Below are 51948 nucleotides of genomic sequence, written 5' to 3'. Positions count from 1 at the left end.
TAACACTGATATACTCCACACCCCTCACTGTAACACTGATATACCCCACACCCTCACTGTAACACTGATATACCCACACCCCTCACTGTAACACTGATATACCCCACACCCCTCACTGTAACACTCTGACATACCCGACACCTCTCACTGTAACACTCTGATATACCCCACACCCCTCACTGTAACACTGATATACCCCACACCCCTCACTGTAACACTGATATACCCCACACCCCTCACTGTAACACTGATATACCCCACACCCCTCACTGTAACACTGATATACCCACACCCTCACTGTAACACTGATATACCCCACACCCCTCACTGTAACACTCTGATATACCCCACACCCCTCACTGTAACACTGATATACCCCACACCCCTCACTGTAACATCTGATATACCCCACACCCTCACTGTAACACTGATATACCCCACACCCCTCACTGTAACACTGATATACCCCACACCCCTCACTGTAACACTGATATACCCCACACCCCTCACTGTAACACTGATATACCCCACACCCCTCACTGTAACACTGATATACCCCACACCCCTCACTGTAACACCTGATATACCCCACACCCTCACTGTAACACTCTGATATACCCCACACCCCTCACTGTAACACTGATATACCCACACCCTCACTGTAACACTGATATACCCCACACCCTCACTGTAACACTGATATACCCCACACCCCTCACTGTAACACTGATATACCCACACCCCTCACTGTAACACTGATATACCCCACACCCCTCACTGTAACACTCTGATATACCCCACACCCCTCACTGTAACACTGATATACCCCACACCCCTCACTGTAACACTCTGATATACCCCACACCCCTCACTGTAACACTGATATACCCCACACCCCTCACTGTAACACTGATATACCCCACACCCCTCACTGTAACACTGATATACCCCACACCCCTCACTGTAACACTGATATACCCCACACCCCTCACTGTAACACTGATATACCCCACACCCCTCACTGTAACACTCTGATATACCCACACCCCTCACTGTAACACTGATATACCCCACACCCCTCACTGTAACACTGATATACCCCACACCCCTCACTGTAACACTGATATACCCCACACCCTCACTGTAACACTGATATACCCCACACCCCTCACTGTAACACTGATATACCCCACACCCCTCACTGTAACACTGATATACCCCACACCCCTCACTGTAACACTGATATACCCACACCCCTCACTGTAACACTGATATACCCACACCCCTCACTGTAACACTGATATACCCCACACCCTCACTGTAACACTGATATACCCCACACCCCTCACTGTAACACTGATATACCCCACACCCCTCACTGTAACACTGATATACCCCACACCCCTCACTGTAACACTGATATACCCACACCCCTCACTGTAACACTGATATACCCCACACCCCTCACTGTAACACTGATATACCCCACACCCCTCACTGTAACACTGATATACCCCACACCCCTCACTGTAACACTGATATACCCCACACCCCTCACTGTAACACTCTGATATACCCCACACCCTCACTGTAACACTGATATACCCCACACCCCTCACTGTAACACTGATATACCCCACACCCCTCACTGTAACACTGATATACCCCACACCCCTCACTGTAACACTGATATACCCCACACCCCTCACTGTAACACTGATATACCCCACACCCCTCACTGTAACACTGATATACCCCACACCCCTCACTGTAACACTCTGATATACCCCACACCCCTCACTGTAACACTGATATACCCCACACCCCTCACTGTAACATTCTGATATACCCCACACCCCTCACTGTAACACTGATATACCCCACACCCTCACTGTAACACTGATATACCCCACACCCCTCACTGTAACACTGATATACCCCACACCCCTCACTGTAACCCTGATATACCCCACACCCCTCACTGTAACACTCTGATATACCCCACACCCCTCACTGTAACACTCTGATATAACCCACACCCCTCACTGTAACACTGATATACCCCACACCCCTCACTGTAACACTGATATACCCCACACCCCTCACTGTAACACTGATATACCCCTCACCCCTCACTGTAACACTGATATACCCCACACCCCTCACTGTAACACTGATATACCCCACACCCCTCACTGTAACACTGATATACCCCACACCCCTCACTGTAACACTGATATACCCCACACCCCTCACTGTAACACTGATATACCCCACACCCCTCACTGTAACACTGATATACCCCACACCCCTCACTGTAACACTGATATACCCCTCACCCCTCACTGTAACACTGATATACCCCACACCCCTCACTGTAACACTGATATACCCCACACCCCTCACTGTAACACTAATAAACCCCACACCCCTCACTGTAACACTGATATACCCCACACCCCTCACTGTAACACTGATATACCCCACACCCCTCACTGTAACACTGATATACCCCACACCCCTCACTGTAACACTGATATACCCCACACCCCTCACTGTAACACACTGATATACCCCACACCCCTCACAGTAACACTGATATACCCCACACCCCTCACTGTAACACTGATATACCCACACCCCTCACTGTAACACTGATATACCCCACACCCCTCACTGTAACACTGATATACCCCACACCCCTCACTGTAACACACTGATATACCCCACACCCCTCACTGTAACACTGATATACCCGACACCCCTCACTGTAACCCTGATATACCCGACACCCCTCACTGTAACACTGATATACCCCACACCCCTCACTGTAACACTGATATACCCCTCACTGTAACACTGATATACCCCACACCCCTCACTGTAACACTGATATACCCCACACCCCTCACTGTAACACTGATATACCCCACACCCCTCACTGTAACACTGATATACCCCACACCCCTCACTGTAACACTGATATACCCCACACCCCTCACTGTAACACTGATACACCCCACACCCCTCACTGTAACACTGACATACCCCACACCCCTCACTGTAACACTGATATACCCCACACCCCTCACTGTAACACTGATATACCCCACACCCCTCACTGTAACACTGATATACCCCACACCCCTCACTGTAACACTGATATACCCCTCACCCCTCACTGTAACACTGATATACCCCACACCCCTCACTGTAACACTGATATACCTCACACCCCTCACTGTAACACTAATAAACCCCACACCCCTCACTGTAACACTGATATACCCCACACCCCTCACTGTAACACTGATATACCCCACACCCCTCACTGTAACACTGATATACCCCACACCCCTCACTGTAACACTGATATACCCCACACCCCTCACTGTAACACACTGATATACCCCACACCCCTCACAGTAACACTGATATACCCCACACCCCTCACTGTAACACTGATATACCCCACACCCCTCACTGTAACACTGATATACCCCACACCCCTCACTGTAACACTGATATACCCCACACCCCTCACTGTAACACACTGATATACCCCACACCCCTCACTGTAACCCTGATATACCCGACACCCCTCACTGTAACACTGATATACCCCACACCCCTCACTGTAACACTGATATACCCCTCACTGTAACACTGATATACCCCACACCCCTCACTGTAACACTGATATACCCCACACCCCTCACTGTAACACTGATATACCCCACACCCCTCACTGTAACACTGATATACCCCACACCCCTCACTGTAACACTGATATACCCCACACCCCTCACTGTAACACTGATATACCCCACACCCCTCACTGTAACACTGATATACCCCACACCCCTCACTGTAACACTGATATACCCCACACCCCTCACTGTAACACTGATATACCCCACACCCCTCACTGTAACACTCTGATATACCCCACACCCCTCACTGTAACACTGATATACCCCACACCCCTCACTGTAACACTGATATACCCCACACCCCTCACTGTAACACACTGATATACCCCACACCCCTCACTGTAACACTGATATACCCCACACCCCTCACTGTAACACTGATATACCCCACACCCCTCACTGTAACTCTCTGATATAACCCACACCCCTCACTGTAACACTGATATACCCCACACCCCTCACTGTAACACTGATATACCCCACACCCATCACTGTAACACTGATATACCCCACACCCCTCACTGTAACTCTTTGATATACCCCACACCCATCACTGTAACACTGATATACCCCACACCCCTCACTGTAACTCTCTGATATACCCCACACCCCTCACTGTAACACTGATATACCCCACACCCCTCACTGTAACACTGATATACCCCACACCCTCACTGTAACACTGATATACCCCACACCCATCACTGTAACACTGATATACCCCACACCCCTCACTGTAACTCTCTGATATACCCCACGCCCATCACTGTAACACTGATATACCCCACACCCCTCACTGTAACTCTCTGATATACCCCACACCCCTCACTGAAACACTGATATACCCCGCACCCCTCACTGTAACACTGATATACCCCACACCCCTCACTGTAACACTGATATACCCCACACCCCTCACTGTAACACTGATATACCCCACACCCCTCATTGTAACACTGATATACCCCACACCCCTCACTGTAACACTCTGATACACCCCACACCCCTCACTGTAACACTGATGTACCCCACACCCCTCACTGAAACACTGATATACCCCACACCTCTCACTGTAACACTGATATACCCCGCACCCCTCACTGTAACACTGATATACCCCGCACCCCTCACTGTAACACTGATATACCCCACACCCCTCACTGTAACACTGATATACCCCGCACCCCTCACTGTAACACTGATATACCCCGCACCCCTCACTGTAACACTGATATACCCCACACCCCTCACTGTAACACTGATATACCCCACACCCCTCACTGTAACACTGATATACCGCACACCCTCACTGTAACACTGATATACCCCACACCCCTCACTGTAACACACTGATATACACCACACCCCTCACTGTAACACTGATATACCCCACACCCCTCACTGTAACACTGATACACCCACACCCCTCACTGTAACACTGATATACCCCACACCCCTCACTGTAACACTGATATACCCCACACCCCTCACTGTAACACTGATATACCCCACACCCCTCACTGTAACACACTGATATACCCCACACCCCTCACTGTAACCCTGATATACCCGACACCCCTCACTGTAACACTGATATACCCCACACCCCTCACTGTAACACTGATATACCCCTCACTGTAACACTGATATACCCCACACCCCTCACTGTAACACTGATATACCCCACACCCCTCACTGTAACACTGATATACCCCACACCCCTCACTGTAACACTGATATACCCCACACCCCTCACTGTAACACTGATATACCCCACACCCCTCACTGGAACACTGATATACCCCACACCCCTCACTGTAACACTGATATACCCCACACCCCTCACTGTAACACTGATATACCCCACACCCCTCACTGTAACACTGATATACCCACACCCCTCACTGTAACACCCTGATAAACCCCACACCCCTCACTGTAACACTGATATACCCCACACCCCTCACTGTAACACTGATATACCCCACACCCCTCACTGTAACACACTGATATACCCCACACCCCTCACTGTAACACTGATATACCCCACACCCCTCACTGTAACACTGATATACCCCACACCCCTCACTGTAACTCTCTGATATAACCCACACCCCTCACTGTAACACTGATATACCCCACACCCCTCACTGTAACACTGATATACCCCACACCCATCACTGTAACACTGATATACCCCACACCCCTCACTGTAACTCTCTGATATACCCCACACCCATCACTGTAACACTGATATACCCCACACCCCTCACTGTAACTCTCTGATATACCCCACACCCCTCACTGTAACACTGATATACCCCACACCCCTCACTGTAACACTGATATACCCCACACCCCTCACTGTAACACTGATATACCCCACACCCATCACTGTAACACTGATATACCCCACACCCCTCACTGTAACTCTCTGATATACCCCACACCCATCACTGTAACACTGATATACCCCACACCCCTCACTGTAACTCTCTGATATACCTCACACCCCTCACTGTAACACTAATAAACCCCACACCCCTCACTGTAACACTGATATACCCCACACCCCTCACTGTAACACTGATATACCCCACACCCCTCACTGTAACACTGATATACCCCACACCCCTCACTGTAACACTGATATACCCCACACCCCTCACTGTAACACACTGATATACCCCACACCCCTCACAGTAACACTGATATACCCACACCCCTCACTGTAACACTGATATACCCCACACCCCTCACTGTAACACTGATATACCCCACACCCCTCACTGTAACACTGATATACCCCACACCCCTCACTGTAACACACTGATATACCCCACACCCCTCACTGTAACCCTGATATACCCGACACCCCTCACTGTAACACTGATATACCCCACACCCCTCACTGTAACACTGATATACCCCTCACTGTAACACTGATATACCCCACACCCCTCACTGTAACACTGATATACCCCACACCCCTCACTGTAACACTGATATACCCCACACCCCTCACTGTAACACTGATATACCCCACACCCCTCACTGTAACACTGATATACCCCACACCCCTCACTGTAACACTGATATACCCCACACCCCTCACTGTAACACTGATATACCCCACACCCCTCACTGTAACACTGATATACCCCACACCCCTCACTGTAACACTGATATACCCCACACCCCTCACTGTAACACTCTGATATACCCCACACCCCTCACTGTAACACTGATATACCCCACACCCCTCACTGTAACACTGATATACCCCACACCCCTCACTGTAACACACTGATATACCCCACACCCCTCACTGTAACACTGATATACCCCACACCCCTCACTGTAACACTGATATACCCCACACCCCTCACTGTAACTCTCTGATATAACCCACACCCCTCACTGTAACACTGATATACCCCACACCCCTCACTGTAACACTGATATACCCCACACCCATCACTGTAACACTGATATACCCCACACCCCTCACTGTAACTCTTTGATATACCCCACACCCATCACTGTAACACTGATATACCCCACACCCCTCACTGTAACTCTCTGATATACCCCACACCCCTCACTGTAACACTGATATACCCCACACCCCTCACTGTAACACTGATATACCCCACACCCCTCACTGTAACACTGATATACCCCACACCCATCACTGTAACACTGATATACCCCACACCCCTCACTGTAACTCTCTGATATACCCCACGCCCATCACTGTAACACTGATATACCCCACACCCCTCACTGTAACTCTCTGATATACCCCACACCCCTCACTGAAACACTGATATACCCCGCACCCCTCACTGTAACACTGATATACCCCACACCCTCACTGTAACACTGATATACCCCACACCCCTCACTGTAACACTGATATACCCCACACCCTCATTGTAACACTGATATACCCCACACCCCTCACTGTAACACTCTGATACACCCCACACCCCTCACTGTAACACTGATATACCCCACACCCCTCACTGAAACACTGATATACCCCACACCTCTCACTGTAACACTGATATACCCCGCACCCCTCACTGTAACACTGATATACCCCGCACCCCTCACTGTAACACTGATATACCCCACACCCCTCACTGTAACACTGATATACCCCGCACCCCTCACTGTAACACTGATATACCCCGCACCCCTCACTGTAACACTGATATACCCCACACCCCTCACTGTAACACTGATATACCCCACACCCCTCACTGTAACACTGATATACCGCACACCCCTCACTTTAACACTGATATACCCCACACCCCTCACTGTAACACACTGATATACACCACACCCCTCACTGTAACACTGATATACCCCACACCCCTCACTGTAACACTGATACACCCCACACCCCTCACTGTAACACTGATATACCCCACACCCCTCACTGTAACACTGATATACCCCACACCCCTCACTGTAACACTGATATACCCCACACCCCTCACTGTAACACACTGATATACCCCACACCCCTCACTGTAACCCTGATATACCCGACACCCTCACTGTAACACTGATATACCCCACACCCCTCACTGTAACACTGATATACCCCTCACTGTAACACTGATATACCCCACACCCCTCACTGTAACACTGATATACCCCACACCCCTCACTGTAACACTGATATACCCCACACCCCTCACTGTAACACTGATATACCCCACACCCCTCACTGTAACACTGATATACCCCACACCCCTCACTGTAACACTGATATACCCCACACCCCTCACTGTAACACTGATATACCCCACACCCCTCACTGTAACACTGATATACCCCACACCCCTCACTGTAACACTGATATACCCCACACCCCTCACTGTAACACTCTGATAAACCCCACACCCCTCACTGTAACACTGATATACCCCACACCCCTCACTGTAACACTGATATACCCCACACCCCTCACTGTAACACACTGATATACCCCACACCCCTCACTGTAACACTGATATACCCCACACCCCTCACTGTAACACTGATATACCCCACACCCCTCACTGTAACTCTCTGATATAACCCACACCCCTCACTGTAACACTGATATACCCCACACCCCTCACTGTAACACTGATATACCCCACACCCATCACTGTAACACTGATATACCCCACACCCCTCACTGTAACTCTCTGATATACCCCACACCCATCACTGTAACACTGATATACCCCACACCCCTCACTGTAACTCTCTGATATACCCCACACCCCTCACTGTAACACTGATATACCCCACACCCCTCACTGTAACACTGATATACCCCACACCCCTCCCTGTAACACTGATATACCCCACACCATCACTGTAACACTGATATACCCCACACCCCTCACTGTAACTCTCTGATATACCCCACACCCATCACTGTAACACTGATATACCCCACACCCCTCACTGTAACTCTCTGATATACCCCACACCCCTTACTGAAACACTGATATACCCCGCACCCCTCACTGTAACACTGATATACCCCACACCCCTCACTGTAACACTGATATACCCCACACCCCTCACTGTAACACTGATATACCCCACACCCCTCATTGTAACACTGATATACCCCACACCCCTCACTGTAACACTCTGATACACCCCACACCCTCACTGTAACACTGATATACCCCACACCCCTCACTGAAACACTGATATACCCCACACCTCTCACTGAAACACTGATATACCCCACACCCCTCACTGTAACCCTGATATACCCGACACCCCTCACTGTAACACTGATATACCCCACACCCCTCACTGTAACACTGATATACCCCTCACTGTAACACTGATATACCCCACACCCCTCACTGTAACACTGATATACCCCACACCCCTCACTGTAACACTGATATACCCCACACCCCTCACTGTAACACTGATATACCCCACACCCCTCACTGTAACACTGATATACCCCACACCCCTCACTGTAACACTGATATACCCCACACCCCTCACTGTAACACTGATATACCCACACCCCTCACTGTAACACTGATATACCCCACACCCCTCACTGTAACACTGATATACCCCACACCCCTCACTGTAACACTCTGATAAACCCCACACCCCTCACTGTAACACTGATATACCCCACACCCCTCACTGTAACACTGATATACCCCACACCCCTCACTGTAACACACTGATATACCCCACACCCCTCACTGTAACACTGATATACCCCACACCCCTCACTGTAACACTGATATACCCCACACCCCTCACTGTAACTCTCTGATATAACCCACACCCCTCACTGTAACACTGATATACCCCACACCCCTCACTGTAACACTGATATACCCCACACCCATCACTGTAACACTGATATACCCCACACCCCTCACTGTAACTCTCTGATATACCCCACACCCATCACTGTAACACTGATATACCCCACACCCCTCACTGTAACTCTCTGATATACCCCACACCCCTCACTGTAACACTGATATACCCCACACCCCTCACTGTAACACTGATATACCCCACACCCCTCACTGTAACACTGATATACCCCACACCCATCACTGTAACACTGATATACCCCACACCCCTCACTGTAACTCTCTGATATACCCCACACCCATCACTGTAACACTGATATACCCCACACCCCTCACTGTAACTCTCTGATATACCCACACCCCTCACTGAAACACTGATATACCCCGCACCCCTCACTGTAACACTGATATACCCCACACCCCTCACTGTAACACTGATATACCCCACACCCCTCACTGTAACACTGATATACCCCACACCCCTCATTGTAACACTGATATACCCCACACCCCTCACTGTAACACTCTGATACACCCCACACCCCTCACTGTAACACTGATATACCCCACACCCCTCACTGAAACACTGATATACCCCACACCTCTCACTGTAACACTGATATACCCCGCACCCCTCACTGTAACACTGATATACCCCGCACCCCTCACTGTAACACTGATATACCCCACACCCCTCACTGTAACACTGATATACCCCGCACCCCTCACTGTAACACTGATATACCCCGCACCCCTCACTGTAACACTGATATACCCCACACCCCTCACTGTAACACTGATATACCCCACACCCCTCACTGTAACACTGATATACCCCACACCCCTCACTGTAACACTGATATACCCCACACCCTCACTGTAACACTGATATACCCCACACCCCTCACTGTAACACTGATATACCGCACACCCCTCACTGTAACACTGATATACCCCACACCCCTCACTGTAACACACTGATATACACCACACCCCTCACTGTAACACTGATATACCCCACACCCCTCACTGTAACACTGATACACCCCACACCCCTCACTGTAACACTGATATACCCCACACCCCTCACTGTAACACTGATACACCCCACACCCCTCACTGTAACACTGATATACCCCACACCCCTCACTGTAACACACTGATATACACCACACCCCTCACTGTAACACTGATATACCCCACACCCCTCACTGTAACACTGATACACCCCACACCCCTCACTGTAACACTGATATACCCCACACCCCTCACTGTAACATTCTCTCCCCCAAATCTCCCAATTCCTACTTGATGCCCTTGTTCCCCTCCACTTTAAAGACCCCCCCCGGGTATTTTGCCCCCCCCCCGGTGTTTTCCGCCCCCCCCCGTGTATTTTGCCCCCCCCGGGTGTTTTGCCCACTCTCCCCCCGGGGTGTGAGGACCCTCTCTGCGCTGTGTGAACCTGATGATCCGCAATACGCCAGACCACTTTTGCTTTTTCTCTCATTTGCCTCCCGTTTCCTGGCCTCTGGTGCCCCCTCCTGGGCCAATCGAGCATTGCAGCCTGTTCCTGTGGCTCTGACACTCGGTGAGTTCAACCCTCGCTCGTTTTCAGATCGACAGGATTGCTGGTTGGAGTGGACGCTGACTGTCCCTGGTTGCTGCTTCGATCATTCTTCTGTTCACGACCTCAGGACGTCCCAGTGCGCTTTACAGCCACTGAAGTACTTTTTGAAGTGTAGTCACTGTTGTAATGTCGGAAACGCAGCAGCCAACTTGCTCACAGCGAGCTCCCACAAACAGCAATGTGATAATGACCAGATAATCTGTTCGAGTGATGTTGATTGTGGGATAAATATTTGTCAGGACACCGGGGAGAACTCCCAAGGGATTTTTTACGTCCACCTGAGAGGGCAAACGGGGCCTCGGTTTAACATCTCATCCAAAAGACGGCACCTCTGACAGTGCAGCGCTCCCTCAGTACTGACCCTCCGACAGTGCGGCGCTCCCTCAGTACTGCCCCTCCAACAGTGCGGTGCTCCCTCAGTACTGCCCCTCCAACAGTGCGGCGCTCCCTCAGTACTGACCCTCCGACAGTGCGGCGCTCCCTCAGTACTGCCCCTCAGACAGTGCAGCGCTCCCTCAGTACTGCCCCTCCAACAGTGCGGCGCTCCCTCAGTACTGACCCTCCGACAGTGCGGCGCTCCCTCAGTACTACCCCTCCGACAGTGCGGTGCTCCCTCAGTACTGCCCCTCCGACAGTGCACGCTCCCTCAGTACTGACCCTCCGACAGTGTAGCACTCCCTCAGTGCTGCCCCTCCGACAGTGCAACGCTCCCTCAGTACTGGCCCTCCGACAGTGCGGCACTCCCTCAGTACTGCCCCTCCGACAGTGCAGCACTCCCTCAGTACTGCCCATCCGAAAGTGCGGCGCTCCCTCAGTACCGCCCCTCCGACAGTGCGGCGCTCCCTCAGTACTGCCCCTCCAACAGTGCGGCGCTCCCTCAGTACTGACCCTCCGACAGTGCGGCGCTCCCTCAGTACTACCCCTCCGACAGTGCGGCGCTCCCTCAGTACTACCCCTCCGACAGTGCGGCGCTCCCTCAGTACTGCCCCTCCGACAGTGCAGCACTCCCTCAGTGCTGCCCCTCCGACAGTGCAACGCTCCCTCAGTGCTGCCCCTCCGACAGTGTGGCACTCCCTCAGTACTGCCCCTCCGACAGTGCGGCGCTCCCTCAGTACTGCCCCTCCGACAGTGCAGCACTCCCTCAGTACTGCCCCTCCGACAGTGCAGCACTCCCTCAGTACTGCCCCTCCGACAGTGCAGCACTCCCTCAGTGCTGCCCCTCCGTCAGTGTAACGCTCCCTCAGTACTGCCCCTCCGACAGTGTGGCACTCCCTCATTACTGCCCCTCCAACAGTGCAGCACTCCCTCAGTACTGCCCCTCCGACAGTGCGGCGCTCCCTCAGTAATCAGGGACTTGAGCACATAAATCCAGGCTGACACTCCAGTGCAGTGCTGAAGGAGTGCTGCACTGTCGGAGGTGCCGTCTTTTGGATGAGACGTTAAACCGAGGCCCCGTCTGCTCTCTCAGGTGGACGTAAAAGATCCCGTGGCACTATTTCGAAGAAGAGCAGGGGAGTTATCCCCGGTGTCCTGGGGCCAATATTTATCCCTCAATCAACATCACTGAAACAGATTATCTGGTCATTATCACATTGCTGTTTGTGGGAGCTTGCTGTGCGCAAATTGGCTGCTGCTCTTCCCACATTTCAACAGTGACTACACTTCAAAAGTACTTCATTGGCTGTAAAGCGCTTTGAGACGTCCTGGTGGTCGTGAAAGGCGCTATAGAAATGCAATTCTTTCTTTATATTTTTACTGCCCCTCCAACAGTGTAGCACTGCCCCTCCGACAGTGCGGCGCTCCCTCAGTACTGCCCCTCCGACAGTGCGGCGCGCCCTCAGTACTGACCCTCCGACAGTGCGGCGCTCCCTCAGCACTACCCCTCCGACAGTGCGGCGCTCCCTCAGTACTGACCCTCCGACAGTGCGGCGCTCCCTCAGTACTGCCCCTCCGACAGTGCGGCGCTCCCTCAGTACTGACCCTCCGACAGTGCGGCGCTCCCTCAGTACTACCCCTCCGACAGTGCGGCGCTCCCTCAGTACTGACCTTCCGACAGTGCGGCGCTCCCTCAGTACTGCCCCTCCGACAGTGCAGCGCTCCCTCAGTACTGCCCCTCCGACAGTGCGGCGCTCCCTCAGTACTACCCCTCCGACAGTGCGGTGCTCCCTCAGTACTGCCCCTCCGACAGTGCACGCTCCCTCAGTACTGCTCCTCCGACAGTGCAGAGTTCCCTCAGCACTGCCCCTCCGACAGTGCAGCGCTCCCTCAGTACTGCCCCTCCGACAGTGCAGAGTTCCCTCAGCACTGCACTGGGAGCGTCGGCCTTGATTCTTGTGCGCAAGTCTCTGGAGTGGGGCGTGAACCCACAACAGAGGCTGGAGCGCTACCCACTCGAAAGTCGATAAGTGCCGGCATGGACCTGATGGGCCGAATGACGTGTTCCTGTGCTGTAAAATTCAATGTAACTCAAGAATGGCAAAGAACCCACCCCCGCCCTGCATTGTCTGGAGTGTGGGTGTGAGTGTGATGCAGGAGCCTGGCTGAGTCTCTGGGCAATCGACAGCCGGCCAGGCTTAATGCGCTGGAGATAGATGTAAGAAGTCACACAACACCAGGTTATAGTCCAACAGTTTATTTGAAATCACAAGCTTTCGGAGCGCTGCTCCTTCGTCCACTTCACCTGACGCAGGAGCAGCTCTCCGAAAGCTTGTGATTTCAAATAAACTGTTGGACTATAACCTGGTGTTGTGTGACTTCTTACATTTGTCCACCCCAGTCCAACTCCGGCATCTCCACACGCTGGAGATAGGGCACTTGCACATCCGCCATTTTACCGGAAGTTCCACATTAATCTCCAAAGCGATTTCCGCGGGGAAAACCTTCATTGATTTTGCTGTTTTCCTGGGGGTTGGGGGCGGCACCGCCTCTGGGACCCCCCTCCGGGTTTGGTGGGGATTTTGATTTTCCGGTTTTTTTTCGGGGGGTGTCAGTTTAAATTTTTTAACATAAAAGCCGGAAGTGTTGTCGTTTCCGGGTGCTGGCGGCCCACGTGTTTGACCCGGAAATCCAATCGCTGCCTTTCGATTCTAATCGGAACGGAGCGGTGTCGTCGCCATGGAGAAGCCGCCAGGCCCGAGTCCCGGCTCCCGGTCCCCGGAGCTCGCCGCCTTCCTCCGCCAACACCCGGCGCTGCGGCCCGGGGAAAACAACCGGGTGAGTGCGGCCCCTTTAAATCCCCCCCCCCCGCGACCCCTTTAAATCCCCCCCCGCGACCCCTTTAAATCCCCCCCCGCGACCCCTTTAAATCCCCCCCCGCGACCCCTTTAAATCCCCCCCCGCGACCCCTTTAAATCCCCCCCCGCGACCACTTTAAATCCCCCCCCGCGACCACTTTAAATCCCCCCCCGCGACCCCTTTAAATCCCCCCCGCGACCCCTTTAAATCCCCCCCGCGACCCCTTTAAATCCCCCCCGCGACCCCTTTAAATCCCCCCCCGCGACCCCTTTAAATCCCCCCCCGCGACCCCTTTAAATCCCCCCCCGCGACCCCTTTAAATCCCCCCCGCGACCCCTTTAAATCCCCCCCCGCGACCCCTTTAAATCCCCCCCCGCGACCCCTTTAAATCCCCCCCGCGACCCCTTTAAATCCCCCCCGCGACCCCTTTAAATCCCCCCCGCGACCCCTTTAAATCCCCCCCCGCGACCCCTTTAAATCCCCCCCCGCGACCCCTTTAAATCCCCCCCCGCGACCCCTTTAAATCCCCCCCCGCGACCCCTTTAAATCCCCCCCGCGACCCCTTTAAATCCCCCCCGCGACCCCTTTAAATCCCCCCCGCGACCCCTTTAAATCCCCCCCCGCGACCCCTTTAAATCCCCCCCGCGACCCCTTTAAATCCCCCCCCCGCGACCCCTTTAATTCCCCCCCCCCCCCCCCAGCGACCCCCTCTTGCTGTCCCTCCGGCTGCGCCGTCTGCAGCAGCTCTTTAAAAGCATCTTGTTTTCTCTCCAGCTGGACCAAGTGCGCCTCGGGTTTGAAGCGTGAGTGCGGCGCCCGATAGCGGTTCTGTTGCTGGACCGGCGATCCAGAGCGGGAGAGTTCAAATCCCACCTTGAGCCCGAGAATCTGGAAATAAAAAGCCGCTCTCAGTAAGAGTGACCATGAAACTGTCGGATTGTCGTAAAAACCCAACGGGTTCACTAATGTCCTTCAGGGAAGGAAACCTGCTGTCCTTACCCGGTCTGGGCCTATAGGTGACTCCAACGAGATTGATTCTTCACGGCCCTGTGAAGTGACCGAGCGAGACACTCCATTCTCCCAAGCTGCTACAAGAAGGCTCACCACCACCTTCTCGGGGCAACTAGGGGAGGGGCAATAAATGCCGGCCTTGCCAGCGACATTCACTGAAAATGAATTAAAAATAAAAGTTGTTGTTTCGGATTGTGAGCCTGTCGAGTGGGACAGCGCGGGGACAATGTGGCGAGTGTCATATTCTCCTTGGTACGAGCGGTGCTATGAAATGGATTGGATTTCACTGAAAGGGATGCTCTGTTCAGTCACGTGCTTCACGTCGAATGTACCAGTTTGTCGCCTCTCCAGGACGTTTATCAGTCCGCCTTGTGGGACCCGGGAGAAAGGCATGGGCACGGAATGGGTTGGGGGAGGGGGAGGGTCATGTAGGAAAACGTGGCAGCAATGATCAAGTTGATTGAGTTTTTTGATGAGGTAACAGAGAGGGTTGATGAGGTCAATGCAGTTGACGTAGTCTACATGAATTTCCAAAAGGTGTTTGATAAAGTGCCACATAATAGGCTTGCCAGCAAAGTTGAAGCCCATGGAATAAAAGGGACAGTGGCAGCATGGATACAAAATTGGCTAAGTGACAGGAATCAGAGAGTAGTGGTGAACGGTTGTTTTTCGGACTGGAGGAAGGTATACAGTGGTGTTCCCCAGGGGTCGGTACTAGGACCACTGCTTTTCTTGATATATATCAATGACTTGGACTTGGGTGTACAGGGCACAATTTCAAAGTTTGCAGATGACACAAAACTTGGAAGTGTAGTGAACAGTGAGGAGGATAGTGATCGACTTCAGGAGGACATAGACAGGCTGGTGGAATGGGCGGACAAGTGGCAGATTAAATTTAACGCAGAAAAGTGCGAAGTGATACATTTTGGTAGGAAGAACGAGGAGAGACAATATAAACTAAAGGGTACAATCCTAAAGTGGGTGCATGAACAGAGAGACCTGGGGGTATATGTGCACAAATCATTGAAGGTGGCAGGGCAGGTTGAGAAATCGGTTAACAAAGCTTACGGGATCCTGGGCTTCATGAATAGAGGCATAGAATACAAAAGTGTGGAAATTATGATGAACCTGTATAAAACACTGGTTCGGCCTCAACTGGAGTATTGTGTCCAATTCTGGGCACCGCACTTTAGGAAGGATGTGAAGGCCTTAGAGAGGGTGCAGAAACGATTTACGAGAATGATTCCAGGGATGAGGGACTTCAGTTACGTGGATAGACTGGAGAAGCTGGGGTTGTTCTCCTTGGAGCAGAGAAGGTTGAGAGGAGATTTGATAGAGGTGTTCAAAATCATGAGGGGTCTGGACAGAGTAGATAGAGGGAAACTGTTCCCATTGGCGGAAGGGTCGAGAACCAGAGGACACAGATTTAAGGTGATTGGCAGAAGAACCAAAGGCGACATGAGGGAAAACTTTTTTGCTCAGCGAGTGGTTATGATCTGGAATTCACTGCCTGAGAGGGTGGAGGAGGCAGACTCAATCGTGGCTTTCAAAAGGGAATTGGATAAGTACCCGAAGGAAACAAATGTGCAAGGCTCCGGGGAAAGGGTGGGGGAGTGGGACTAACTGAAGTGTTCTTGCAGAATGGCCTCCTGTGCTGTAACTTTTCTATGAATTGTGTGCACAGCAAGATCCCACAAACAGTGAGCAACATCGACCAACTGTTGTGCTTTTGGAGGAGCGAGGAATGTTGGGCCAGGACACCAGGGAGAACACACTCTCCCACTTGATCGCTCTTCCGGTTATCCCGTGCGGATTTTAGCTCCCTCCTGAGCAGGTGGGCGGTGCCTGATAAACGCGACCTCTGACGGTGCCGCACTGCACGGGAGTGGCGCCCTAGATTGAACCTCACGACCTCCAGAGACGAGGTCAGAGTGCAGCTGGCTCACTAAGTTTTGAAGTTTGAGATCAAAAAATAAATACTTGGAATATTTTCATCTGATTGTAACATTGTTTGTTTTTGGTGTGTGTTTAAGGTGAAGTGTTCCCTGACCGGCCATGAGATGCCGTGCAAACTGGCTGACCTGCAGGCCTACACGAAGGGCAAGAAGTACCAGCGCCTGATGACGAACGACCTGTTTAACTACAGTCAGTTTGAACCACACATCGTCCCCAGCACAAAAAATCCGTAAGTTCAGAGTCTGTCTGCTCGAGAGTTTAGAGCAATCAAACACTCTCAGGGCAGGTACAGCACGGGTTAGATACAGAGTAAAGCTCCCTCTACACTGTCCCATGAACACTCCCAGGGCAGGTACAGCACGGGTTAGATACAGAGTAAAGCTCCCTCTACACTGTCCCATCAAACACTCCCAGGGCAGGTACAGCACGAGTTAGATACAGAGTAAAGCTCCCTCTACAATGTCCCATCAAACACTCCCAGGGCAGGTACAGCATGGGTTAGATACAGAGTAAAGCTCCCTCTACACTGTCCCATCAAACACTCCCAGGGCAGGTACAGCACGGGTTAGATACAGAGTAAAGCTCCCTCTACACTGTCCCATCAAATACTCCCATGGCAGGTACAGCACGGGTTAGATACAGAGTAAAGCTCCCTCTACACTGTCCCATCAAACACTCCCAGGGCAGGTACAGCACGGGTTAGATACAGAGTAAAGCTCCCTCTACACTGTCCCATCAAACACTCCCAGGGCAGGTACAGCACGGGTTAGATACAGAGTAAAGCTCCCTCTACACTGTCCCATCCAACACTCCCAGGGCATGTAGGTACAGCACGGGTTAGATACAGAGTAAAGCTCCCTCCACACTGTCCCATCAAACACTCCCATGGCAAGTACAGCACGGGTTACACACAGAGTAAAGCTCTCTCTGCACTGTCCCATCAAACACTCCCAGAGCAGGTACAGCACGGGTTAGATACAGAGTAAAGCTCCCTCTGCACTGTCCCATCAAACACTCCCAGGGCAGGTACAGCACGGGTTAGATACAGAGTAAAGCTCCCTCTACACTGTCCCATCAAACACTCCCAGGGCAGGTACAACACAGGTTAGATACAGAGTAAAGCTCCCTCTACACTGTCCCATCAAACACTCCAAGGTTGTGGGTTCAAGCGCCTCTCCAGAGACTTGAGCACAAAATCCAGGGAGTGCCACACTGTCGGACGGGCAGTACTGAGGGAGCGCTGCACTGTCGGAGGGGCGGTACTGAGGGAGCACTGCACTGCCGGAAGGGCAGTACTGAGGGAGCGCAGCACTGTCGGAGGGGCGGTACTGAGGGAGCGCTGCACTGTCGGAGGGGCAGTACTGAGGGAGCGCCGCACTGTCGGAGGGGCAGTACTGAGGGAGCGCCGCACTGTCGGAGGTGCCGTCTTTCGGATGAAACATTAAGCCAAGGCCACGTCTGCTCTTTCGGGTGAACGTAAAAGATCCCATAGTGCTGTTTGAAGGAGAACATGTCTCCTGCTCCTGCAAGGTGCTATATAAATGCAACTTTGTGCTTTTCTCTCTCTAACTCTTCTTGTATCTGTTCAGGCTGCAGTTGTTCTGCAGATTAACAATCCGCCACATTAACAAGATCCCGCAGCACGTTCTTCACCACGTCAACGGGAAACGCTACCAGAAAGCGCTGAAGAAATGTGAGTCTGGTGCCCGGGCGCCTGGGAGTGGGTCGGGGGGAAACTAAAAAATGGAGGGGAAAGTGCGCAGAATGAAATTTATTAATCATGGGGCTCAGGTAATTGGTCATAAACAACTGAAGATTTTTTAGTAGCTGTTTCACATGTTGCAAACCCCTCGGTTAGATTCCAGCCTGTAACTCACTCCCGGGTATCCGTTATTCTATATATAAACCCCCCGAACCCCTCGGTTAGATTCCAGCCTGTAACTCACTCCCGGGTATCCGTTATTCGATATATAAACCCCCCGAACCCCTCGATTAGATTCCAGCTTGTAACTCACTCCCGGGTATCTGTTATTCTATATATAAACCCCCCTGAACCCCTCGATTAGATTCCAGCCTGTAACTCACTCCCGGGTATCTGTTATTATTCTATATATAAACCCCCCCGAACCCGATTAGATTCCAGCCTGTAACTCACTCCCGGGTATCTGTTATTCTATATATAAACCCCCCCGAACCCCTCGATTAGATTCCAGCCTGTGTCTCACTCTCGGTAAGTGCCCCGTGTGAAGGTTGCTTTGCTGAGCCTGGTGCTGGGGGTCTGTTTTGTCCTGACACTCTGTCCCTCTACCCCGGCCAGATGAGGAGTGTGCCGTTCTCGGGGTGCCCTTCGTCCCTGCGTGCCTGTCACAGAAGAAAAAGCAGAATCGAGAATCCGGTGGGGCGGAGCCTCATGGCAAGCACAATCAGTTCTGGGAACCGGATGGGAGCAGAGAAAGCAGGAGTGACCAATCGGACGACAGTATGAGTGACCTGTACCCCGGTGAGTGAGTGCGCCCCGAAATCCCAGCGACTGGTTGGAGGCTGCGACCTTTAACCTGAATCCCACTGGTGGTTTTGAGTCCCGAGATTATTGTTACACACAGCACAGAAGGAGGCCATTCGGCCCATTGTGCCTGTGCCGGCCCATTGAAAGAGCTCTCCAATTAGTCCCACTCCCCCTGCTCTTTCCCCAGAGCCCTGCAAATTTTTCCCTTCAAATATTTATTCAATTCCCTTTTTTAAAAGTTACTATTGACTCTGCTTCCACCGCCCTTTCAGGCAGCGTGTTCCAGATCACAACAACTTGCTATGATAAAAAAATTTTAATTCATTCTCAGCTCTAAGGCGAACAATCTTAGTTTCTCTAATCTTTCCAACTCCCTCACACTGTCACTCAGTAACCCCTCTCCCCCAGTGCCCTGTGTTACTGACTGTATCTCTACTGATGTTAATCCAGCTCCCTCACACTGTCACTCAGTAACCCCTCTCCCCCAGCGCCCTGTGTTACTGACTGTATCTCTACTGATGTTAATCCAGCTCCCTCACACTGTCACTCAGTAACCCCTCTCCCCCAGCGCCCTGTGTCACTGACTGTATCTCTACTGATGTTAATCCAGCTCCCTCACACTGTCACTCAGTAACCCCTCTCCCCCAGTGCCCTGTCACTGACTGTATCTCTACTGATGTTAATCCAGCTCCCTCACACTGTCACTCAGTAACCCCTCTCCCCCAGCGCCCTGTGTCACTGACTGTATCTCTACTGATGTTAATCCCCCTCCCTCACACTGTCACTCAGTAACCTCTCTCACCCAGCGCCCTGTGTCACTGACTGTATCTCTACTGATGTTAATCCAGCTCCCTCACACTGTCACTCAATAACCCCTTCAGTCTAACAGTTAACGTTTGTTTTCCAGCGGACATGTTTAGCAGACGAGAGGTTCCCAAGAAAGTGGACGAAAGGGCCGAGATGCTCCCGGATGAGGAGGATGGTGATGATGAGGAAATGGAGGTCGTGACCCAGGTGCCGAGGAAACGGAAAACGGTAAAGAACACACCCATCGCGCGAGAGCAGTAAAGGAGCGTGTTTGATACCTCGTGATCTTAAGAACAGGAACAGGCCATTCAGACCCTCAATCCTGTTCTGCCATTCAATTAGATCATGGCTGATCCTAATCTCAACTCCATTCACCCGCATTAGTTCCGTATCCCTTAATAACCTTACCCAACAAAAATCTATTAATCTCAGTTTTGAAATTTTCAACAGCTTTTGTTTTTGAAGAGCTGCGGGGTTCTCCCTGGTGTCCTGGTCAATATTTATCCCTCAATCAACATCACTAAAAAACAGATGATCTGGTCAATTATCACACTGCTGTTTGCGGGAGCTTGCTGTGCGCAAATTGGCTGCCCCGTTTCCTAATTACACCAGTGACTACACTTCAAAAAGTACTTCATTGGCTGGAAAGCGATTTGGGACGTCCGGTGGTTGTGAAAGACGCTGGAGAAATGCAAGTTCTTTCTTACATCAAGATAAGTGGGGTGTGTCTCATGACAGACAGGAGTTCTGCAAGAATTCAAATCCACGATTTGTATTTGTAAGTCTCAATTCAGACCGAGGATTCAGGGGTCCGGGTACAGAAATCACCAACAGACCGAGGATTCAGGGGTCCGGGTACAGAAATCACCAACAGACCCAGGATTCAGGGGTCCGGGTACAGAAATCACCAACAGACCCAGGATTCAGGGGTCCGGGTACAGAAATCACCAACAGACCCAGGATTCAGGGGTCCGGGTACAGAAATCACCAACAGACCCAGGATTCAGGGGTCCGGGTACAGAAATCACTAACCGCTCGTGGACCGGCACTAAATATAATTCTATCTCTGTGCTGATGGAACGTTGGGCTTTATCTCGAGGGGCTGGAATACAAAGGGAAGTGATGTTACGGTTTATATAAAGCTCTGGTCAGACCCCACCCGGAGTAACTGGGTTCAGTCCTGGGCCCCGCTCCTCAGAAAGGATATATCGGCCTTGGAGGGGGGGCAGCGCAGATTCACCAGAATGATACCGGGGCTAAAAGGGTTACATTCCGAGGACAGGTTGCACAGACTGGGCTTGTACTCCCTCGGTTTAGAAGATTAAGGGGTGATCTAATCGAGGTGTTTTAGATGATTAAAGGAGTTGATCGGGTCGAGAGAAACTATTTCCTCTGGTGGGGGGAGTCCAGAACAAGGGGGCAGAACCTTAAAATTAGAGCCAGGCCGTTCAGGGGTGATGTCAGGAAGCACTTTCTCACACAAAGGGGGGTGGGAATCTGGAACTCTTTCCACCACCGCCCCCCCCCCCCCCCCCTCCCCCAAAGGCTGTGGATCAATTGGGAGCTTTCAAGATTGAGATTGACAGATTTTTGTTGGGTCAGGGGATCGAGGGATACGGAGCAAAGGCGAGTGAAAGGAGTTGAGGCAACAGATCAGCCGTGATCTGATTGAATGGCGGAGCAGGCTCGAAGGGCTGAATGGCTTCCTCGCGAGTGCGGTTTCTCTCGCTGGACTAAGGACGGGAATTGAAGTAACGTTTCTCTTTCTCCCCCTGCCCCCACACAGACAAAACCGGGTCCCTTTACTAAGAAGAAACTGAAGGAAGGGCCCACTGGAAAACCCAAGAACTGCGGAAAGGTTAAAACCAAACAGAAAGCTGGAAATCGGACCTGATTGCGGGAGTGGGAGAGGCTGGTCTGGTCTGCTGCGACTTGCGCTGGGTGTTCACTGTACAGTTTCAATTTGTGTTTGTGTAGAAAGTAAAGCAGGTCTGATCAATGCATCAGGGCTGTCAGCATTTTATTTACACTGACTTTGATCAACTGTAAGTGAAAGAGGAGTTATTCCCTCTCCTCTTCCAGTGCTGCAGACCCTCACGGGGATCTGGGCTCAACAACAAATTGCATTTATATAGCGCCTTTAATGCAGTAAAACATCCCAAGGCGCTTCACAAGTGCGTTTTCAGACAAAGATTGACACCGCGCCACAGCCAAGTCAGAGGTTGGTTTTTTAAGGAGGCAGAGAGGCTTAGGGAGGGAATTCCAGAGCTCGGGGCCCAGACAGCTGAAGGCACGGCCGTCAATAGTGGAGCGAATAAAATCAGGGAAGCTCAAGAGGGCAGAATTGGAGGAGCGCAGAGATCTCGGAAGATTGTAGACAATGTTCCCTTTAAGCTGCACAGCCGGCGCACCGGTCTGTAAATAGAAAAAAATGCATATGCTTGGGAATGTGAATGGGCCGCACAGCCCGGTAAAGGGGGCACGCACCCAAAAAAATATTAAAGGGAACATTGGTTGTGGGACTGGAGGAGGTTACACAGATAGGAGGGGGTGAGGCCATGGAGGGATTTGAAAACAAGGATGAGAATTTTAAAATCGAGGTGTTGCTGGACCGAGAGCCAATGTAGGTCAGCGAGCACAGGGGGTGATGGGTGAATGGGGCTCGGTGCGAGTTAAGACACTGGGCAGCAGAGTTTTGGATGATTACGATGCCCGAGGGGCTGTTCTTCATGAGTGCGTGCCGGGGATATTCAACTACCGTGTGCATCACAGTTATTTCATTCCTGACCTGGCCCAACCTGCACTTTCCAGCAGTGATTAGGAGCAGGTACCCTGGCTCACATCCTCCACCCAGCCAATCCAGGAACGCTCAGGCTCCTGCTCCCCCCCCACCAATCCAGGAACGTTCAGGCTCCTGCCCCCCTCCACCCTGCCAATCCAGGAACGCTCAGGCCAATGCCCCGGCTGCGATTGGTTAACTGGGCATAGCCGAGGGTTCAAACCTTCTGTGGCGGAAGATTGCAGGATGATCCAATCTAGGTTTTTTTTCATTCTCAGGATGTGGGCATCGCTGGCATTTATTGCCCATCCTTAATTGCCCTCAAGAACAAAGGGATTAATTAAGAGGGGGAAAATAGAATGAGAGTAAGCTTGCAGGGAACATAAAAACTGACTGTAAAAGCTTCCATAGATATGTGAAGAGAAAAAGATTGGTGAAGTCAAGCGTAGGTCCCTTGCAGTCAGAATCAGGGGAATTTATAATGGGGAATAAAGAAATGGCTGACCAATTAAATGCATACTTTGGTTCTGTCTTCACAAAGGACACAAATAACCTTCCAGAGATGTCGGGGAACATAGGGTCTAATGAGAGGGAGGAATTGAATGAAATCAGTATTTGTAGGGAAATTGACGGGATTGAAGGCCGATAAATCCCCAGGGCCTGATAATCTACATCTTAGGGTACTTAAGGAAGTGGCCCTAGAAATAGATGCATTGCTGGTCATCTTCCAAAATTCTATAGACTGGAATAGTTCCCATGGATTGGAGGGTAGCTAATGTAACCCCACTATTTAAAAAAGGTGGTAGAGAGAAAACAGGGAATTATAGACCAGTAAGTCTAACATCGGTAGTGGGGAAAATGCTAGAGTCCATTATAAAAGATGTAATAGCAGAGCACTTGGAAAACAGTGACAGGATTGGACAAAGTCAACATGGATTTACAAAAGGTAAATCATGCTTGACTAATCTACTGGAATTTTTTGAGGATGTAACTGGTAGGATAAAGGAGAACCAGTGGATGTGGTGCATTTGGACTTTCAGAAGGCTTTTGATAAGGTCCCGCATAAGAGATTAGCGTGTAAAGTTAAGCACATGGGATTGGGGGCAAGGTACTGTCTTGGATAGAGAGCTGGTTGGCAGACAGGAAGCAAAGAGTTGGAATAAACGGGTCTTTTTCCAAGTGGCAGGCAGTGACTAGTGGGGTACCACAGGGATCGGTGCTAGGACCCCAGCTATTAACATATATTAATGATCTAGACGAGGGAACTAGATGTAATATCTCCAAGTTTGCAGATGACACAAAGCTGGGTGGGCGTGTGTGCTGTGAGGAGGATGCCGAGAAACTCCAGTATGATTTAGACAGGTTGGGTGATTGGGCAGAAGCATAGCAGATGCAATATAATGTGGATAAATGCGAGGTTATCCACTTTGGTGACAAAAACAGGAAGACATTATCTAAACGGCAATAGATTGGGAAAGGGGGAAGTGCAATGAGACCTGGGTGTCCTTGTGCACCAGTCGCTGAAGGTAAGCATGCAGGTGGTAAATAGTATGTTGGCCTTCATAGCGAGAAGATTTGAGTACAGGAGCAAGGATGTCTTGCTGCAGTTGTACAGGGCCTTGGTGAGACCACACCTTGAGAATTGTGTGCAGTTTTGGTCGCCTTATCTGAGGAAGGATGTTCTTGCCATGGTGGGAGTGCAGCAAAGATTCACCAGGCTGATACCTGGGATGGCAGGAATGACTTATGAAGAGAGATTGGGTCGATTAGACTTATATTCGCTAGAGTTTAGAAGAATGAGAGGGGATCTCATTGAAACTTATAAAATTCTAACAGGACTAGACACAGGAAGGATGTTCCCGATGGTCAGGGAGTCCAGAACCAGGGCTCACAGTCTAAGGATAAGGAGTAAGCCATTTAGGACCGAGATGAGGAGGAATTTCTTCACCCAGAGAGTGGTGAACCTGTGGAATTTTCTACCACAGGAGGCAGTTGAGGCCAATTCATTAAATATATTCAAGGAGTTAGATATATTTCTTAAGGCTAAAGGGATCAAGGGATATGGTGAGAAGGCAGGGACAGGGCACTGAGTTTGGACGATCAGCCATGATCTCATTAAATGGCGGAGCAGGCTCGAGGGGCCGAATGGCCTACTCCTACTCCTATGTTTCTATGAGAGGGTGATGAGCAGCCTCCTTGAACCGCTGCAGTCCATGGGGTGAAGGTGTCCCACAGCGGTTAGGGAGTTCCAGGATTTTGACCCAGCGACGATGAAGGATCGGCGATATATCTTCAAGTCAGGATGCTGTGGAACTTGGGAGGTGGTGGTGGTCCCATGCATCTGCTGCCCTGGTCCTTCTAGGTGGCGGGTTTGGGAGGTGCTGCCGAAAAGCCTTGGCGAGTTGCTGCAGTGCGCCCGTTAATTGAGCACAGACCAGGAACCCAGGACCTTCCGGCCAGTCCCACCCCGTCAACTGAAAAACAAATCGTACGAAAACCAACAGTGTGGGGGGGAGGGGGGAAAGTCACAGCTTTTATTTCAACAACTAACAAATTAAACAGATTTTCTGAATGAAACGTAGGTTCCTGGTTTCTTGCAGCAACAGTGGTTCACAGGGCGGGAGCTCAGCCCACAAGACAGAGCTCGGCTCGTCGCTCCACTGAACCTGTATTATACGTGTGAAAATAACAGAGCGGTGTAAACATTTCCCCCAGCTGACTGCAGTTACTCCTCCCCATCAGGCACATTGACTAATACTGACAGTGACTGCACTGAGTGTCTTGAGAACAAGAGTCCATCTTTATTGCTGTACTTTATAAATAATTCCTTGCCCTCCCTCCTCTCCTGCGGTTGACTTTGGCCACAGATGTCCAATTCCACGGGAGCAATGAAGAACAATGAGCAGCGGCCGGCTATTTGTCTGCAGAGGCCGTCGTGGCCGAGCCTGGACCGCCCCCCCCCATAAATATGTTCCACAAACACTTTCCCGCAGGAGTCACTGGACGGTGATCAGCAGCAGGAAGACCAGCCCCGGAGCGGAGCACAGGGCAAATGCGGAGTACAGACACTTTTAAAGTTTTATTTTAAAACAGAAACACATTTTTACAGGGGCCGGCAGTGAATCGCCTTCTCTTGCTGCTGCGCTGCAGGCCAGGCTACTAAAGACTAGCAGAATACCGAAACTCAGGTTAAGGGAAAGATTGAGAGAGAAACAGTACGACCACTGTTAAAAACAAATGTCTCGGGAGCCTTGAGCAGAGAACTGTCCTTTGGGAGTCGGGATGTGCGCGGCCCCAGTGAGAGATTCATTTTAAAACACGAATATTCAGCGGCAGCGCGGGCGATAACGTTAATACCAATTCCATCGTTAACATGATCAGAATCACTCGGCAAACTTCACTTACAAATGTAGCAGCCCATTCATGGTCGAGCTGACCCCTGCACGTTTAAACACACTTCCTCTTTCTTGGTGGTGGTCAGTGAAATTCAGCATTGCCGCTCTCTGGAAGGGGTTGTCTCTGGCTGGGATAAGGGTTCCACATGCGATCGGCGTCTGCTACATCAGCCGGGGGGGGAAGAGACATTCTTCACGCACGAACCCGGAGAGTGACGGCAGTGTATTCTACGGGAGATGGGTGGGGCAGGGGGCTTCAGTCAAGCCCAATCCGGTGCACGTGTACACGCGCGCTGCCACGGACCACTGGACAGTGACTGCGAATCCTGGTCGATTTTCCCCTCCGTAGCCCTTGGTCCAGGGGTACTGCCACCTTCTAAAGCCCCGCCTGCTGCTCGGTGCCGATCATTTATCTCGACACAGACCAGGGAATTGGATCCCGAGCCCTCTCTGCCTGGCCTGCTCTGTACACTAACTACAAGGGCAGCCTGCATTGCCCATTTTCAATCCTATCGCGAGAGGGGGGCTGGGCTTGGTAACCCAGCCTTTGTGAATGTAGGACACCCCCCCCCCCCCCCCCACTGCCCGGAGGGAGGGGGCTAAGAGCTTTGGTTAGCAGCGAGTATGGGAACTGTACTCTCAGGAGGGAGCACCCCTGTGTCAACTTACAAATCGCAACGCCCAATCCTCAGCCATTAGCTTGCTCACAAGAGGCAGACCCAGGGCGGGAGGGAGGCTTTAAACAACAGGGGGGACCCTCACCTCACGTTGACCAGCTTAGTGTTCTTTTAGTTGAAGAGCTGTTGTTCCAACCCTACTGGAGAACTTATCCATTATACTGAAATGTAACCTGCAGTCATTAAATAAGACATTTGACAGCCACAGATTGTGACCCTGGAGGGCGGGAGAATATTCCAACTGCTTCCCTTAGTCGTGCTCGGGATGTGAATATGCAAAGGGAGTTCCCCTCCACACAGCAACAGGAGCCTGAACTGGGACTTTATTTTAACTATTTTTTTATAAAAAGGGAGGGCCTCGATTCTTTAGTACTCAGCCAGTGTTAAAAGTGGGAACGTTAAATACTTTTTTGTTGGGACATTTTAAATTCATTCACAAACCCCAAAAATAAGGCTGCGTTTTGTGAAGTTACCAATAGGAGCAGGTGCAGCAATACATGCCCTGAATATGCGAATGCTTTGAAATCTGGGTAAAATTACACAAACTACAAAACAGTGGGTTTTTGGGAAAGGGGGAAGAGAGGAGATGGGAGAGAAGGAGGGGGGAAGGGAAAGAGGTGGGGGGGAAGGGAGGGAGGGGGGGGAAGCGGGTGAAAGGGGAGAGGAGGGCTGCGGTTTTTGGAGGCGCCGCGCCGATCACCACTCTTTCTTCTTCTCATCCATCGAGACACCGCCAGGGCCCAGAGCCACCACGAGCAGGAGCCCCCCGATCACAGACATGCTCTGGAAGAAGTCGTATTTGAGGAAGTCGTGCATGGGCTTGTAGGTGGGGACAGTCCAGAAGGCGTTGAAGTAGAGGTTCAGGCTGAACAGCCAGATGACGAGGGTCAGGGCGGCCAGCTTGGTTTTGAAGCCGATCGCCACCAGGACAATCAAAGCCGTCCCCACCACGTTCTGGATAATCTGCGTGGAGACAATCCGATTTGGGATAAATATACAAACGTAATATAGACTCTGTCATTAACCCCCTCCCCCAGTGACGTGCCGAGTCTTGCTGGGATTTGAGTTTCAGACACCTGCTCACCCAAGTGGACCAGTCTTTGAGAGTCTAGCGCCAAGGGCTGGTCAGCATCGAATGTCCAGCACAGAAACAGGCCATTCGGCCTCACTGCTCCGTGTCGGTGTTTGTGCTCCACACCAGCCTCCTCCCACCCCGCTCCTCACCCCATCAGCATATCACAGAAACATAGAAGATCGGAGCAGGAGTAGGCCATTCGGCCCCTCGAGCCTGCTCCATTCAATGCGATCATGGCTGATCATCCAAATTCAGTACCCTGTCCCTGCCTTCTCCCCATATCCCTTGATCCCTTTAGCCTTAAGAAATATATCTAACTCCTTCTTGAATATATTTAATGAAATGGCCTCAACTGCCTTCTGTGGTAGAGAATTCCACAGGTTCACTACTCTCTGGGTGAAGAAATTCCTCCTCATCTCTGTCCTAAATGGCTTACCCCTTATCCTTAGACTGTGACCCCTGGTTCTGGACTCCCCCGCCATCGGGAACATCCTTCCTGCATCTAGTCTGTCCAGTCCTGTTAGAATTTTATAAGTTTCAATGAGATCCCCTCTCATTCTTCTAAACTCCAGCGAGTATAAGCCCAATCGACCCAATCTCTCCTCATACGTCATATCCTTCTATTCCTTTCTCCCTCGTGTGTTTTATCGATCTCCCCCTGAAATGTATCGCTACTGTTCGCCTCAACCACTCCCTGTGGTAGCGAGTTCCACATTCTCACCACTCTCTGGGTAAAGAAACTGTTTCCAGTGGCAGGAGGGTCAGTAACCAGAGGACACAGATTGAAGATAATCGGCAAAAGAACCAGAGGGGAGATGAGGAGAATGTTTTTCCGCAGCGAGTTGTTGTGATCTGGAACGCGCTGCCTGAAAGGGCGGTGGGAGCAGATTCAATAATAACTTTCAAAAGGAAACTGGATAAATACTTAGGACTGTGGGGAAAGAGCAGGGGGGAGTGGGACTAATTGGAGAGCTCTTTCAAAGAGCCGGCACAGGCCCGATGGGCTGAATGGCCTCTTTTCTGTGCCCCTAGTTCTGGTCTCCCCCACAAGTGGAAACATCATCTCTACATCTACCCTATCAAACCCCTTGAGGTCACGCATTCTTTCCAGCACGGAGATCAGGAGGGAGAAACCGGGGTGATTCCAACCCGCCTCCCCCTCTAGCCCAGGGACGCTGAGGCTATCTGCGTGGCCCCCTCCGCACATCCCTCCACCACCCCAGCTTTGACAACATTTGACACCGAGCCATGGTCAAAGAGGGAGGTTTAGAAGAGTGGCTTAAAGGAGGAGAGGGGTATAGGGAGGGAATTCCAGAGCGCCCATCCCTATTTCTAAATGACATGGCTCTGCAGCGGAAACAGAGTAAGATGCAGCCTAGAACGCCTAGCCATGCTTACTTAGATATTGTGCGTATCCCAGCATGCTTCTCCAACAGGCCAGGAAGTCCTTCGTTAGATCTGGCAGCTATCAAAGCCCTTGATTCTCATCCTTGTTTTCAAATCCCTCCATGGCCTCGCCCCTCCCTATCTCTGTAACCTCCTCCAGCCTTACAACCCCCCGAGATCTCTGCGCTCCTCCAATTCTGGCCTCTTGCGCATCCCCCGATTTTAATCTCCACCATTGCCGGCCGTGCCTTCAGCTGCCTGGACCCTAAGCTCTGGAATTCCCTCCCTAAACCTCTCCGCCTCTCCCTCCTCCTTTAAGACGCTCCTTAAAACCGACCTCTTTGACCCAGCTTTTGATTACCTGCCCTAATATCTCCTTCTGTGGCTCGGTGTCAAATTTTGTTTGATAATCGCTCCTGTGAAGCGCCTTGGGACATTTTACTACGTTAAAGGCGTTATATAAATACAAGTTGTTGTTGCTTGATTAGATCTTGCATCTATCAATTTCCCACAACAGCCAGACTGAAAGGAGAAGTAACAAGATGAGGCAAGGTATAAAACAGCACTAGAAGTTCCAAATGTGGAGGCAGAGAAGGGAGAGAGTCCAGAGATCCACGCTGTTCCCGGATAACATGGTTTCTGTTGTTTTAATCACTAACTTGAAGTTACTGTACCGTTCTTGAGAACAAGGATTGTGCTTTGTGAGTGAGTCCGCTTGTTAACGCTGTGTTTTTTTAAATTTGCCATTAATAAAATATACTCGCAACGCACCACACTGTCTCCAGACTTACCGAGAAGAAGCTGGGGTTAAAGTGCAGCAACGTCATGAACATCAGGATGAGCAGCACGCGGCCCCCCAGCTGCATGTACTGTTTCGGGGAGCTCTCGCTGATGGTCGGAACGCCGGCAAACATGCTTTTACCTTCTGACCGCGACTCCGCAAGCAATAGCAGCAAACCGCCCCCCAGGGCGAGGTTCCTAACCAGAGCAGAGAGGGGGACAGAGCATCAACACACAGCCCCGGCACATTATAAACAAGGCTCCCATGTAGCCGCGCGGTTTTCTGAAGCTCCCGCGCAGGCTGCTTGCCGGTTTCTCAATGGAAAAAACGTGCATGCGCGGAGGTTTGAATGGGCCGCTCAGCTCCTTAAAGGGACCGCGCACCCAAAATAAGATTAGAGGGAACACTGATTATAAAGTACCAATGTCTGTAGTGTGTTTTTGTTTTGTTGCTTCTCTCGACGCCCTGAAAGCGGCGACTCATTTTTCCCAGGGGTTTATTCATTCTCGGGATGTGGGCGTCGCTGGCACGGCTGGCATTTATTGCCCATCCCGAGTTGCCCTGGGAAGGTGGTGGTGAGCCGCCTTCTTCCTGAACCGCAGGTCGTGGGTTTGATACAAACTGAGCGACCATTTCAGAGGGCGGTTTAGAGTCAACCACCGGGTAAGGACGGCAGGTTTCCTTCCCTAGAGGACATCAGTGAACCCCGGAACACTCCCCCTGAACCCCACCACCTTGCTACCTTCCTCCCACCTTCGAACTCCACCACACCCATCCTGTCCCATCCCGCCACTCCTGCTGACAGCCTCACCCGTCCTTGTAAAATGTCTGGTAACACTTCACTATCAAATGCGCCAGCTTACCTCCGCTTGTTTTAACGCACAGCCGTTTGCGCTCCACGTTTACTACCCCCCCCCAACTCATTACAGTGTCCTCGAATGTGGGGGAGACACTAGACTGCGCGGCAGAGCTCAGGGCAAGATACGCACCTCATCAGGAACTTCAGATCCCATAAAATACTGTAGGCGACAGTCTGGAACCAAAGAAACAGCAGTTAGTGTCCACCAGCCCGTGCTGCACAGCCACACACCGAGTACGGAGGGACAGCGTACCACACGCCCAGCATGGAGGGACAGCGTACCACACGCCGAGTACGGAGGGACAGCGTACCACATGCCGAGTACGGAGGGACAGTGTACCACACGCCGAGTACGGAGGGACAGTGTACCACACGCCCAGTACGGAGGGACAGTGTACCACACGCCCAGTACGGAGGGACAGTGTACCACACGCCCAGCATGGAGGGACAGCGTACCACACGCCGAGTACGGAGGGACAGCGTACCACACGCCGAGTACGGAGGGACAGCGTACCCACACACCCAGCATGGAGGGACAGTGTACCACACGCCGAGTACGGAGGGACAGCGTACCACACGCCGAGTACGGAGGGACAGCGTACCACACGCCCAGTACGGAGGGACAGCGTACCACACGCCGAGTACGGAGGGACAGCGTACCACACGCCCAGTACGGAGGGACAGCGTACCACACGCCCAGCATGGAGGGACAGCGTACCACACGCCGAGTACGGAGGGACAGCGTACCACACGCCCAGTACGGAGGGACAGTGTACCACACACCCAGTACGGAGGGACAGCGTACCACACGCCCAGTACGGAGGGACAGCGTACCACACGCCGAGTACGGAGGGACAGCGTACCCACACGCCCAGTACGGAGGGACAGTGTACCACACGCCCAGTACGGAGGGACAGTGTACCACACGCCCAGTACGGAGGGACAGCGTACCACACGCCGAGTACGGAGGGACAGCGTACCACACGCCCAGTACGGAGGGACAGTGTACCACACGCCCAGTACGGAGGGACAGCGTACCACACGCCCAGTACGGAGGGACAGCGTACCACACGCCGAGTACGGAGGGACAGTGTACCACACGCCCAGTACGGAGGGACAGTGTACCACACGCCCAGTACGGAGGGACAGCGTACCACACGCCCAGCATGGAGGGACAGCGTACCACATGCCGAGTACGGAGGGACAGCGTACCACACGCCCAGCATGGAGGGACAGCGTACCACATGCCGAGTACGGAGGGACACTGTACCACACGCCCAGTACGGAGGGACAGTGTACCACACACCGAGTACGGAGGGACAGTGTACCACACGCCCAGTACGGAGGGACAGTGTACCACACGCCCAGTACGGAGGGACAGCGTACCACACGCCGAGTACGGAGGGACAGTGTACCACACACCCAGTACGGAGGGACAGCGTACCACACGCCGAGTACGGAGGGACAGTGTACCACACGCCGAGTACGGAGGGACAGCGTACCACACACCCAGTACGGAGGGACAGCGTACCACACGCCGAGTACGGAGGGACAGTGTACCACACGCCGAGTACGGAGGGACAGCGTACCACACGCCGAGTACGGAGGGACAGCGTACCACACGCCGAGTACGGAGGGACAGCGTACCACACGCCCAGTACGGAGGGACAGCGTACCACACGCCCAGTACGGAGGGACAGCGTATCACACGCCGAGTACGGAGGGACAGCGTACCACACGCCCAGTACGGAGGGACAGCGTACCACACGCCGAGTACGGAGGGACAGCGTACCCACACGCCCAGTACGGAGGGACAGTGTACCACACGCCGAGTACGGAGGGACAGCGTACCACACGCCGAGTACGGAGGGACAGTGTACCACACACCCAGTACGGAGGGACAGCGTACCACACGCCGAGTACGGAGGGACAGCGTACCACACGCCGAGTACGGAGGGACAGCGTACCACACGCCGAGTACGGAGGGACAGTGTACCACACGCCGAGTACGGAGGGACAGCGTACCACACGCCCAGTACAGAGGGACAGTGTACCACACGCCGAGCACGGAGGGACAGTGTACCACACGCCGAGTACGGAGGGACAGTGTACCACACGCCCAGTACGGAGGGACAGCGTACCACACGCCCAGTACGGTGGGACACTGTACCACACGCCCAGTACGGAGGGACAGCGTACCACACGCCCAGTACGGAGGGACAGCGTACCACACGCCGAGTACGGAGGGACAGCGTACCCACACACCCAGTACGGTGGGACACTGTACCACACGCCGAGTACGGAGGGACAGTGTACCACACGCCGAGTACGGAGGGACAGTGTACCACACGCCAAGTACGGAGGGACACTGTACCACACACCCAGTACCGAGGGACAGTGTACCACATGCCGAGCACGGAGGGACAGTGTACCACACGCCAAGTACGGAGGGACAGTGTACCACACGCCAAGTACGGAGGGACAGTGTACCACACGCCAAGTACGGAGGGACACTGTACCACACGCCGAGTACGGAGGGACACTGTACCACACACCCAGTACCGAGGGACAGTGTACCACATGCCGAGCACGGAGGGACAGTGTACCACACGCCAAGTACGGAGGGACAGTGTACCACACACCCAGTACCGAGGGACAGTGTACCACACGCCCAGTACGGAGGGACAGTGTACCACATGCCGAGTACGGAGGGACAGCGTACCACACGCCCAGTACGGAGGGACAGTGTACCACACGCCGAGTACGGAGGGACAGCGTACCACACGCCCAGTACGGAGGGACACTGTACCACACACCCAGTACCGAGGGACAGTGTACCACATGCCGAGTACGGAGGGACAGCGTACCACACGCCCAGTACGGAGGGACAGTGTACCACACGCCGAGTACGGAGGGACAGTGTACCACACGCCAAGTACGGAGGGACAGTGTACCACATGCCGAGTACGGTGGGACACTGTACCACACGCCGAGTACGGAGGGACAGTGTACCACACGCCAAGTACGGAGGGACAGTGTACCACATGCCGAGTACGGTGGGACACTGTACCACACGCCGAGTACGGAGGGACAGTGTACCACACGCCAAGTACGGAGGGACAGTGTACCACATGCCGAGTACGGAGGGACACTGTACCACACACCGAGTACGGAGGGACAGCGTACCACACGCCGAGTACGGAGGGACAGTGTACCACACGCCAAGTACGGAGGGACAGTGTACCACACGCCGAGTACGGAGGGACAGCGTACCACACGCCGAGTACGGAGGGACAGCGTACCACACGCCGAGTACGGAGGGACAGCGTACCACACGCCCAGTACAGAGGGACAGTGTACCACACGCCGAGCACGGAGGGACAGCGTACCACACGCCGAGTACGGAGGGACAGCGTACCCACACGCCCAGTACGGAGGGACAGTGTACCACACGCCCAGTACGTAGGGACAGCGTACCACACGCCGAGTACGGAGGGACAGCGTACCACACGCCGAGTACGGAGGGACAGCGTACCACACGCCGAGTACGGAGGGACAGTGTACCACACGCCCAGTACGGAGGGACAGTGTACCACACGCCGAGCACGGAGGGACAGTGTACCACACGCCCAGTACGGAGGGACAGTGTACCACACGCCGAGCACGGAGGGACAGTGTACCACACGCCCAGTACAGAGGGACAGTGTACCACACGCCGAGCACGGAGGGACAGTGTACCACACGCCCAGTACGGAGGGACAGCGTACCACACGCCCAGTACGGTGGGACAGCGTACCACACGCCGAGTACGGAGGGACAGCGTACCACACGCCCAGTACAGAGGGACAGTGTACCACACGCCGAGCACGGAGGGACAGTGTACCACACGCCCAGTACGGAGGGACAGCGTACCACACGCCCAGTACGGTGGGACAGCGTACCACACGCCCAGTACGGAGGGACAGCGTACCACACGCCGAGTACGGAGGGACAGCGTACCCACACGCCCAGTACGGTGGGACACTGTACCACACGCCCAGTACGGAGGGACAGCGTACCACACGCCCAGTACGGTGGGACACTGTACCACACGCCCAGTACGGAGGGACACTGTACCACACGCCGAGTACGGAGGGACAGCGTACCCACACACCCAGTACGGTGGGACACTGTACCACACGCCGAGTACGGAGGGACAGTGTACCACACGCCGAGTACGGAGGGACAGTGTACCACACGCCGAGTACGGAGGGACAGTGTACCACACGCCAAGTACGGAGGGACACTGTACCACACACCCAGTACCGAGGGACAGTGTACCACATGCCGAGCACGGAGGGACAGTGTACCACACGCCAAGTACGGAGGGACAGTGTACCACACGCCAAGTACGGAGGGACAGTGTACCACACGCCAAGTACGGAGGGACACTGTACCACACGCCGAGTACGGAGGGACACTGTACCACACACCCAGTACCGAGGGACAGTGTACCACATGCCGAGCACGGAGGGACAGTGTACCACACGCCAAGTACGGAGGGACAGTGTACCACACACCCAGTACCGAGGGACAGTGTACCACATGCCGAGTACGGAGGGACAGCGTACCACACGCCCAGTACGGAGGGACAGTGTACCACACGCCGAGTACGGAGGGACAGCGTACCACACGCCCAGTACGGAGGGACACTGTACCACACACCCAGTACCGAGGGACAGTGTACCACATGCCGAGTACGGAGGGACAGCGTACCACACGCCCAGTACGGAGGGACAGTGTACCACACGCCGAGTACGGAGGGACAGTGTACCACACGCCAAGTACGGAGGGACAGTGTACCACATGCCGAGTACGGTGGGACACTGTACCACACGCCGAGTACGGAGGGACAGTGTACCACACGCCAAGTACGGAGGGACAGTGTACCACATGCCGAGTACGGTGGGACACTGTACCACACGCCGAGTACGGAGGGACAGTGTACCACACGCCAAGTACGGAGGGACAGTGTACCACACGCCAAGTACGGAGGGACAGTGTACCACACGCCAAGTACCGAGGGACAGTGTACCACATGCCGAGCACGGAGGGACAGTGTACCACACGCCAAGTACGGAGGGACAGCGTACCACACGCCCAGTACGGAGGGACAGCGTACCACACGCCCAGTACGGAGGGACAGCGTACCCACACGCCCAGTACGGAGGGACAGTGTACCACACGCCGAGCACGGAGGGACAGTGTACCACACGCCGAGTACGGAGGGACAGCGTACCCACACACCCAGTACGGTGGGACACTGTACCACACGCCGAGTACGGAGGGACAGTGTACCACACGCCGAGTACGGAGGGACAGTGTACCACACGCCAAGTACGGAGGGACACTGTACCACACACCCAGTACCGAGGGACAGTGTACCACATGCCGAGCACGGAGGGACAGTGTACCACACGCCAAGTACGGAGGGACACTGTACCACACACCCAGTACCGAGGGACAGTGTACCACACGCCGAGTACGGAGGGACACTGTACCACATGCCGAGTACGGAGGGACAGTGTACCACATGCCGAGTACGGAGGGACAGTGTACCACACACCGAGCACGGAGGGACAGTGTACAACCCACTCAGAAGGGAGCCTTCCCCCACTGGGTGGAGTGCGGGGGGGGGAGAGGGGGGAACAGAGGGATAGCAAAGATTCCGAAGACTCCCTCCCAACTCAATGGGAAGTTTGCAAAGTCCACAAGGTTTAAGTGGGTCCTGGAGCAAAGGCGAGTAAATGAGGTGAGATAAAGATCAGCCATGAACTAACCGGCTCGAGGGGCTGAACTCCTGTTCAGAGTGCCCAATCTCTATGCTGTCAGGGTGTTGGGGGGTGGGGCGCTGAGCAGAAGTCAAGCCCCCTCCCCTCCCCCATCGAATAGGATGATTCCCCCCCACACACACAAACACAGATAGTTCTGTCACTTGTTCCATGGTAGATGCCTCAAAGCAGTAACTCTGACTCTAATGTGAAACAGTGCAATGCAGGCGGGGACAGGGCATCGGGACGGGGGGAGGGAGAGAGTCTGCATCGGTAAAAGGCGAATGAAACTCAAGAGGAACGACGGAGGAATATAAGCCACACCCCTGTTCAAGTAACAGCAATAAATGGTACAGACCATAAGCCCAAACCAGAGGGTTTCCCACCAGTTCAGGCATGTTATTCAACTGTGGGGGCATCAGAACCAAAAAGACAAGACAGACTTGCATTTCTAGTGCGCCTTTCACAACCCCATGACCTCCCAAAGCGGTTCACAGCCACTTTGCGCACAACAAGCTCCCACAAACAGCAATGTGATAATGACCAGATAATGTTTTTAGTGATGTTGGTTGAGGGATGAATATTGGCCCCAGGACACCGGGGAGAACTCCCCTGCTCCTCTTCGAAATACTGTAGAGGCCCCGGGATATTTTACGTCCACCTAAGAGAGCAGGCTGGGCCTCGGTTTAATGTCTCATCCGAAAGACGGCACCCCCAACAGTGCGGCGCTCCCTCAGTACTGCCCCTCCGACAGTGCGGCACTCCCTCAGTACTTCCCCTCCGACAGTGCGGTGCTCCCTCAGTACTGCCCCTCCAACAGTGCAGCACTCCCTCAGTACTGCCCCTCCGACTGTGCAGCACTCCCTCAGTACCACCCCTCCAACAATGCAGCGCTCCCTCAGTACTGCCCCTCCGACAGTGCAGTACTCCCTCAGTACTGCCCCTCCAACAGTGCAGCACTCCCTCAGTACCTCCCCTCCGACAGTGCAGCACTCCCTCAGTACCTCCCCTCCGACAGTGCGGCGCTCCCTCAGTACTGCCCCTCCGACAGTGCGGCACTCCCTCAGTACTGCCCCTTCGACAGTGCAGCACTCCCTCAGTACCACCCCTCCGACAGTGCAGCACACCCTCAGTACTGCCCCTCCCACAGTGCAGCCCACCCTCAGTACTGCCTCTCCGACAATACAGCGCTCCCTCAGTACTGCCCCTCCAACAGTGCAAAGCTCCCTCAGCACTGCCCCTCCGACAGTGCAGCACCTTCTCAGTACTGCCCCTCCGACAGTGCAGTGCTCCCTCAGTACCTCCCCTCCGACAGTGCAGCACTCCCTCAGTACTGCCCCTCCGGCAGTGCAACGCTCCCTCAGCACTGCCCCTCCAACAGTGCAGCACCTTCTCAGTACTGTGCTCCCTCAGTACCTCCCCTCCGACAGTGCGGCCCTCCCTCAGTACTGCCCCTCCGACAGTGCGGCGCTCCCTCAGTACTGCCCCTCCGACAGTGCAGCGCTCCCTCAGTACTGCCCCTCCGACAGTGCAACGCTCCCTCAGCACTGCCCCTCCAACAGTGCAGCACCTTCTCAGTACTGTGCTCCCTCAGTACCTCCCCTCCGACAGTGCGGCCCTCCCTCAGTACTGCCCCTCCGACAGTGCGGCGCTCCCTCAGTACTGCCCCTCCGACAGTGCAGCGCTCCCTCAGTACTGCCCCTCCGACAGTGCAACGCTCCCTCAGCACTGCCCCTCCAACAGTGCAGCACCTTCTCAGTACTGTGCTCCCTCAGTACTGCCCCTCCGACAGTGCAGCACTCCCTCAGTACTGCCCCTCCGACAGTGCGGCGCTCCCTCAGTACTGCCCCTCCGACAGTGCGGCGCTCCCTCAGTACTGCCCCTCCGACAGTGCGGCGCTCCCTCAGTACTGCCCCTCCGACAGTGCGGCGCTCCCTCAGTACTGCCCCTCCGACAGTGCGGCGCTCCCTCAGTACTGCCCCTCCGACAGTGCGGCGCTCCCTCAGTACTGCCCCTCCGACAGTGCGGCGCTCCCTCAGTACTGCCCCTCCGACAGTGCGGCCCTCCCTCAGCATTGCACTGGGAGTGTCAGCCTGGATTTTTGTACTCAAGTGTCTGGAGTGGGACTCGAACTCACAACCTTCGGACTGAGGCGTGTGCGTGACCCACTGAGCCACAACTGACAGTCCAATCCTGCGCCCTCACGCTCTTTCCAGCAGGAATCACTGGGATGCGATAAGGAGTGGGATTCGGGGCTGATATTTCCCCTACTGGCCCAGGGACACACCGAGGTCAGCCTCTAACGACAGACAGACAGACCGGGGATCACCCTGGACTCTTCACCACTGCACCATCGGGCGGAGGAGTACTTAAACACATTTTATACCAGGCAGTTTATTGCTCCCTGGACACAGGAGATTCTACAGCCCTCTGTGATTCAAGTTAATAATTGTTAAAGCCCGCGAAAACATCCAACCCCCGCCCACCTCATCGCTCACCTGTAACGCTATGATTCCAAACAATCCAAAGCAGGCGTATTGTACAAAATTTCTACTCAATATCAGGAGACACCCCCCTGCGGAAAAGGAAATAGAAAAATAAATAGGTCACGATCCAAGGCGGTACGGTAAAGATGAAAAGTAGAATGACCGCCTCTCACCTAATTGCCCCAAGAGATTAATCAGCACGAAACAGGTAGCCAGGAAATAGCCACAGTTCCAGGTGGCCTCGATGTAATCCCGCTGCTCGTTCCACTGAAACCACATGCGGATACCGTCCTCTAGGAAGGTGCTGATCAGACACAGGCGGGCGAGGTGAGGCAGGTAGTGTTTGGTCATCCGCAGAAACTGGGAATAAAAAACGGAATCAGAGCAAAGAAAACACACAGAGCTTTAACTCAGGAGCACAGCTCAGCCACTGCACCAGCGCTGGCACCACACACTGCAACGCCAATAATCTTAATTCAGTCCATCATACTGACCCCACCGCCACTGACCGACCTGTACCCACCAGTACTGTACCTCAGTGTTATAGTGACAGACCTGTACCCACCAGTACTGTACCCCAGTGTTAGTGACAGACCTGTACCCACCAGTACTGTACCCGTGTTATACAGTGACAGACCTGTACCCACCAGTACTGTACCCGTTATACAGTGACAGACCTGTACCCACCAGTACTGTACCCCAGTGTTAGTGACAGACCTGTACCCACCAGTACTGTACCCCAGTGTTATACAGTGACAGACCTGTACCCACCAGTACTGTACCCCAGTGTTAGTGACAGACCTGTACCCACCAGTACTGTACCCGTGTTATACAGTGACAGACCTGCACCCACCAGTACTGTACCCCAGTGTTATAGTGACAGACCTGTACCCACCAGTACTGTACCCGTGTTAGTGACAGACCTGTACCCACCAGTACTGTACCCCAGTGTTATAGTGACAGACCTGTACCCACCAGTACTGTACCCCAGTGTTATAGTGACAGACCTGTACCCACCAGTACTGTACCCGTGTTATAGTGACAGACCTGTACCCACCAGTACTGTACCCCAGTGTTAGTGACAGACCTGTACCCACCAGTACTGTACCCCAGTGTTATAGTGACAGACCTGTACCCACCAGTACTGTACCCGTGTTATACAGTGACAGACCTGTACCCACCAGTACTGTACCCGTGTTATAGTGACAGACCTGTACCCACCAGTACTGTACCCCAGTGTTAGTGACAGACCTGTACCCACCAGTACTGTACCCAGTGTTATACAGTGACAGACCTGTACCCACCAGTACTGTACCCGTGTTATAGTGACAGACCTGTACCCACCAGTACTGTACCCGTGTTATACAGTGACAGACCTGTACCCACCAGTATTGTACACCAGTAACAGTGTGTCACTGGATCACGTGATCTCAATACTCATTGGCACAGCGTGCTTGTGAACTTTAACCTTTTGTGCGTATGTTGGTAAAATGGAGAAGGGAAGTATTGCTTCCACTTCATCAACTCCGACTCTCAGTGTCGACACAAAGCCACTTGAGAGGCCGGAGCGAAGCAACAGGTTTACAGCATTCCCTTACTTCCTTTCTGGCTGCAGCACTTTCAAGGGCGTCTGCGAAAAAGCAGGCGTGTAAAACAGAGAGTCAGTGGGTGACATGCAGAGCGCCCCAGCCCCCGTGCCCCCAGCCCCCGTCCACAAGCCCCCAGCCCCAAACACATGCAAACCGATTGTGGGTCCACAGCCCCAGGCAGCCGCACGGCTCGTGCAATCAGAGCTATAAACACAGACACCAGCCTCCACGCTCAGCGGCGAGCAGCACTGAACAGCACAGAGTGTCTCGCTGAGCGGCCCGTTCTGGGTCTGAACCGCACAGGCCCCCGGGGAGAGGGGGGGGGGGGGGCTACGTTCAATCCGCCGTCTGTGCAGACTGGTCTCAGCAAGGCAGCGATGGTTGGAAAATGTCCCCCCGCTGGACGGTGCCCGGGTGTGGGCACTGGGTGAAGGTGGGACGCGGCTCTGTTGCACCGAGGTTGAAGAGCTTGCAGACACTCGCCGCCTCCGCGCCCACCTGGCAGCAGGGGGTGAGCCACACGAGGTCAAGTGGGAGTAGCAGGCGATTCAAGCTGAGCCGCAACGACACCCGTGGAGAAATGTGCCAGGCTGTGGGGAAAGAGCCGGGGGGAGTGGGACTGATCGGAGAGCTCTTTCCACGAGCCAGCACAGGCCCGATGGGCCAAATGGCCTCCTCCTGTGCTGTGTGATTCTACAAGGCATGGGTACAGGCCAGCAAAAAGCAACCAGGATGGATGGCAGGAATTCTCGACGTGAAGAGTGATTAATATCAGACATGGTGTCTGTCGGGACACAGGAGTGAAGGAGGTGGAATCATACAAGAGGCAGGAGATGCTGTTACGGGGGCGGGCGGGGGTTTCCGGGGAAGATGAGCGGATCTCCTCACCTGTATGTGTCAGTCAGGGTCCTCCCACCAGGAGGGAAGGAATGAAGAGAGTGGAATCGTTACCAACCCAGAGAATTCCAGCCATGGCAGCTTCTTACTCAGGCAACCCGCGTATGAACAGGCGACTTTGGACCTCTGGTCCCCAAAGCTCTCCACCACTGGGGGTTTCCTCACCTCGTGTCTGGGTCTGTTGTAGACTCAGTGATAGAGATTGATCGCTGTGATTGGTCAACAGCTCCATTATCGTTGGATCGTGGGACTGCCAGGATGGGAGAAGGTGAACTCGATGGGCCCTGGTCTGTTTTCTGTCTAGCGATTCCTACAAATTAACAGTTTACTGAAAACTGGTCTCCTTATTTAAGGATATACTTGCATTGGAGGCAGTTCAGAGACGATTCACTAGGTTAATTCCAGAGATGAGGGGGTTGACTTATGAGGAAAGGTTGAGCAGGCTGGGCTGATACTCATTGGAATTTAGAAGAATGAGAGGTGATCTTATTGAAACATATAAGATACTGAGGGGGTTCGACAAGGTAGATGCAGAGAGGATGTTTCCCCTCGTGGGGAAATCTAAAACTCGGGGGCACAGTTTTAGAATAAAGGGTCGCCCTTTTAGAACTGAGATGAGGAGGAATTTCTTCTCTGAGGGTTGTAACTCTGTGGAATTCTCTGCCCCGGAGAGCCGTGGAGGCTGGGTCATTAAATACATTTAAGGTGGAGATAGACAGATGTTTGCAAGATAAGGGAGTGAAGGGTTATGGGGAGCAGGCAGGGAAGTGGCTTTGAGCCCAAGATCAGCCATGATCTTATTGAATGGCGGAGCAGGCTCGAGGGGCCGAGTGACCTATTCCTGTTCCTATTTCTTATGTTATCAGGAAACACTCCTTCACACAAAAGGCAGTGGAAATCTGGAACTCTCTGTCGCCCAGAAAGCTGTTGAGGCTGGGGGTCAGTTGAAACTTTCAAGACTGAGATTGATAGGTTTTTGTTAGGTAAAGGTATTAAGGAGTATGGAGCAAAAGCAGGTAAATGGAGCCAAGATACAGATCAGCTGTGATCTAATTGAATGCAATAAGGAGGCTCGAGGGGCTGAATGGCCTCCTCCCGTTCCTAGGAATCTCAACAAGCTGCAGATCACAGCATTAAACGTCGGTACGACCCTGCCCTTAACACTCCATCGCCACCAGACACCCAGCACTCGACACACCCGGTCCTCGGAACAGTGCAAAAAGACCCAGGGAACAAGGCAGGAAAATTGCTCTGATCCAACCCAACCTATGGGACGCAGATTTCAAAAATAAACACAAGAGTGGAAGTGCTTTGTGTGAGTAACAGCTGTTCTCCAGGGGGACAGGTCTTGCACAGCTCTGGTCTGCTCCCCAGTTGCTCAATGCTCTGGTGGAAAAGCCCCACACTGATTGAATCAAAGCCCCAGCCCATCGCATGCTACTAACACACTCCTCCAGCAAGCTCTCGCAGTTTAGTCAGTTCTCGGACAAAGCGTGCGGTTAGCGCCACACGGTGAGAATCAGAACTCACAGAGGAAAACTGACGGGACAGACAACAGAGCAGAGAAAAGAAACACAAGGTTAGAACCAGATACCAACAAAGTTCATTTATCAGCAGGATCTTTCCACTTGTCCACTTGTGGGGGAGACCAGGACTAGGGGCCATCAGTATAAGATAGTCTCTAATAAATCAAATCGGGAATTCAGGAGAAACTTCGTTCCCCAGAGAGCGGTGAGAATGTGGAACTCGCTACCACAGGGAGTGGTTGAGGCGAATCGCAGAGATCGAATCATAGAAATTTACAGCACTGAAGGAGGCCATTCGGCCCATCGTGTCTGTGCCGGCCGAGAAAGAGCTCTCCAGCCTAATCCCACTGTCCAGCTCTTGGTCCGTAGCTCTGCAGGTTACGGCACTTCAAGCACATATCCAAGTACTTTTTAAATGTGATGAGGGTTTCTGCCTCTCCCACCCTTTCAGGCAGTGAGTTCCAGACCCCCACCACCCTCTGGGTGAACAAAGTTCTCCTCAACTCCCCTCTGAACCTTCTAATTATTTTAAACAGATGCATTTAAGGGGAAGCTGGATAAACACATGAGGGAGAAAGGAATAGAAGGATATGCTGATAGGGTGAGAGGAAGAGGGTGGGAGGAGGCTCGTGTGGAGCAGAAACACCGGCACGGAGCAGTGGGCCGAATGGCCTGTTTCTGGGCCGTACATTCTGTGTACTCACTATAATAAAAGGAGTTCGCTCAGAGATTTATACAGATCGGGCGCGCTTGTTAACCTTGCAGTAGGGTGGTGCAGACGTCGGCAGCTCTGTAATTATAGACAAGGAAGTCCATGATCGCTTGCTTCGAGCTACAGACCACGTCAAACCGCTGGCCCCAGCGACCTCGGCGGGGTGAAAATCAGACCGAGTTTGACTGACTGCGATTAGTGACCACTGCTGGACAAGGTGCGCGTGGGGGCGGGAGGAGTGTACTCCTCAGTGACGGCTCACACAGTCAAAGTGCCTGTCTGATCTCACACAATGAAGAATGGCCCTGTGCAGGAGGAGAGCGCAGAGGATCGGGCTCCAGCCAGGGAGGGAGGGAGGGAGGCAAGAGGGCTTCAGAAACAGGAGAGTAAATCACTCCGGGTCAGGCAGCTTTTAAACACCAGTTACAGGGCGGCGCTGGCAGAAGCCCAGCCCAGCTGCAAGAGGAAACAGCCCCGCAAATATAAAATGTTTCATCCCAATAAAAAAAAATAAACGTGAGCAAAATAATACGATTGTATCGGGTACCGCAGGATTCCAGAATTCATACCCCTGCCAAAACTGGCCAGCATTAAACCACAAATTGAAGTGAGACAGGAACAGAACATTAAAGCACCAAGTAACAGAGTGTGAAGCATCTGATGGCGGCATGGATCGTCACACTGGGTGTCGGGAGGTCGGATCTGCAACAGTACAGTCAGTCTGCTCAACACAACAGCCTTTAACGGAGTAACACGTCCCGCGGCGCTTCACAGGAACATTAACAAAATCTGACACCGAGCCACAGGAGATATTAGGACAGGTGACCAAAAGCTTGGTCAAAGACGTAGGTTTTAAGGAGCGTCTTAAAGGAGGAGAGAGAGGCGGAGAGCAACGTTCCCTGTAATTTTTTGGGGGGTTCGCGCGACCCATTCAAAATACCGTCCATGAGCATTTTTTCTTTTGAAAAGCCAGCTGTGCGGGACCTTCAGAGCGCTGTGCGGCCACGCAGCTTAAAGCGAACGCTGGTGGAGAGGCGGAGAGGTTTAGGGAGGGAATTCCAGAGCTCGGGGCCCAGGCAGCTGCAGGCACGGCCGCCAATGGTGGAGATTAAAACCGGGGATGCTCAAGAGGCCAGAATTGGAGGAGCGCAGAGATCGCGGAGAGTTGCTGGGCTGGAGGAGGTTCCAGAGATAGGGCGGGGCGAGGCCATGGAGGGATTTGATTACAAAGATGACACCAGGAGCCAATCTAGACATTACAACAGTGACTATACTGCAAAAGGTACTTCACTGGCTGTGAAGTGCTTTGGGACGTCCCGAGGTGGTGGGAGGAGCTGGAGAAACGCGAGTTCTTTCTTTTCTTGTGAACAAGTTTTCAAATATTTACCCCAGTGCAGATTTCAACAGAAAACTTATTTCGAATCACACATATGCCACTTAGTTGTGTGTGGATTCGTGTCCTTGAGTTCAGACTGTACAGTGCTACAGACACAGCGAGCAGATACAGAGATCGCTCTGTGCTGGCTGGAAACCCCTGCACAATCAGCAATTTAAGATTAAATACAAAACAGCTCAAAATGTTTTCCCCGGAGGTTCTGGTCGTACAATCCGCTTCCAGTCAATGCTGGGAATCCAGTTCACGGCTCCTCGCACTCCAGGACTGAAAAACGGAGTTTCCCTTCCTCCCACTTGAGCCGTTAATGAGATTTTGAAGCGGTTCGCAGAGTTTGGAACCCAGCGCCCGGCCGTCAAGCGGCTCACTCCACCTCGCTTGTCCCAGCGACGGACTTAGAACCAGCTCTCCGCATATCTACACGTCTGCCGCCAAGACAAAGGGAGCTGGGTCTTGCAGTGTAAACGCCGAAGGCTGGACTAAACCAGCGGCAAAAAGAGAAGCCGGCAAAGTCAATGTGACGTGCAGCAGCAGCACTGCAAGTGGGCATGAGAAAAGACTCGCATCTCTCCAGCGGCTTTCACCACCTCAGGACGTCCCAAAGCGCTTCACAGCCAATGAGGTATTTTTTTGAAGTGTGGTCGCTGTTGTACTATAGGAAACGCAGCATCCAATTTGCGCACAGCAAGCTCCCACAAACAGCAGCGTGATAGTGACCGGATCATCTGTTTTTTTTTGTGATGCTGGTTGCGCCTCCTGTGCTCGCATGGGAATTCGGAAGGGACCGCTCCCTCCACGACACCCTGGTCCACTCTTCAATCGCCCCCAACACCCCCTCCCCTTCCCCCTCCAAGCGCAGGAGGTGCAACACCTGCCCTTTTACCTCCTCCCATCCCACCGTCCAGGGCCCCGAACGCTCCTTCCAGGTGAAACAACGATTTATTTGCACACCTTTCAATTTAGTATCCTGTACTCCCACTCTGACCTCGGCACTGCCCGATGAAGCGCAACGGAAGCTCGAGGAACGGCAGCTCATCTCTCGATCAGACACCTGGACGCACTCACTTCAACAATTTCACATCAGAACCACTGCTACCATTTTTTTGGACAGCAACGGTTGCTGATGATTCTGCCATTCCCATTCACACCTCCTCTACACTGATCTTTTGTTTCTTTACTTGTCCCTTTTTGCCTCGCACCCTCACCCTTTTGTCATTTAATCTCTCCGGCCTTTCACCCGATCACAGACCTTCCCCCTTTTGTTCTTTCCTCCCCTCTCGCTGCCTCTGCACTTGCTTAAAATCTACTACAGGAAACTCTCTCTTAACCGGCAAAATTCAGGAGTCGGTTCAGGTAAGTTTTACTATATATTAGTGGCCGTGTAACCGGGGTTCCTGGATCTGTGGCCGTGTAACCGGGACTCCTGGATCTGTGGCCGTGTAACCGGGACTCCCACACAAGTGCCGTGTAACCGGGGTTCCTAGGTCTGTGGCCGTGTAACCGGGGTTCCTGGATCTGTGGCCGTGTAACCGGGGTTCCTGGATCTGTGGCCGTGTAACCGGGGTTCCTGCACCTGTGGCCGTGTACGGGGCTCTCGTACCTTGGTTAGTATACCTCTCTGTAATCCGGACTTTTTGATCAACCGGCACCACGCTGGTCCCGGATAAAAAAGAGTTTCCTGTATATCTCTAACTTTTCCAGTTGTGACGAAGGGCCATCGACCTGAAACGTTAACTCTGTTTCTCTCTCCACAGATGCTGCCTGACCTCCTGAGTATTTCCAGCATTTTCTGTTTCTGTCAGATTTCCAGCATCCGCAGTGTTTTGTTTTTGTATTAAGACTAAGTGTCCTGGGGTTCGGGTTATTACCAGCTATTATTAGGCAGTTATAGGACTGCAGGTCTGGGGAGGGCAATAAGCATTTAGCAGACCATCCATGGACACATGTACAGAACCCTACTCCCCAGACGATTACTTTTTTTTCACGTTAGCAAAGCAGAAAACAAACTGTCCGCTTTATTAGAGTGTTACAAAATAAACCCAAACAAAGTTTTATAACTTTCTAGACAATCTAGAAGGTCTTAAAATTGGGCTACAGTTCTACGACACCACAGCCTCCTGGCTTAAATGTGATGGGGAGCCACACTGCCATTGTTTTCTCAAGTTACTCTACACTACGAAATTGCAGGATCTGACGAGGAAACACGGCCATTTCTTCCTAAAATAACCGGCAGTACTTAAAACGCCGTAACTGGCAAATGGAAAGTGGTCACTGTTTTTTGCCCAATACAAGCGATTGCCTGTTTTAAACACGGACGTTTAACTGGTGGGAACTGTAGTCGAGTGATCCAATGATAATCCCAGCGATCAATCTCTATCAGTGAGTCTACAACAGACCCAGACATGAGGTGAGGAAAACCCCCAGTGGGGGAGAGCTTTGGGAACCAGAGGTCCAGAGTACCCCATTCCTCCCGAGCTCGCTGCACTCACCACACCTCATGTCTCATTACTCAGATACTGTGTCCAAAAATGTTATTTTCTGAAAGAAATCTATCTAATGGGGTCATTGTGACCATTCGGGCTGCTCAGTACTTATCCAGCAGCAGTGAGGGGTCATTAACCCAACAGCACTGACCACCAAACTCGCAGATGCCGTACTGGTGATACAATGTGACAAAAGCAGCTCCTGACCTCAAGTTTACTTCTTGTGGGTCGTCCAGTCACGTCAGGGCAGAATGTGGCAGTAGATCCAGTGAAAAATTCCCCATAAATGTTTTAACCCACTCCAGAGACCCGAGCCCATAATACAGGCTGATACGCCCAGTGCAGTACTAAGGGAGTGCGGCACTGTCGGAGGGGCAGTACTGAGGGAGCGCCGCACTGTCGGAGGGGCAGTACTGAGGGAGCGCCGCACTGTCGGAGGGGCACTGTCGGAGGGGCAGTACTGAGGGAGCGCCGCACTGTCGGACGGGCAGCACTGAGGGAGCGCCGCACTGTCGGAGGGGCAGCACTGAGGGTGCGCCGCACTGTCGGAGGGGCAGCACTGAGGGAGCGCCGCACTGTCGGAGGGGCAGCACTGAGGGAGCGCCGCACTGTCGGAGGGGCAGCACTGAGGGAGCGCCGCACGGTCGGAGGGGCAGCACTGAGGGAGCGCCGCACGGTCGGAGGGGCGGCACTGAGGGAGCGCCGCACTGTCGGAGGGGCGGCACTGAGGGAGCGCCGCACTGTCGGAGGGGCGGCACTGAGGGAGCGCCGCACGGTCGGAGGGGCGGTACTGAGGGAGCGCCACACTGTCAGAGGGGCAGTACTGAGGGAGCGCTGCACTGTCGGAGGGGCAGTACTGAGGGAGCGCTGCACTGTCGGAGGGGCAGTACTGACTGAGTGCTGCACTGTCAGAGGTGCCGTCCTTACCCGGTCTGGGCCTACATGTGACTCCAGTTGCTTGGCTCACATTTGCCTGCATTGCAACAGTTACTGCACAAAGTAATAAATTGGGTCTGAAGCAACATTCCCTGGAAACTGCGCCCCAATCTGTGAGGGGACCACACAGGCCGCCTCCTGGAAGATATACATTTAAATAAACAGTCCCCGCACCCATGGCGATACTTAGGGGGAGCATTGGTTGAGAGGTTATGGAGTTACTTTAAAGCGCTGTTGTACGGGCGAGATACAAACTGGCGCCACAGCGCCGCTACAGGCCGGAGGGTGGAATTACAGCGTGACATGTTTACATAGATTTCCACTATAGTACATGTAGATTTTTAATAGAAGATATTGATTCTATACAAATCAAAGTTATCTCGGGACCAATAAAAAGCAGCAGCCTGGTCACAAACTCCCTCCTCCCCAAGCACTTCCAATTTGAATACAATATAAAAACTGCTGTTAATAAACTCTGGAGCTTTCCTTTCACAAATTGAAAAAGGACAATCAGATTAATTTAAGGGAACTTTGTTGGCGGCGTCAGTGAGATTATAATCTCATTATATTCACAGCGGAAAGAAGCGAGGCGGCGGGGGGAGTGGGGCCGGGGGCCTGTGGGGGGGCCGGGCCGGGCCCCCCCGAGTGAAGCGAGCCCCGGGTGGCGGTCCGGGGTGGAGTGGGCCCGGGGTGAGGTGAGGGCCAGGGCCAGGGCCGGGGCCGCGGTACCTGGTCGGCGATGTCCTCCGCCGCGCCCATCATGTCTCTCTGCCCCATGGCGCCGCTCTCGCTCCCGCCGCCGCTCCGACTCCCGCCGGAAGTGACGCTCGGGGGCGGGGCCCAGTCGCTGCCACGTCGGAGGGCGGGGCTATGCAAATCAGCGGGGCGGGGCAACAGGGGGATGCAAATCAGGCATCAGACCCAGACCCAGACACCCAGACCCACCCCCACACCCAGACACCCAGACACACCCACACATAGACACCCAGACACAGACCTAGACAGATCCAGAAACACATCCAGACCCAGACCCAGACACAGACACCCAAACCCACACACACATCCAGACCCAGACACACACAAACAGACCCAGACACACACATTCAGAGACACAGACACCCAGACCCACACACAGACCCACACACATCCAGACCCAGACACACACAAACAAACTCAGACATACACATCCAGGGACACACACATCCAGACCCAGACACACACAAACAAACTCAGACATACACATCCAGGGACACACACATCCAGACCCAGACACAGACACCCAGACAGACCCACACATAGACACCCAGACCCAGACACACACAAACAAACTCAGACATACACATCCAGGGACACACACATCCAGACCCAGACACACACAAACAAACTCAGACATACACATCCAGGGACACACACATCCAGACACAGACACAGACACCCAGACAGACCCACACATAGACACCCAGACCCAGACACACACAAACAAACTCAGACATACACATCCAGGGACACACACATCCAGACCCAGACACACACAAACAAACTCAGACATACACATCCAGGGACACACACATCCAGACCCAGACACAGACACCCAGACAGACCCACACATAGACACCCAGACCCAGACACACACAAACAAACTCAGACATACACATCCAGGGACACACACATCCAGACCCAGACACAGACACCCAGACAGACCCACACATAGACACCCAGACCCAGACACACACAAACAAACTCAGACATACACATCCAGGGACACACACATCCAGACACAGACACAGACACCCAGACAGACCCACACATAGACACCCAGACCCAGACACAGACCCAGACAGTCACATAGACCTGTATACAGACCCAGATAATACAGGGACATAGATACACACAGGCCCAGATAGATTTTTGTTGGGTGAGGGTATTAAGAGAT

General features: G+C 53.1%; 2 protein-coding genes across 3 annotated transcripts; one reads left to right on the top strand and one right to left on the bottom strand.

Annotated features, from left to right (window-relative positions):
* Nucleotides 1-14757: 14757 nt before the first annotated feature.
* surf2 (surfeit 2) lies at nt 14758-23234 on the top strand. Of its 2 annotated transcripts, XM_085965227.1 has the most exons (6): nt 14760-14930; nt 17996-18147; nt 19508-19611; nt 20236-20418; nt 21332-21459; nt 23018-23234. In XM_085965227.1, exons 1-6 carry the CDS (start codon nt 14832-14834, stop codon nt 23123-23125), a joined length of 774 nt encoding a protein of 257 aa, XP_085821353.1. In that variant the 5' UTR covers nt 14760-14831; the 3' UTR covers nt 23126-23234. The 2 variants fall into 2 exon arrangements, with proteins under 2 accessions (XP_085821354.1, XP_085821353.1); XM_085965228.1 differs by lacking the exon at nt 20236-20418 and having other exon boundaries at nt 14758-14930.
* Nucleotides 23235-26516: 3282 nt separating this feature from the next.
* On the bottom strand, nt 26517-50851 carry LOC147101564 (surfeit locus protein 4). Its single transcript, XM_085965226.1, has 6 exons — nt 50745-50851; nt 40653-40839; nt 40492-40568; nt 32314-32357; nt 31335-31521; nt 26517-29045 (listed from the first exon to the last, which is right to left on the bottom strand). The coding sequence occupies exons 1-6, from the start codon at nt 50790-50792 to the stop codon at nt 28779-28781; spliced, it is 810 nt and encodes a 269-aa protein (XP_085821352.1). The 5' UTR covers nt 50793-50851; the 3' UTR covers nt 26517-28778.
* Between the last annotated feature and the right edge of the window lie 1097 nt (nt 50852-51948).

The sequence above is a fragment of the Somniosus microcephalus genome, chromosome 23, assembly GCF_052327205.1.
Source record: "Somniosus microcephalus isolate GS21.2 chromosome 23, FLI_Smic_1.0, whole genome shotgun sequence".
Taxonomy (NCBI): domain Eukaryota; kingdom Metazoa; phylum Chordata; class Chondrichthyes; order Squaliformes; family Somniosidae; genus Somniosus; species Somniosus microcephalus.
The sequence above is the reverse complement of the archived record's forward strand: the minus strand, read 5'-3'. Positions and strand labels throughout refer to the sequence as shown.

Bases quoted from the DNA above. Each gene is read 5' to 3' on its own strand.
- surf2 (XM_085965227.1), top strand. From the start codon at position 14,832: ATGGAGAAGCCGCCAGGCCCGAGTCCCGGCTCCCGGTCCCCGGAGCTC. The intron at 19,612-20,235 runs GTGAGTCTGGTG...TACCCCGGCCAG, and splicing joins CCAGAAAGCGCTGAAGAAAT to ATGAGGAGTGTGCCGTTCTC. The intron at 21,460-23,017 runs GTAAAGAACACA...GCCCCCACACAG, and splicing joins TGCCGAGGAAACGGAAAACG to ACAAAACCGGGTCCCTTTAC.
- LOC147101564 (XM_085965226.1), bottom strand. From the start codon at position 50,792: ATGGGGCAGAGAGACATGATGGGCGCGGCGGAGGACATCGCCGACCAG. The intron at 40,840-50,744 runs GTACCGCGGCCC...TTTTATTCCCAG, and splicing joins CGGAGGACATCGCCGACCAG to TTTCTGCGGATGACCAAACA. The intron at 40,569-40,652 runs GTGAGAGGCGGT...CCTTTTCCGCAG, and splicing joins TAATCTCTTGGGGCAATTAG to GGGGGTGTCTCCTGATATTG.